This window comes from Oncorhynchus kisutch, linkage group LG14 (assembly GCF_002021735.2).
Source record: "Oncorhynchus kisutch isolate 150728-3 linkage group LG14, Okis_V2, whole genome shotgun sequence".
Taxonomy (NCBI): Eukaryota; Metazoa; Chordata; class Actinopteri; order Salmoniformes; family Salmonidae; genus Oncorhynchus; species Oncorhynchus kisutch.
The window spans coordinates 77,153,513-77,225,601 of NC_034187.2; the positions used below are offsets into that span (position 1 = coordinate 77,153,513).

At 43.5% G+C, this 72,089-nt stretch overlaps 2 protein-coding genes across 6 annotated transcripts in view; both read right to left on the reverse strand.

Annotated features, from left to right (window-relative positions):
- Positions 1–11,823: 11,823 nt before the first annotated feature.
- Positions 11,824–60,512, reverse strand: LOC109879403 (protein tyrosine phosphatase type IVA 2-like). Of its 5 annotated transcripts, none has more exons than XM_031788985.1 (7): positions 60,135–60,512; positions 24,773–25,083; positions 24,317–24,425; positions 23,261–23,353; positions 20,042–20,172; positions 13,389–13,463; positions 11,824–13,049 (listed from the first exon to the last, which is right to left on the reverse strand). In XM_031788985.1, the coding sequence occupies exons 2-7, from the start codon at positions 24,775–24,777 to the stop codon at positions 12,938–12,940; spliced, it is 525 nt and encodes a 174-aa protein (XP_031644845.1). In that variant the 5' UTR covers positions 24,778–25,083; positions 60,135–60,512; the 3' UTR covers positions 11,824–12,937. The 5 variants fall into 5 exon arrangements, with proteins under 5 accessions (XP_031644845.1, XP_031644847.1, XP_031644848.1 ...); XM_031788987.1 differs by having other exon boundaries at positions 60,131–60,491; XM_031788988.1 differs by lacking the exon at positions 60,135–60,512 and adding an exon at positions 56,991–57,070.
- A 2,794-nt stretch (positions 60,513–63,306) lies between these two features.
- The window catches only part of LOC109879404 (collagen alpha-2(VIII) chain), a 118,872-nt gene continuing 110,089 nt past the window's right edge, over positions 63,307–72,089 (reverse strand). Inside the window, exon 3 of the mRNA XM_020471584.2 lies at positions 63,307–69,637. Coding sequence (XP_020327173.1) covers positions 67,731–69,637 — 1,907 coding nt within the window. The 3' untranslated portion in view covers positions 63,307–67,730. The remainder of the gene's footprint in view (positions 69,638–72,089) is intronic.

Here is a 72,089-nt window from a genome sequence, read left to right on the forward strand (position 1 = left end):
ATTACAGCTTAATTCTAAAAATCCTCATCAATCTATACACAATACCCCATAATAAAATAAGCGAAAACAGCTTCAGACATTTTTGCAAACATTTTTAAAATAAAAGAGATATACAGTATTTACATACGTATTCAGGCCCTTTGTTATGATTCATGAAATTGAGCTCAGGTGTATCCTGTTTCCATTGATCATCCTTGAGATATCTCTACAACTCGATTGGTGTCCACCTGTGGAAAATTCAATTGATTGGACATGATTTGGAAAGGCACACACCTGTCTATATAAGGTCCTACAGTTGGCAGTGCATGTCATAATGTGGAAGGAATTGTCCGTAGAGCTCCGAGACAGGATTGTGTTGATGCACAGATCTGGGGAAGTGTACCAAAAAGTTCCGCAGCATATAAGGTCCCCAAGAACACAGTGGCCTCCATCATTCTTAAATGGAAGAAGTTTGGAACCTCCAAGAGACTTCATAGAGCTGGGCGCCCAGCCATACTGAGCAAATGAGGGAGAAGGACCTTGGTCAGGAAGGTGACCAAGACCCCGATGGTCACTTTGAAAGATATCCAGAGTTTCTCTGTGGAGATGGGAGAACCTTCCAGAAGGACAACCATCTCTGCAGCACTCCACCAATCAGGCCTTTATGGTAGAGTGTCCTGACAGAAGCCACTCCTCAGTAAAATGCACATGACAGCCCGCTTGGAGTTTGCCAAAAGGCACCTTAAGGACTCACAGACCATGAAAAACAAGATTCTCTGGTCTGATGAAACCAAGATTGAACCCTTTGGCCTGAATCCCAAGCATCAGGTCTGGAGGAAACCTGGCACCATCCCTACGGTGAAGCATGGTGGTGGCAGCATCATGTCTGGAGGAAACCTGGCACCATCCCTACGGTGAAGCAAGGTGGTGGCAGCATCATGTCTGGAGGAAACCTGGCACCATCCCTACAGTGAAGCATGGTGGTGGCAGCATCATGCTGTGGGAACGTTTTTCATCAGCAGGGACTGGGAGACTAGTCAGGATCGAGGGAAAGATGAACAGAGCAAAGTACAGAAAGATAATTGATGAAAACCTGCTCCAGAGTGCTCAGGTCCTCAGACTGGGGCGAAGGTTCACCTTCCAACAGGACAATGACCTTAAAAATAGCTGTGCAGCGACGCTCCCATCCTAACCAACAGAGCTTGAGAGGATCTGCAGAAAAGAATGGTAGAAACTCCCCAAATACAGGTGTACCAAACTTGTAGCGTGATACCCAAGAAGACTCAACACTGTAATAGCTGCCAACGGTGCTTCAACAAAATACTAAGTAAAGGGTCTGAATAATTATGAAAATCTGATATTTCCGTTTATTATTTGCAAAAAAATAAAATAAAATGTATATTTTTGTCATTGTGGGGTATTGTGTAAATATTGGTGGGAAAAAAAACAATTTAATATATTTTAGAATAAGGCTGTAATGTAAAAAAATGTGGAAAAAGTCAATGGGTCTGTATACTTTCCAAATACACCGTATTTGTATTATTTCTGTTATTTGTGTTCCCTGACCACAAGGCAAACTATTGAAACATATGGTAATTTACCTCAAGACAAACTCTTATTCCTATTGATACATACGGTAATTTACCTCAGGACAAACTATTGATACATATTGTAACTTACACTACAAAAGTATGTGGACACCTGCTCGTCAAACATGTCATCTCCAAAATCATAATTATTCATATGGAGTTGGCCCCTCTTTTGCTGCTATACCAGCCTCTACTCTTCTGCGGAGGTTTTGCACTAGATGTTGGAACATTCAGCCACAATTACATTAATGAGGTTGGGCACTGATGTTGGCCGAGTAGGCCTAGCTCACAGTCGGTGTTCCAATTCATCCCAAAGGTGTTTGATGGGGTTGAGGTCAGGGCTCTGTGCAGGCCAGTAAAGTTCTTCCACATTGATCTCAACAAACCATTTCTATAAGGACCTCGCTTTGTGCATGAAGGCATTGTCATGCTGAAACAGGAAAGGGCCTTCCCCAAACTGTTGTCACAAAGTCGGAAGCACAGAATTGTTGTAGCTTTAAACTTTCCCTTCACTGGAACTAAGGGGCTAAGCCCGAAACATGAAAAACAGTCCCATTCCTATATTCTTCCTCCACAAACTCCATAGTTTGCACTATGCACTCCTGGCATCCGCCAAACCCAGATTCGTCTGTCGGACTGCCAGATGGTGAAGTGTGATTCATCACTCCAGAGAACGTGTTTCCACTGCTCCTGAGTCCAATGTCAGCGAGCTTTACACCACTCCAGCCTACGCTTGGCATTTTGCATGGTGATCTATTGCTTGTATGCGGCTGCTCGGCCATGGAAACCCATTTCATGAAGTTCCAGACAAAGAGTTATTGTGCTGAGGTTGCTTCCAGAGGCAGTTGGGAACTCAGTAGTGAGTGTTGCAAGCGAGGAGAGATTATTCTCACACGCTATGCGTTTCAGTGTTCCCATTCTGTGAGCTTGTGTGGCCTACCACTTTGCGGTTGAGCCGTTGTTGCTCCAATACATTTCTACTTCACAATAACAGCACTTACAGTTGACTGGGGCAGCTCTAGCAGGACAGAATGTGACGAACTGGCCTGTTGGAAAGGTGGCCTCCTATGACGGTGTCACGTTGAAAGTCACTGAGCTCTTCAGTAATGCCATTCTACAGCCAATGTTTGTCTATGGTGTGCTAGATTTGATAAACCTGTAGCTAATGGGTGTGGCTGAAATAGCCGAATCCACTAATGTGAAGGGGTGTCTACATACCTTTGTATATATAGTGTACCTCAGGACAATATATTGATATATATAGTAACTTACCTCGGGACAAACTATTGATAGATATAGTAATTTACCTCATGACAAACTATTGATAGATATAGTAATTTACCTTATGACAAACTATTGATACACATGGTAATTTACCCCAGGACAAACTCCCAGTCCTATTGGTACATATGGTAATTTACCACAGGACAAACTCCCAGTCCTATTGGTACACATGGTAATTTACCCCAGGACAAACTCCCAGTCCTATTGGTACTTATGGTAATTTACCACAGGACAAACTCCCAGTCCTATTGATACACATGGTAATTTACCCCAGGACAAACTCCCAGTCCTATTGATACATATGGTCATTTACCCCAGGACAAACTCCCAGTCCTATTGATACATATGGTCATTTACCCCAGGACAAACTCCCAGTCCTATTGATACACATGGTAATTTACCCCAGGACAAACTCCCAGTCCTATTGATACACATGGTCATTTACCCCAGGACAAACTCCCAGTCCTATTGGTACACATGGTAATTTACCCCAGGACAAACTCCCAGTCCTATTGATACACATGGTAATTTACCCCAGGACAAATTCCCAGTCCTATTGATACACATGGTAATTTACCACAGGACAAACTCCCAGTCCTATTGATACACATGGTAATTTACCCCAGGACAAACTCCCAGTCCTATTGGTACACATGGTAATTTACCCCAGGACAAACTCCCAGTCCTATTGATACACATGGTAATTTACCCCAGGACAAACTCCCAGTCCTATTGATACACATGGTAATTTACCCCAGGACAAACTCCCAGTCCTATTGATACACATGGTAATTTACCCCAGGACAAACTCCCAGTCCTATTGATACACATGGTAATTTACCCCAGGACAATCTCCCAGTCCTATTGATACACATGGTACTTTACCCCAGGACAAACTCCCAGTCCTATTGATACACATGGTAATTTACCCCAGGACAAACTCCCAGTCCTATTGATACATATGGTAATTTACCCCAGGACAAACTCCCAGTCCTATTGATACACATGGTAATTTACCACAGGACAATCTCCCAGTCCTATTGATACACATGGTAATTTACCCCAGGACAAACTCCCAGTCCTATTGATACACATGGTAATTTACCACAGGACAAACTCCCAGTCCTATTGATACACATGGTAATTTACCCCAGGACAAACTCCCAGTCCTATTGATACACATGGTAATTTACCCCAGGACAAACTCCCAGTCCTATTGATACACATGGTAATTTACCCCAGGACAAACTCCCAGTCCTATTGGTACACATGGTAATTTACCCCAGGACAAACTCCCAGTCCTATTGATACACATGGTACTTTACCCCAGGACAAACTCGCAGTCCTATTGATACACATGGTAATTTACCCCAGGACAAACTCCCAGTCCTATTGATACACATGGTAATTTACCCCAGGACAAACTCCCAGTCCTATTGATACACATGGTAATTTACCCCAGGACAAACTCCCAGTCCTATTGATACATATGGTAATTTACCCCAGGACAAACTCCCAGTCCTATTGATACACATGGTCATTTACCACAAGAACAAACTCCCAGTCCTATTGATACACATGGTAATTTACCCCAGGACAAACTCCCAGTCCTATTGATACACATGGTAATTTACCCCAGGACAAACTCCCAGTCCTATTGATACACATGGTAATTTACCACAGGACAAACTCCCAGTCCTATTGATACACATGGTAATTTACCCCAGGACAAACTCCCAGTCCTATTGGTACACATGGTAATTTACCCCAGGACAAACTCCCAGTCCTATTGATACACATGGTACTTTACCCCAGGACAAACTCGCAGTCCTATTGATACACATGGTAATTTACCCCAGGACAAACTCCCAGTCCTATTGATACACATGGTAATTTACCCCAGGACAAACTCCCAGTCCTATTGATACACATGGTAATTTACCCCAGGACAAACTCCCAGTCCTATTGATACATATGGTAATTTACCCCAGGACAAACTCCCAGTCCTATTGATACACATGGTCATTTACCACAAGAACAAACTCCCAGTCCTATTGATACACATGGTAATTTACCCCAGGACAAACTCCCAGTCCTATTGATACACATGGAAAATTACTACGCAGCAGACCTGTTCCCAATAGGTTGAGGTCAGCTTGGGTTCTGCTGTTAACATTTTATTTTGTGGTTTAAAAAACAAATATGCAACAAATTGCATTGGAATCAATAAGGATATTAATCTGAAATGGTTTATTTCAATACAGTCAATATGGACTTTCCAGGTCTTCACCTGATTACTAGCAGATGATCTATATTCACACATTGCTACTGCATGTCAATGAGGCTGAAAAGGGAGATGACGTTACACATGTTTGTCATTTCGCAGATGGTCTTATTCAAAGCAATTTACAGGGCACATCGGCAGATTGTTCACCTAGTAAACTCAGGGATTGGAATCAGCAATCTTACTGGCCCAACGCTCTTAACCCTTAGGCTAACTGACACCATGAAGAGTACTGCTCATTTTTGTCCTTCATTTGGTTTCATAATAAAGTAAATATTGTATGTCTATGGAAGCCAGACAACAGACATAAGTATCTAGTCTCATATTTGGGTATTTATTATGTTCCCCCTTCCAGCGACAATTCCACTATATGAGAAACATCCACTTCACAGAACAAAATGTATATTTACACCCGGTATGGGTAAACCAATCATTTAAAATTTGACTGTGTGGAGTCTTTAAAGATGCTAAAACACGCTTTGAAAATTAAATGGTTTTGCTCCGCAGCGCCAGCGAATGAAACGTGCCAGCCTGCCAGCTTAGCCTGCAGGGAGTTCTACTGCAGAAGTAGTCAGAGCGCATTAGACAGAAACAATTGATCAAAACATACTAATTCATCTATGTGTTTTACATATATTCATTTCTTGCATCAAATATTGATGACAATAAACGCATTTCTTTTTCAAATGAGGAAGAGGCTATCAAATATTTCTGACACACACCTCATTAAGGGAAAGAAGCCGAGAGCGAGCATGAATTTTTTAAAGGGCAGGATGGATTCACAGTGTAACTGTTATAGCTACCTATAATTGTGCTCTGCATTATGCTAATACTAAACACTGTGTGTTTATGACTGTATAAAATCAGGACCAAACCCAAACATAGGATCTGTTGGCATACTTAGAAAATATATCCCTCCTTCCTCCCTTCAATTAAGTCATTGCTCCTAAGAGGACCGGAAATGTGGTGGAATGAAGGAATCCACTTAATATTTGACCCCAATGAAATACAAGTCAGGGGTAGCATTCATAAAGCCCTCAGAGTAAGTGTGCTGATAAAAGAACAGTTTTGCGTTTTAGACCATAATGAGCTGTGTGTCTGAAATATTTGATAGCCTCTTCCTCATTTGAAAAGCAAAAGCGTTTATTGTCATCAATATTTGATGCAGGAAATTAATATATAAAACACAGATTAAGTAGTATGTTTTGATCAATTGTTTCTGTCGTATGTGCTCTGAGTACTTCTGCATTATACAGTACATTCGGAAATGTTTAATATTTAAGTAAATAAGGTATTTCTGTTTTTTAAATTTGCAAAAAAAAGTCTACAAACCTATTTTCACTTTGTCATTATGGGGTATTGTGATGTCATTATGGGGTATTGTGATGTCATTATGGGGTATTGTGCGTAGATTGATGACAAAAAAAAGTATAATTTAATCAATTTTAGAATAAGGCTGTAACGTAAAAATGTAGAAAAAGTAAAGTGGTCTGAATACTTTCCGAATGCTCTGTATACACACACACACAATGAGCAATATCAGAGTCCGGAATATAAATATGCATTATTTCACATATATATTCTGGATTCTGACATTTCTCTTTCTGATATTTCTTAATTTCTTTCTTGACATTTTTTGGTGTGTATTGTTTTGTATTGTTAGGTATCCTGCACTGTTGGAGCTAGAAACATAAGCATTCACTGCACCTGCGATAACATCTACTAAATATGTGTACACCACCAATTAAATTTGATTTGATTTAAACAGACAGGGGAAAGTGATAATATATCAGTTCATCTACTCTGAGGCGATGAATACATAGCCCACAGCGCCTGATACAAGGAAGGATGGATGCATTTTAAACTATCGTATTGAAACAGGGCCCCTGCCTTGCTTACCCACATTCTCATTATCCAACATGACACAGTGATCCATGACAGTAAAGGCTATATGGATACTCCTGACCTGCAAACCGATATTTAATTTCAGAATTCGTTCAAATTAGGTTAAGGTAAGGGTCAATTTTAAGTTTTGGTTAGTCGTTTTTCAGGTCTGTAGTGCCCTTATAGCCTCCCATATGTGGAACAACAAGGAGTAAAGCAACTGTTTTAATGAACCACGGGTAACTTCATGACAGTAATGGGATGCCATAAATTCCATGCTAGAATAGGCTACGTTTTAGGATTTCATTAGCCTACTGCGTCACGCATTGCAAAACCTGTAGAGGCCCATGGCCCACTATTATTGTAGGATACTATTATTCATACATCTAGTCTCGATTTGTATTATTTCAGCCCCAGAGCAACGCGCTTGTAGGTGGTAGGTGGTCTTGGCTCGCAGTGAGTGCTGATACGATGACTCATTCTCCCGTCAGCCGGTGTCCCTAGCGCTTCACGTGGTGAGTCACCGGTCCCGAGGACAAGGACACAAGTGACGAACATAACGAGCACAGGGAGAGCCCGGGAAATACCGGGAAAAGAGGGGTGGCTGCAAACGAGGTCAGAGAGTGACGTGGACTATCAAGCACAAGAACAGCACATAATAATGTCCAGAATGGAGCAAATGGAATGCCATCAAACACCTGGAAACCATGTGTTTGATGTATTTCATACCATTCCATATATTTCGTCATTACGAGCCCGTTCTCACTAATTAAGGTGCCACCAAGCCATTATAGTTGGAAGTTGGAAGATAAATCATTGACAAGGTGAGGTGTGGCGGGCATGCCCTTGGTTGTTGCATTTTGACTACGAATAAAGCTATGACCTATGACATTTTTAAAGATGTTCAGGTATATCAAACAGTATCCTTTATCAGTAGGGCTAATTCATTATTAAAACAGGCATTTGTTCATGGATATTGAGCTGAGAGATCGCAAATGAAGTAGCGTCAGAATTGGTAATTCATTGTACAAACAGCAGAGGGCGGTTGGCCCTCATTGATATCAGAAAGTCCGAGCGGACGCCAGCTCCCGAAGACAGATGGCTTTGTAGTCACGTGGGTCGCGCGTCAGACAGGCTAATCAGAAAGTGACCAGCCAAAATATCACTTGTTAGGTTGTCATTCCCAACTTCAGGTAACTTCTACTTGAGGTTCAACCGCACTACCTAGCCTACCTCTTTAAATCATCAATTCATGTATCAACTCAAAACCCTAACCTTTCACAAACACATACTGTGGACAGAAAGACCCAGGAAAGGAGTACACCATATTTGGCCAAGATGATGGCTGACCCTCGTCCAACCTGTAGATACTTAAACTGCAAATAAATAGGCTACTTGAGAGGAAGTGTTTGTGTTTGATGTGAAGCTTACTTATTAGTCCCATTGCTCCACAGGGAATATAGGTTGACAACTCTCCATAGCACTCCGTTCTGGGCAGTCTTCTCCAGGGGGCTCATTTATCAAAGACGACTGCGCCAGTTTTTGTGCAAAGGTTAGTATTTATCTTTGTTGAACTTGAAGGGAAAGTGTATCTACTATTCTAAGCTAGGATATTGATTGTTTTAAGATGGTCAAACTAAGGATCATGTAGATATTGGATTTAGAATTTTAGGACCCTTCAGGTATAACAGAAATAGTAAACTATTTGAAGAAACATTGAATTTGGCCTTACCGCTATGAGCCCATAGAAACGCATTGAGTAACAGATTCATACATGGAAAAACAGAGTCCCCCAAAAAATCTAAAGGGATTTGGTTTTGAAGGTGTCTGTCCCCTCACATTGAGGATGTCAAGTTGAAGACCGACCTTGGTACAGCAGGCGTTGTTTCCAGAAAACTGGATCCCTGATTTTAGTGAATGGGGAAATAGCTATCTTCGTGCTTAATATTTGTGGATATTTGTTTTATACAATCATGGTACCAATAATTGCTTCTATTTCCCCAGATGTTTGTCCTTGAACCGATTACTTTATAAAGACAGTTTCGTGGGTTATGACAGCAGTACCTCGGGTTAAATTGAGATACTCCGTCAGAGGGGGCAGCACTGAGCTAGCCTGCAGTACCTCGGTTGACCTTCACATTGAGATACTCCGTCAGAGGGGGCAGCACTGAGCTAGCCTGCAGTACCTCGGTTGACCTTCACATTGAGATACTCCGTCAGAGGGGGCAGCACTGAGCTAGCCTGCAACGTCAGTTCTTATAGTAGCTCAAACTGTGCATGCAATGTTTCTCTCACGAACATGTACATGATGTTTTGCTCTAGGATGCCAACAAGCTTCATATGTATACACTGTATTTTATACCATCTATTGCATCTTGCCTATGCCATCGCTCATCCATATATTTATATGTACATATTCTTATTAGCATCCCTTTTGGAATTGTGTGTATTATGTAGTTGTGGAAGCCATGTGTATGTGACCAATAATACTATTTGATTTGAAATGTGTACAAAAATTTGTTTCCGGATCTTAATTCTCTTAGACAGCCCATAGACTGTACAAAATATGGACTACTTGTTAGCTAGCCCTTCACCTTACCCCTCCATAGAGCAAGATGGCGACACGCTGAAATAAAACATCCTGATCAAATGCGCCACTGAGCATTCTCATAGGAAGCAATAGGGTGATGTCATCGATGGCGTCGTCCATATTTTGTAGTCTATGGTCTGCCCTATATCTGTAAGATCAGGAAACTATTTTAAAAAACATGTACACATATTTTGGCCCTGAACTACTTCCATTCATTTTTTGGAACTGGTGCCGGGCCACCTTCAGCCGAGGCTTGTGGGTGTCCTAGAGCAAAAACAACGTGTGTTAGAGACTCACCTTTCCATAAAGGGGTCATATTAGTGTGTAGCCCTAACTATCCGGACGTTCGACAGAAGTTGACCGACCGATCGGCGGTACCGACATCAAATGCTTCCTGTGACGCTTGTGAGGTCCATAGAGCAAAACCACCAACATGTAGGTGAGAGTAACCTTTCCATAGAGGGCATAACGCTACAGACCTTTTCATAAGATCGATTTCGGGGATGTCTCATGGTCTAACAAAACACTGCTGTAGCGCTGCCAACTTCCACCGAAGATGCAGATATCAGTGGATGCAGTACATTGAGATATCTCTAGCTTAAAACAGATATTTTTATGGGAAATTTTTTTTATGACGCCAATTATATTTAAGAGGGTTAAGGTTACGATTGGGTTAGGTGAAAGGTTAGCTAACACGCTAAGTAGATTCATAAAATAGCATGCGTTTACAAAGTTGCTAAAATTGTCTGTGGAGATTCGAACGCACAACCTTTTGGGTTGCTAGATGTTTGCATCATACGCCAAACCACCCTCCTTTTGTTTATTCCTTAAATCAGTAATGCCGAGCTCTACCAATCAGGTTCGCTCCAGCTGTCCTAGTCATGCTCGCTCCTCGTTTGTTGATAGGTTAGTGGTTAAAGATGTTTATTCTATCGAAAGTTTGTGAGAAGCTGATCCATCAAGTCAATTGATTAAGGCATAATTCTGTCATAATTTTTCAAAACACTGTCACTTGTTGATATTTTGCTAACATTAAAGGCAATATGGATCAGGAGACAATGGCCCGTGCTTAAGTTATTTTATACCACGTCATCAGTTTTGACATTTTCCCCATCCGTCTCTCCTGTAACTTCTCCCAGGCTAACACACAAGACTAGCTAGCTTGATGCTTCAAACCTGTCATTTAGACACTAAATGGGCTAAGAAACTGACATGTTTGGAACCTTAAACTCCTCTACAACCGAGAAACACTTTGTCCATTTTTGTAATTTTATTACTTGCTTTGCACAAAATCACTGTTGATTACTCGGCAAAACATGGTCGGATTGGGTTGTTGTTGTTGGGTCATCCTCCACATTAGGAACGTGCCGACTTCACTACTTTCTTCTAGTTTTTGTGAATATAGGCGTATTACTTTCGCCCAGTGTCACTTTAGTTCCGGCTCTCCCCTACTTTCAAATTGTTCAACAGAACATCAATCTTGCAGAATGTGTAGCCAGTGTTGCTGCAAAACATTAAAACATTCTGCTCACACCAACAGAAATGTGACCATTTGCCATTGCGCTTTTTCTAAAGCAAATTATGGCGTTGTGGTGGTTACCATCATGTGAATGCAGGGTTATAGTATTCTGTGAATGAAAGCATGTATGTTGCACAAGACAGTTTGATAAATCCTAATAATTTGTTGAGCATGCAAATCCTAGACTCCATGCGCGCCAGAATAAGACATTTACGCAGTTGAAAGGCCCCCAGCTGTTTACACCCCATGGTGGGTTTCCATACATTAGCCTAAAGCTCTGGTCCTCCCAAGTATTGGTTGAATGTCCTCTGTTCCTTTTGACTTGTGGGTAACATTCAAGTCATTTAGCACACACACGCTTATCCAGAGCATTTAGGGTTAAGTGCTGTGCTCAAGGGCACAGACAGATTTTTCACCTAGTCAGCAAAGGGATTTGAACCAGCAACCTTTCGGTTATGGGCCCAATGCTCTTAACCGCTTGGTTACCTGCCGCGCGTTCAGGATCACCTTGCCTGGTGATGAGACGTGATCCATATCAAAGAGATGATTGATACATTTGCCATGATAGCGTGACTCCTCAATTCCTCATGCCACAAAATGTTATGCAGGAATGGAAAAGACAAGTAGACCAAAATATAGGTGGTCATTTCAAATGCTCTAAAATGTGGAAAAGGTGAGGAAACATCATACAAGGTAAATCTCATCTCCATTTCTTTATTTATTTTAAAACCAATAGGAATTGAGGATATCTTCAAAATGGGTAAGATAAAAAAGAAACTGACCATTTGCTTTCTTTTCCTTCAGAGTGAGACTAGGGATTAACGGTTGAGATCATTGTGTGTGTGTGTGTGTGTGTGTGTGTGCATGCACAGTCATTGTAGGAAAGTCCTATTGGAAACCCAGTAAGCAGCCTTGGTGAATGGAAAAAAGTACCTACAGTAAGACTAGCCAAGTGTCTTCCTGTGAAACTGGCTCTGTGTGTGATGGTCATAAGGGGGTTTGGGGTCTTTTCCGAGGTGGACTGAATATTGCACTCCCGCAAGATTGTATTTAATTATTTTTTTAAGAAAATGAAAACATGGCTCTAGAATAAAATGAGAAACAGAAAAGTGTCCTTGCCCCCAACCCCAGACTGCCTTGCTAGTTACAGCCAGTGAATAAATACAGCGGACATATTTAAAACCCAGCCAACCCAGTAATTAAAAAGTGACATCAAGCAAGTGGGGTAGAGAGAAAAACATTACTGCATTTTCAAGTGGAACTTTTCAGAGATTTTGTGTTGTACAAAAATACATCAATAGCCAAATGGACAGTGACTTTTCATTTTTCTTCTAATGTGCTGAAGGGTTTACAAACATTTAAAAAAAGGTACATAACCCTGGGCAAATCCATAATTCATATCATTAATAGAAAAATAAACAAATTGTCAATATTGATAACATTTGTAGATTTTGTTTGTTAAAACTTCGATGTAGGTTTAAAATAAACAGCTATCCCATGATTCAAAGCTGAAAATAAAAACGCTGAAAAGAATTATGTGCCCGTGTTATGACACTGGTAACTTGGAGGCGGGCCTATATCTGTGTGCGTTGACCTTCTTGTTCATTGGTTCGGCTGGTTGGACCCCTAGATTTGCATTCATTCAAATGTAATCATTCGCTCGTTGATTAATTGATTCTGTGATCAATTAGCCATGTCTCAGTGGTAACAAATCACAATAATTACTGATAGTTCTCTCCCCCCTTGGTTGGAATAAGGTTGTTCCCACTAGCTGCTGTATTCTTGATGAGACGCTGCACACAGACACTTTACTGGACACAACAGTTGGGGCCGTTGGCATCCTTGAACCGCAGACGCATCTTGGGTCTGTATTTCTCCAGGTAAAGAAGCTGCTTGGAGTTGAACGCTCCACGTCTCTTCCTGAGGGGAGGGAGGAAAAACAACAAAGTTGTCCCACAAGAGACCATGCAGCACATATGCAACAATATCCACACAAATCAATATGTGCCCTGGGCAAATTCTAACAAACTAATGAAGAGAATACATGACAGTACATGTTCGACAGCACAGAAACATTGGTTAGGCTCCATGCCATGTGTGGAACAGTGGTGGCTAATGGCACTTAAAATCGGAGGGACAGGCTCATAGTAACAGCTGGAATGGAACAGTATCTAACGTGTTTGATATCATACAAGCCTCCCCCACCTCACCCCACCTCCCTTACCAGCCTCCATTGGTGTGGAAGTTAGTGGTACTTACTGTCGTATGAACTGCACCGCATCCTCATACTTCATCCCAGTTTCAATCAGCGCTAAGGCCACCATGACTGGAGCTCTACAGCACAGACACAATATATATATATATGTCAATAAATGAGCACGCAACAAATACCAGCCAGCATGGGTGGTGATGTAGTGTAAAGCATGCTGTGTCATGGTTATGTAGGTAGCAGTGTAGTGTAAAGCTGAGACCCTGGCCTGGGAAACCCACAGGGGGTGGCCTGGGTTCACTGCAACCCCACTGGGGCATCACATTCACACACAAAGTGTGATAAGTGTTACTGTAAGCAAACCTCTCAAGAAGAAAAAAATGCACCGCAACTTAAACAATTCCCGGAATGTCAAAACTCAAAGCTGACAGAGCATTCTTGTGTGGGTTTTCAGAGAGAAGAGGGAGAGGAGGGACAGTGATAGAGGGAATATGAGAACGAGCACCCTTTTGTGCATTCCAGGGTTTCCGCTAGGAAAATGTGGAGCTGGACAATGTGACTGGGAAGAATGAAGTGGCCGTTTGAGAAATGTGGACCTATAGCGCACACGGAAAAGTATTCAGATGCCTTCCTTTCCCACAGCCTTTTCCTAAAATGGATTAAAGAGATTTTTTACAATCTACACACAATTCCCCATAATGACAAAGCGAAAACCGGTTTAGATTTTTTTTTGCAAATGTATGTTTAAACTCAGCAAAAAAAAAGAACATCCTCTCACTGTCAACTGCGTTTATGTTCAGCAAACTGAACATGTGGAAATATTCGTATGAACATAAGATTCAACAACTGAGACAAACTGAACAAGTTCCACAGACATGTGACTAAAATACATGGAATAATGTGTCCCTGAACAAAGCGGGTGTCAAATCAAAAGTAACAGTCAGTATCTGGTGTGGCCACCAGCTGCATTAAGTACTGCAGTGCATCTCCTCCTCTGACATTCCTGTCTTGCAGGAAATCACGCACAGAAGGAGCAGTATGGCTGGTGACATTGTCATGCTGGAGGGTCATGTCAGGATGAGCCTGCAGGAAGGGTACCACATGAGGGAGGAGGAAGTCTTCCCTGTAATGCACATCGTTGAGATTGCCTGCAATGACAACAAGCTCAGTCCGATGATGCTGTGACACACCGCCCCAGACCATGACGGACCCTCCACCTCCAAATCGATCCCGCTCCAGAGTACAGGCCTCGGTGTAATGCTCATGCCTTCGACGATAAACACAAATCCGACAATCGCCCCTGGTGAGAGAAAACCGCGACTCATCAGTGAAGAGCACTTTTTGCCAGTCCTGTCTGGTCGAGCGATGGTGGATTTGTGCCCATAGATGACGCTGTTGCCGGTGATGTCTGGTGAGGACCTGTTTACAACAGGCCTACGAGCCCTCAGTCCAGCCTCTCTTAGCCTATTGCGTACAGTCTGAGCACTGATGGAGGGATTGTGCGTTCCTGGTGTAACTCGGGCAGTTGTTCTTGCCATCCTGTACCTGTCCCACAGGTGTGATGTTCGGGTTTTCCGATCCTGTGCAGGTGTTGTTACACGTAGTCTGCCACCGTGAGGACGATCAGCTGTCCGTCCTGTCTCAGTGTAGTGCCGACTTAGGCGTCTCACAGTACAGACATTGCAATTTCTTGCTCAAGTCACATTTGCAGTCCTCATGCCTCCTTGCAGCATGCCTAAGGCACGTTCACGCAGATGAGCAGGGACCCTGGGCATCTTTCTTTTAGTATTTTTCATAGGACACTAAAGAGGCCTTTCTACTGACTAAGTTTTCATAACTGTGACCGTAACTTCTCTAGGCTCGATGGGATGCTATCCGGACGTGAAAATACCTCCCTCTAGCCTAGAGGTTCATTGCCTACCGTCTGTAAGCTGTTAGTATCTTAATGACCATTCCACAGGTGCATGTTCATTAATTGTTTATGGTTCATTGAACAAGCATGGGAAACAGTGTTTAAACCCTTTACAATGAAGATCTGTGAAGTTATTTGGACTTAAAAGAATTACCTTTGAAAGACAGGGTCCTGAAAAAGGGACGCTTCTTTTTTTGCTGATATATATAAAATAGTATAGTATTTCATAGTATTTCAGACCCTTTGCTATGAGAATCGAAGTTGAGCTCAGATGGATCCTGTTTCCATTCATCATCCTTGAGATGTTTCTAAAACTTGGGAGTCCACCTGTGGTAAATACAATTGATTGGACATGATTTTGAAAGGCACACACACGTCTATATAAGGTCCCACAGTTGACAGTGCATGTCAGAGCAAAAACAAACCATGATGTCGAAGGAATTGTCCGTAGAGCTCCGAGACAGGATTGTGTCGAGGCACAGATCTGGGGAAGGGTACCAAAAAAAAATGTCTGCAGCATTGAAGGTCCCCAAGAACACAGTGGCCTCCATCATTCTTAAAATGGAAGAAGTTTGGAACCACCAAGAATTCCTAGAGCTGGCCGCCCAGCCAACCTGAGCAATCGAGAGAAAAAGGCCTTGGTCAGGGAAGTGACAAGAACCCAATGGTCACTGACATACAACCATCTCTGCAGCACTCCACCAATCAGACCTTTGTGGCCAGACAGAAGCCACATGACAGCCCGCTTGGTATTTGCCAAAATGCACCTAAAGGACTCTGACCATGAGAAACAAGATTCTCGGGTCTGATGAAACCAAGATTGAACTCTTTGGCCTGAATTCCTCCAGACATGATGCTTGGCAACCTGGCATGGTGGCGGTAGCATACTGTGTGGATGTTTTTCAGGAACTGGGAAAATAGTCAGGATCGAAGGAAAGGAACAGAGAAAAGTACAGAGATCCTTAACGAAAACCTACTCCAGCGTGCTCAGGACCTCGGACTGGGGCGAAATTTCACCTTCCAACAGGACAACGACCCTAAGCACACAGCCAAGACGACGCATGAGTAGCTTTAGAACAAGTCTCAATGTCCTTGAGTGGCCAAGCCAGTGCCCAGAATAGCATCTCTGGAGAAACCTGAAAATAGCTGTGCAGCAACACTCCCAATCCAACCTGACAGAGCTTGAGGATCTGCAGAGGAATGGAAGAAACTCTCCAAATACAGATGTGCCAAGCTTGTAGCATCATACCCAAGAAGACTCGAGGCTGTAATCGCTGCCAAAGCTGCTTCAACAAAGTACATGGTCTGAATACTTATAAATGTGATCCGTTTTTTATTTAGCATAAAATAGAGAAAAAAATCTTAGTGTTTTTGTTTACGGGGTAGTGTTTATAGATTGTTTTTGTCAAACAATTGAATCAATTTTAGAATAAGGCTTTAACGTAACAAAATGAGTTAAGTCAATACTTTGGGTGCATAAAACCATTAGGGATTCTACCCACGTTGCGCAGAATGACAGAAATCACATTTTGATTATGGTAATTTAGCTAAACAGAACATGCAACTCCTGTAATGATCAGCCAATAAAACATCATTTTCAAACTAATTTGCAGGGAAACACCATTGTAAACAGAGCACCTGATGCAAGCAGTTCCACATGTGTCAGATACATCTGTCAGAAACTTAGAGTGGGAATCTAAACAGGCAACAACTACAATGGGTTGCTAATATGACTAAGATTAGGCCTTTGGCTTCTGGACAATGAAAGTTGATATGAAAACCAATAGCAATTAACTTTTTGAGTTTGTATTTATTTTTATAGGGACAGTGCACATTAATCAACGTTTCAGTAAAAATGCCAGTTTTAGCCACCCGGCTAATTTTCAACCAGTCCCTGGGCAGGTTATTAAAAACAATTACAATACAATCAATGAGCAGTGAGCAAACGCAGAGCAACATGGGACATAAGCATGCAGACAGAGAAACATGGGACATAAGCATGCAGACAGAGAAAACATGAGACATAAGCATGCAGACAGAGAAAACATGAGACATAAGCATGCAGACAGAGAAAACATGAGACATAAGCATGCAGACAGAGAAACATGGGACATAAGCATGCAGACAGAGCAACATGGGACATAAGCATGCAGACAGAGCAACATGGGACATAAGCATGCAGACAGAGAAACATGGGACATAAGCATGCAGACAGAGAAACATGGGACATAAGCATGCAGACAGAGAAACATGAGACATAAGCATGCAGACAGAGAAACATGAGACAGAGCAACATGGGACATAGCATGCAGACAGAGAAACATAGCACAAAAAGACAAAACCCATAAAAGCAAAAAATTATTTCCACACCTCACAAGCTACAGACAACATGGAAAGCAGCTAGGGATTATGTTCACAAATCTGACTGACCTTTAGCCATGTCGTCATGTTTTTGTGAAAGTGTGATAGGTGGGTCAGTTGTGTGTGTCTGATGGCAGTGTATTCCAGACATGGGAAGGCATGGCATAGGAGTACGTTTTGATAAAATAATTGCCTTTCTATGGTCAGATTTGGCCTAGCCTACTTTAACACAAGCCATGCCTAATAATGAAGTAAAACAATTAAGTATATGTTTTCAAAATGCATACTACCTCCAGCTCACATTGCACAGTGGTGGGTGATGTGCTGATAGCCTGCCTACCATTGCCTTTGCACTTGAATGGCGAATCGGAGGCGCACTTCAATTACCAGTTGAGAAATAAAAATAGTAGCTCTTTTCAAATCATGGCCATAAAAACAGTTAACATACAATTGCATTTAGAATGGTTGCGCAATGACTGGGCTTATAAAAGCAGCAGTAGCGCTAGCGCTGTCTGACAAGATATTCCACTCAAAGTAAGCGCTATATGCTACGCGCGTATCATTAACATGACGACTAACGAAAATGTAAAAAATGTGGCTAATTAACCTATAGACCAATAAGCATGACGGTCAAAATGTATTTACATCCACTGATATTTACATCAATTAATAAAATTACTTAGCAACAGGATTGTTTTTTTGACTAGCTGACAGCAACCTTATTTTAAAATCGACTTTTAATGTATCGCTGAATACCGGCAATTACCGGCTAACGGAAACCCTGGCAGACACAAGATAGAAAGTGAGAAGGTGCAAGAGAGTGAGTGAGAGGGAAAAACTGTAGAAAAACAACCACTAACAACTCCTCCCACACCCTGAGTCTCTAAAGGCTGTGGCTGGTTGGTGTGAATAAGAGCATCAGAATGCTGCCGGCCCTGAGGACTGCAGTAAACACAGCACCAGGAGATTCATGTAGAAAAACAGGTCTGTCTGACCAGCACCACTGCTTACAGAGCCCACAGAAATGTGTGTGTGTGTGTTTTACTATCCATATGGGCACCAGAAGTCCCCACAAGGATAGTCAAACAAGGACCATTTGGACAAGTGGGGACATTTCGCTGGTCCCCACAAGGAAACAAGCACACCTGATTCAAGTTGTCAACTAATCATCAGGGTCTCAATGAGTTGAATCAGGTATGTTTGTCTGGGGCTACAACAAAAAGGTGGGCTGTTGGGGTTACTGGAGGTGGGAAACACGGGTCTAAGCAATGCACTGAATCAATAACCCTGGACAGGTGTGAGTAGTGTGGAACCCGTCTTGGAAGACTGCGGAAGGGGATCTCTATGGCAGGGGTGTCAAACTCATTCCACGGAGGGCTGTTTTTCTTTTTCTATTACATTAAGACCTAGAGTACAGGGGAGAAGCGAAAACCCGCAGACACACAGCCCTCTGTGGAATGGTGTACAGCAGCACACCCTGGAGAACCAGGCTAACAGGGAGAGAGGATGAGAGAGGATAAAGCTAATCACACAGAAGCTATAGAGAGAGGATGAGGAGGCTAAAGCTAAATCACACAGAAGCTATAGAGAGGATGAGGAGGCTAAAGCTAAATCACACAGAAGCTATAGAGAGGATGAGGAGGCTAAAGCTACATCACACAGAAGCTATAGAGAGAGGATGAGGAGGCTAAAGCTAATCACACAGAAGCTATAGAGAGAGGATGAGGAGGCTAAAGCTCAAATCACACAGAAGCTATAGAGAGGATGAGGAGGCTAAAGCTAATCACACAGAAGCTATAGAGAGGATGAGGCTAAAGCTAAATCACACAGAAGCTATAGAGAGGATGAGGAGGCTAAAGCTAATCACACAGAAGCTATAGAGAGAGGATGAGGAGGCTAAAGCTCAAATCACACAGAAGCTATAGAGAGAGGATGAGAAGGCTAAAGCTCAAATCACACAGAAGCTATAGAGAGAGGATGAGGAGGCCAGAGCTAATCATACAGAAGCTATAGAGAGAGGATGAGGAGGCTAAAGCATACTCTACCCTGGAGAACCAGTATGGCAAAGCGAGACAGAGGTCAACACTACAGAGAGAATTAATCCAGCGCATACACCAGAGAAAAAGACTAGCAGGATAGCTTAACAGAGACAGTGGTGCCGACAGCAGAGAAGCTAGCTATAAAGTGGGATGAGAATAGCCGGTAGAACCACAGAAGCACCAGTCTATTGCTAGCAGGTTAATAGACAGAGAGAGATTGATAAGACATGGGGGATATGTAGGCTAAAGAGAGAAGCCAACAGAACAGAGCAGATCGTGGAACCTGGAGACCACAGAGAACCAGGCTTAACATGAAACATTGTAATCAAGGCCACTTACACTCATTAAACTCACCTGGCCCACTTAGACACACACAGGTTAACACACTCACCGACCCAGCCCCGCCACACAGTGCACGGCAATACAGCAGCCAGGCTCGCCTCTGAACTTGGTCTTAAGCAGGTTCAACCAGTCATCCACTATCTTGGTGGGGGGCGGGGCACCATCATCAAAGGGCCAGTCCTGCAGAGGATGAGGGACAAGAACATCAACATGGATCAAACCAAGGGCTGGGAGTTCATTTAAGGGCTAGGTACTAAGCTAACATATGGAATTGTTTAAAGATGGTCTTACCATAGATAATTTAGCAATTTGATTTTACATTTTTAGAACCCTTTAAAGTATACATTTAAATTGAATAAAATATTTAATTTGGCCTTCACTACTATAGGCCATAGAAACACATTGAATAATTTTCATAAACAGCGAAAAAATGAATCATATGAAATAAGGTTTTGAAGTGTGTCATATCTAGGAGATGAAGGACCCTGCCTTTCAAGGGTAATTCTTAAAAATCCAAAAAGCTTCACAGATCTTCATTGTAAAGGGCTTAAACACTGTTTCCCATACTTGTTCAATGAACCGTTAAACAATTAATGAACATGCACCTGTGGAACGGTCGTTAAGATACTAACAGCTTACAGACGGTAGGCAATGAACCTCTAGGCTAGAGGGAGGTATTTTCACGTCCGGATAGCATCCCATCGAGCCTAGAGAAGTTACGGTCACAGTTATGAAAACTTAGTCAGTAGAAAGGCCTCTTTAGTGTCCTATGAAAAATACTAAAAGAAAGATGCCCAGGGTCCCTGCTCATCTGCGTGAACGTGCCTTAGGCATGCTGCAAGGAGGCATGAGGACTGCAAATGTGACTTGAGCAAGAAATTGCAATGTCTGTACTGTGAGACGCCTAAGTCGGCACTACACTGAGACAGGACGGACAGCTGATCGTCCTCACGGTGGCAGACCATGTGTAACAACACGTGCACAGGATCGGAAAACCCGAACATCACACCTGCGGGACAGGTACAGGATGGCAAGAACAACTGCCCGAGTTACACCAGGAACGCACAATCCCTCCATCAGTGCTCAGATTGTCCACAAAAGGCTGAGGCTGGACTGAGGGCTTGTAGGCCTGTTGTAAGGCAGGTCCTCACCAGACATCACCGGCAATGTCGCTTATGTGCACAAACCCACTGTCGCTGGACCACATAGGACTGGCAAAAAGTGTTCTTCACTGACAAGTCGCAGTTTTGTCTCACCAGGGGCGATGGTCAGATTTATCATCGAAGGAATGAGTGTTACGTCGAGGCCTGTACTCTGGAGCGGGATTGATTTAGAGGTGGGGGATCCATCATGGTCTGGGGCGGTGTGTCACAGCATCATCGGACTGAGCTTGTTGTCATTGCAGGCAATCTCAATGTTGTGTGTTACAGGGAAGACATCCTCAGGGAAGACTTCCTCCTCCCTCATGTGGTACCCTTCCTGCAGGCTCATCCTGACCTGACCCTCCAGCATGACAATACCACCAGCCATATTGCTCGTTCTGTGTGTGATTTCTTGCAAGACAGGAATGTCAGTGTTCTGCCATGGCCAGCGAAGAACTCGGATCTCAATCCCATTGAGCACGTATCGGACCGGTTAGATCGGAGGGTGATGGCTAGGGCCATTCCCCCCAGAAATGTCCGGGAACTGGCAGGTGCCTTGGTGGAAGAGTGGGGTAACATCTCACAGCAAGAACTGGCAAATCTGGTGCAGTCCATGAGGAAAATATGTATTGCAGTACTTAATGCAGCTGGTGGCCACACCAGATACTGACTGTTACTTTTGATTTGGACCTCCCCTTTGTTAAGGGACATATGTGACTAACAGAAATGGAATAATGTCTGTGGAACTTGTTCAGCTTTTGTCTCAGGTTGTTGAGTCTTATGTTCATACAAATATTTACACATTAAGTTTGCTGAGTTTATAAGAAAACTAAGGAAACATCTTTGTTTGCTCAAAACTACCGCCATACTTCCATTTGTTTGTGGGGGTTACCTTCTGATTAGTCTCGTGACATTTGTGGGGGTCATAGAGCAAAACGGTGAACTCCATCATGTTTGTGAGAGTCTCCCCTTTCCATAGAGGGGTCATAATAGTTTTATAAGCCAAACTGTTTGGATGCTACAGACATTGTCGTGAGAAGGCCAATTTTCAGGAAGTCTCATGGTCTGACAAACAGCTGAAACACGGCCACCTTCCACCGCAAATACGGAAGCCCGCCGTAGGCTGCTGCGGTGGATGGAGACGCAACCCCATCTCCATCTTAAATAGACAGATGTATTTATTAATGTTACTTAGATTGACCCACGGGTGAGTCAACAGACTTAAAGATTAACCAGTGCACAATGCTCAAAGGCAGTGCAGGATTCAAAGCCTGATTGAAGCAGAGCAGCTGTATCATGTGTGTCTAAGTTGGGAAGCTTGATATGCTGAAGTACTGTGTGTGTGTGTCCTGGCAGACAGCCTGACCATCTGAGCCTCTGTACTTGTGCTGACTCAGTCTCAGCTATGGCTTAGCACATCTCGCTCTCCCATATCATCCTCTGCCTGTCGCAGCCTTCTCTCTCTCTCTCCGTCTGTCCTATGATATCATGGGCCAGTTTTATGTAGGCAACTGTCACAGATCCTGTTTCATATTTGAAAAGTGACAAAGACAAGAACTGAAAGGGTTGTGTTACTAATTGCTTTTCACTGTAGTTTGCCAATCAGCCATGCTTTCAAAATTCTGCTATCCTTCTCAAACATTTAATCCAATGCATTGGAGAGTGACAGGCAGAATGGGGAGAGGAACACTCCAGGACCAGGGGTGGTGATCACTATCAAGGACTCTCCCAAACACAAAGGGTCTCTGGTTTTCCTGAATCACCTGTGGGACAGCTGAATAAAAAAGTTGTTGTATTATGTTGTACAATACAGTAAGAGAGAAACACACAGAGCAAGAAGGCCTGGGTGGAGCCCAATTCATCTGGATCTGAGCCAGAGATACCTTCCTGTTCTCCATCCATTCGCTCAGCACACTGCAGGAGGCAGACTTCCTCTGTTCTCAACTAACACAATTTCTCCAGAGGGGCAACCCCACCTGTTTTATTTGACATTCCATGAAAAAGAAAGTGAATCCAACTACACTCAATTCCTCGGAAGGAAACAAAGGGATCCGGTTTTGGTTCAGTATAAATTCTGACTGCCCTCTAGGAGTGTGTGTGTGTGCACGCATGTGTGTTATCCTCACCATAACTTCAATCCCCTCCTTCTCCACTGGGGCCTTGTCGTAGGTGGCGTCACACACTCTCACCAGCGTGTTCACCTCAAACTTCTTCAGCTCCTGAGAGAGACAGACACAGCGATTGCGAGAGAGACAGCGATTGCGAGAGACAGCGAGGGAGACACAGCGATTGCGAGAGACAGCGAGGGAGACACAGCGATTGCGAGAGACAGCGAGGGAGAGACAGCGATTGCGAGAGACAGCGAGGGAGAGACAGCGATTGCGAGAGACAGCGAGGGAGAGACAGCGATTGCGAGAGACAGCGAGGGAGACACAGCGATTGCGAGAGACAGCGAGGGAGGCACAGCGATTGCGAGAGACAGCGAGGGAGGCACAGCGATTGCGAGAGACAGCGAGGGAGACACAGCGATTGCGAGAGACAGCGAGGGAGACACAGCGATTGCGAGAGACAGCGAGGGAGACACAGCGATTGCGAGAGACAGCGAGGGAGACACAGCGATTGCGAGAGACAGCGAGGGAGACACAGCGATTGCGAGAGACAGCGAGGGAGAGAGACAGCGATTGCGAGAGACAGCGAGGGAGACACAGCGATTGCGAGAGACAGCGAGGGAGACACAGCGAGGGAGAGAGACAGCGAGGGAGAGAGACAGCGAGGGAGAGACAGCGATTGCGAGAGACAGCGAGGGAGACACAGCGAGGGAGAGAGACAGCGAGGGAGAGAGACAGCGAGGGAGACACAGCGATTGCGAGAGACAGCGAGGGAGACACAGCGATTGCGAGAGACAGCGAGGGAGAGAGACAGCGATTGCGAGAGACAGCGAGGGAGAGAGACAGCGAGGGAGACACAGCGATTGCGAGAGACAGCGAGGGAGACACAGCGAGGGAGAGAGAGGCAAAAAACATATACTCTAAAATGCTTATGTTTAATTGTTGGTTGAAGTGAGTTTGTTATTGTCGGTATTGGTGAGGATATTGATGCACGTCGTCAGACGTATGTGTAAGTCTCTCCAGAGTGAACTTGAGCATTGAATGGTTATACATGCACACACACGGCGGCCTCACCTCAGTGAACTTGTTGAGCGTGGCGTTGGTGGGGTTGTGTGTGATGAGGAACCTCATGCCCTCGTAGGTAATCTCCACTGCTGCAGGGCGGTTCATGTTGGCGAGACGGCTTTGAAAACAATTACAATTAAATACTTAGAATCTCTTACAAGAAGGATGACTACTTTTGGCTCAGATGTCAGCAAGGACTTGTAGAATTCTGTAGGTTTAAAAAAATAAATAAAAAACAGGACAACGAAGGGAAGAGGTGGAGGACGGTGTGGGAAACACGTGGATGGCAAAGTGAAGGTTTACATAAAAAGAGGGGTAACAAAAAAACTGGATGATCTAGTCCACAAGACTCCACGGGGGTGGGGGGGGGGGGGGTGTAAAAAAATATAAAAAAATAAATATTTAAAAATAAAAACTAATGCAGAGACTATCCACCAGTCATCCAATCGGACATTCAGATTTTACCCCATTCAGGAGAGTGGTATGTGATTGGCTTCTGGGAGAGAAAGCAGGAAGTAGAGAAGAACTAGGCAGTTTTCTTATTGGCCGCTCAGGGGACAGAGCTGGGCAATTTGGCCTTGGACTACGCGATATCCCAGGGGACGTTGGAGGAGACAGAGGTTCCCAGTGTGCTGGCTTCAGGGGGGCTTCTGGGTAGCGTAGTCCTGAGGGGGGCGGACGATTCACTTGTCCACGAAGGCGAGGTGCTGTGCCTGGCAGAAGTCTCCACTGACGCTCACATTCGCCATATATGTATGGTCCAAATCACAGAAACACTGCAGAGAGAGAGAGTGAAGAACAAACACCATTGTAAATACAACCCATATTTATGCTTATTTATTTTATCTTGTGTCCTTTAACCATTTGTACATTGTTAAAACACACACATTATATATATATGTATATATATATATATCAATGACATTTGTAATGTCTTTATTGTTTTTAAAACTTCTGTATGTGTAATGTCTCTGGACCCACTCACTGTCACAGTCATACGCTGGACCTAGTTTTGTCCCATGGAATAAATGTTGTGGATCTTAATGTTTTTCCTCATAATCCTGGACTATCGGACCACCATTTTCTTACGTTTGCAATTGCAACAAATAATCTGCTCAGACCCCAACCAAGGAACATCAAAAGTCGTGCTATAAATTCACAGACAACACAAAGATTCCTTGATGTCAGAGACGCCAGAGGACAAAAATCAGTTAACCACCTAACTGAGGAACTCAATTTAACCTTGCGCAATACCCTAGATGCAGTTGCACCCCTAAAAACTAAAAACATTTATCATAAGAAACTAGCTCCCTGGTACACAGAAAATACCCGAGCTCTGAAGCAAGCTTCTAGAAAATTGGAACGGAAATGGCGCCACACAAAACTGGAAGTCTTCCGACTAGCTTGGAAAGACAGTACCGTGCAGTACCGAAGAGCCCTTACTGCTGCTCGATCATCCTATTTTTCTAACTTAATTGAGGAAAATAAGAACAATCCGAAATTCCTTTTTGATACTGTCGCAAAGCTAACTAAAAAGCAGCATTCCCCAAGAGAGGATGACTTTCACTTTAGCAGTGATAAATTCATGAACTTCTTTGAGGAAAAGATTATGATTATTAGAAAGCAAATTACGGACTCCTCTTTAAATCTGCTTACTCCTTCAATGCTCAGTTGTCCTGAGTCTGCACAACTCTCCCAGGACCTAGGATCAAGAGAGACGCTCAAGTGTTTTAGTAATACATCTCTTGACACAATGATGAAAATAATCATGGCCTCTAAACCTTTAAGCTGCATACTGGACCCTATTCCAACTAAACTACTGAAAGAGCTGCTTCCTGTGCTTGGCCCTCCTATGTTGAACATAATAAACGGCTCTCTATCCACCGGATGTGTACCAAACTCACTAAAAGTGGCAGTAATAAAGCCTCTTGAATAAGCCAAACCTTGATCCAGAAAATATAAAAAACTAATCGGCCTATATCGAATCTTCCATTCCTCTCAAACCTTTTAGAAAAGGCTGTTGCGCAGCAACTTACTGCCTTCCTGAAGACAAACAATGTATACGAAATGCTTCAGTCTGGTTTTAGACCCCATCATAGCACTGAGACGGCACTTGTGAAGGTGGTAAATGACATTTTAATGGCATCGGACCGAGGCTCTGCATCTGTCCTCGTGCTCCTAGACCTTAGTGCTGCTTTTGATACCATCGATCACCACATTCTTTTTGGAGAGATTGGAAACCCAAATTGGTCTACACGGACAAGTTCTGGCCTGGTTTAGATCTTATCTGTCAGAAAGATATCAGTGACTCTGTGAATGGTTTGTCCTCTGACAAATCAACTGTAAATTTCAGTGTTCCTCAAGGTTCCGTTTTAGGACCACTATTGTTTTCACTATATATTTTACCTCTTGGGGACGTTATTCGAAAACATAATGTTAACTTTCACTGCTATGCGGATGACACACAGCTGTACATTTCAATGAAACATGGTGAAGCCCCAAAATTGCCCTTGCTAGAAGCATGGATGGCTGCAAACTTTCTACTTTTAAACTCTGAGATGCTTGTTCTAGGTCCCAAGAAACAAAGAGATCTTCTGTTGAATCTGACAATTCATCTTAATGGTTGTACAGTCATCTCAAATAAAACTGTGAAGGACCTCGGCATTACTCTGGACCCTGATCTCTCTTTTGAAGAACATATCAAGACCATTTCAAGGACAGCTTTTTTCCATCTATGTAACATTGCAAAAATCAGAAACGTTCTGTCCAAAAATGATGAAGAAAAATTAATCCATGCTTTTGTCACTTCTAGGTTAGACTACTGCAATGCTCTACTTTCCGGCTACCCGGATAAAAGCACTAAATAAACTTCAGTTGGTGCTAAATACGGCTGCTAGAATCCTGACTAGAACCAAAAAATGTGATCATATTACTTCAGTGCTAGCCTCTCTACACTGGCTTCCTGTCAAAGCAAGGGCTGATTTCAAGGTTTTACTGCTAACCTACAAAGCATTACATGGGCTTGCTCCTACCCATCTCTCTGATTTGGTCCTGCCGTACATACCTACATGTACGCTACGGTCACAAGACGCAGGCCTCCTAATTGTCCCTAGAATTTCTAAGCAAACAGCTGGAGGCAGGTCTTTCTCCTATAGAGCTCCATTTTTATGGAACGGTCTGCCTACCCATGTCAGAGACGCAAACTCTGTCTCAACCTTTAAGTCTTTACTGAAGACTCATCTCTTCAGTGGGTCATATGATTGAGTGTAGTCTGGCCCAGGAGTGGGAAGGTGAACGGAAAGGCTCTGGAGCAACGAACCGCCCTTGCTGTCTCTGCCTGGCCGGTTCCCCTCTTTCCACTGGGATTCTCTGCCTCTAACCCTATTACAGGGGCTGAGTCACTGGCTTACTGGGGCTCTCTCATGCCGTCCCTGGAAGGGGTGCGTCACCTGAGTGGGTTGGTTCACTGATGTGGTCATCCTGTCTGGGTTGGCGCCCCCCCTTGGGTTGTGCCATGGCGGAGATCTTTGTGGGCTATACTCGGCCCTGTCTCAGGATGGCAAGTTGGTGGTTGAAGATATCCCTCTAGTGGTGTGGGGGCTGTGCTTTGGCAAAGTGGGTGGGGTTATATCCTTCCTGTTTGGCCCTGTCCGGGGGTGTCCTCGGATGGGTCCACAGTGTCTCCTGACCCCTCCTGTCTCAGCCTCCAGTATTTATGCTGCAGTAGTTTATGTGTCGGGGGGCTAGGGTCAGTTTGTTATATCTGGAGTACTTCTCCTGTCCTACTCGGTGTCCTGTGTGAATCTAAGTGTGCATTCTCTAATTCTCTCCTTCTCTCTTTCTTTCTCTCTCGGAGGACCTGAGCCCTAGGACCATGCCCCAGGATTACCTGACATGACTCCTTGCTGTCCCCAGTCCACCTGGCCGTGCTGCTGCTCCAGTTTCAACTGTTCTGCCTTATTATTATACGACCATGCTGGTCATTTATGAACATTTGAACATCTTGGCCATGTTCTGTTATAATCTCCACCCGGAACAGCCAGAAGAGGACTGGCCACCCCACATAGCCTGGTTCCTCTCTAGGTTTCTTCCTAGGTTTTGGCCTTTCTAGGGAGTTTTTCCTAGCCACCGTGCTTCTACACCTGCATTGCTTGCTGTTTGGGGTTTTAGGCTGGGTTTCTGTACAGCACTTTGAGATATCAGCTGATGTACGAAGGGCTATATAAATACATTTGATTTGATTTTGATTTGTAATGTTTACTGTTATTGTTTATTTCACACACACACACACACACACACACACACACACACACATATATATTCACTTTATATATTATCTACCTCACTTGCTTTGGCAATGTTAACATGTTTCCCATGCCAATAAAGCCCTTGAATTGAGAGCGAGACAGAGAGAGGATGTGGAGGAGAGAAAATGAGAGGGAGAGGAGGAGAGAGTATAATGTGGTTAGGTAAACTGAAATAGACAACACAGTCACCTTTTAGCAAGGCACTCTTGAAGTTCTTAAAGAGCAAGACGAGGCAGATAAAACTTGTTGGGGAAACTAGAGAAACTCATTACATCAGAAATATGACTCCACACGTCGAGGCTATTAACCCTATTATCAGCTTTGTACTAAGGTGTTATAATGACCTATTATTTCTGACATTGTATCCAGCCACACACACAGCCTGATCATGCAGACAGACAACACAGACACCCATGAGCTCTTGGCTTCAAGAGAGCCTCTCATAAATCATTTACGGCCTGCCCTCACCTCTAACCGGCTGATCATCAGCCAAGATCTGAAGCGTCTGGACACAGCCGCCACAAACTGGCTAGTCACACTACGAGGGTGAGGGAGTGGAGGGTGAAAGTAGGGGGTGGAAGGAAAGGGAGGGGAGAGGTGAGAGCGAGTGGAGGAGAGCAAAAGAGAGGGAGACAGAGGTTGGACCTCGGCAGCAGTGTCTAAAGCAGTAGTCACAAGGTGAGGATTATGGGTCAGCAGTGATTCACACCAGCCGACTGTCACATTCCCACGCTCCTCTGTTCACCTCCGAGACTCTCCCTCCATGTCTTTCTCCTTCTCTTTTCATCCCTCACTCAGCACATCTCCTTTTCGGGTCTCCCATCTCTTTACTACATTCATTCTCCCATTTATTTATTTTTTATCTTTGGGAGCAATGTGTTCCAATTCAACTAGTGTCTTCCTCCTTTCCCCACAGGCCTCTACATCTTCCCATCTCTCAATCCAAAGGGATTTATTGGCATGGGAAACATCTGTTTACATTGCCAAAGCAAGTGAAATAGATAATTCTAGCTCTCCTCACATCTTTCTCAATCTGTCGAGGCGCCGGTTTAGAGCAGTCGTCTCGCCCACTGAGCCAAGAACAGAACAACCGTCAGTCTGAGGATCTAGATACTTTAACCTCTGGATTACAACCAAATTATGAGAAATGTACTATTTTACTTATTGATCACAAAGACAAAATGAAACTTTGACATTACCGTGTAGTTGACCAATAAAGTGTGGTCTGATGGGGATGTGGACATACTCTGTATACATATCCCCAAAGAAAGAAATTCTTACTACAATACATTTTTATAGAAAGTTGGAGCTAACCCTGAAAATAGCACTGCTGTGCGATTTTTGAAGAAGTCAGTCAAATCGATCAATAATACACTTTGTAAATTAAATAGAAAAATATTTGCCATCTGTAGAAACATTCAGAACTTTTGTGAAACATTACAGTAGAAAAAGATATGGCTAATAGAAGACAAATAGATGGCGTTAAGAGATAGACGGGAGGGGTTGAGTGGAGCTGAAGGCTGGGATCAAAAAACAAAAAAATGACTGTAAAATGTATTGTGTCCATAAAATGTATATAGTATGTATAAGCATAAGTGATGTTGTCCATTAGTTTACTCCAATTTAGGGAAGGGGTGATAGGGTTAGGGGAAAATAATATGAGATTTGGAAATGGCGCACATAATTACATTGATGGAAGCTACAATCTGCGAAATTAAAACTGATCTAAAAAACAATAGGACAAACAGACCCTCTATTCCCTTGTTCATCTTCTCTACAGAGAGAGGAAGCACGCTGTGCCTCTCTCTCACCCTGACCCAAAGACAAGGCTACGATTCTGAGGGTAAAACCAAACTTCTTTTACCATCTCTCCTTTACTGGCTCTCTCACCCTCCATCTCCATCACTCTCTCATCTCCTCTCACCTAGTGCCAATAAGAGGGGCAGTCTTCCAAAGAATAATAATAATAATAATAATAATATTAATAATTCACCAACCCCTCCTCCCTCAGTCCCGCCTTCTGGTACATGTCTACCTGAAATACCTTGTATTACTGCACATTGAACTGGTTACTGGTACTCCCTGTATATAGCCCCATGTGTGTGTATTTTATTCCTCTTCACTATTTTGATCTGAATGTTAACTCATTGGTAAGGGCTTGTAACCAAGCATTTCACAGTAAGGTCTACACTCCTATTTGGCACATGTGACATACATTGATTAGATGTATAATCTCCTGTTAGCTGGTGCCAGCATCAGTGCCACTGTTCAAAGGAGACACTAGTTCTCTAGAGTAAATCTCTCCCCGACACCTTTAATTACCAGCACTAAGCATAATGCACTGCCAGACAGACAGACACACACCAAATATGACTAGAGGACAATGTTCATAGAGTAACAGACAAGGGTAGTATAAACTGTACAGAGTCTCAAAACACAGCCTGTAGACACTCCACAGCTTGGAGTGTCTTCAAACATGAGTATACAGGGGTTGGGCTCTACTCACCAGATAAGTGGTGTCAGCATATAGACTTCCATGTGTCAAGGTCCTCTCTCCCTAATAATAGTCCCCTAGTTGTGTCTCAAGTTAATATGGAGGAAAGGAGAGGAAGCCAATCGCATCGTTGAGAGGAACCCCAGTCTGTCTCTCTGCGTGGCACTAGCTAGAGGACCAGCCCCCAGTCATAGCCTGTCTCTCTGCATGGCACTAGCTAGAGGACCAGCCCCCAGTCATAGCCTGTCTCTCTGCGTGGCACCTAGCTAGAGGACCAGCCCCCAGTCATAGCCTGTCTCTCTGCATGGCACTAGCTAGAGGACCAGCCCCCAGTCATAGCCTGTCTCTCTGCGTGGCACTAGCTAGAGGACCAGCCCCCAGTCATAGCCTGTCTCTCTGTGTGGCACTAGCTAGAGGACCAGCCCCCAGTCATAGCCTGTCTCTCTGCATGGCACTAGCTAGAGGACCAGCCCCCAGTCATAGCCTGTCTCTCTGCGTGGCACTAGCTAGAGGACCAGCCCCCAGTCATAGCCTGTCTCTCTGCCTGGCACTAGCTAGAGGACCAGCCCCCAGTCATAGCCTGTCTCTCTGCATGGCACTAGCTAGAGGACCAGCCCCCAGTCATAGCCTGTCTCTCTGCGTGGCACTAGCTAGAGGACCAGCCCCCAGTCATAGCCTGTCTCTCTGCGTGGCACTAGCTAGAGGACCAGCCCCCAGTCATAGCCTGTCTCTCTGCGTGGCACTAGCTAGAGGACCAGCCCCCAGTCATAGCCTGTCTCTCTGCTTGGCACTAGCTAGAGGACCAGCCCATGGCACACACATTGTGGTAAGGCCAGACCAGCCCCCAGTCATAGCCTGTCTCTCTGCATGGCACTAGCTAGAGGACCAGCCCCCAGTCATAGCCTGTCTCTCTGCGTGGCACTAGCTAGAGGACCAGCCCCCAGTCATAGCCTGTCTCTCTGCGTGGCACTAGCTAGAGGACCAGCCCCCAGTCATAGCCGGTCTCTCTGCATGGCACTAGCTAGAGGACCAGCCCATGGCAGACATTGTGGTAAGGCCAGACCAGCCCTACTTCCACAACATTGCCGGAAACTCATGCAAATAACTCTGCCATATTTGCAAACTAGTACTTCTGCAATTACACCCAGCTGTCCGCACAGATGGAGAGAAGAGAGCAAACACATCAAGTCAGTCTGTAAAGACCATGTGTTTTTTACCACACAGGAAATACAACACGTACTGTAGGGATAGGAACACTGTGGGTGTGAAACTGACTGATATCAGGCAGAATCCTGTAGCCTAATCATACGTAGATGACAAAGACAGGCCTAGACTAATATCATATTATCAAAATATCATTATCATATCATAAAGTCAATATTGGTCAATTTCCATTAACTCATTTTAACCAACAAAAACAAAAGAAATGGCCAAGACAGCTAGGCCTACACACAAAACAAATGCCAACAATGGGTCCATTTAGGCCAAGGCTGCATTCAGTTCAACTGAGTTAGGAGCACTTAATTATTTCTGTCTAACCTACAACTTATATAATTAGACTACTTTATGATTAGCATAACGTGTCATTACCTCACAGCTGCTGCACAAGTCTTCATGAAGGAAAACAAAAAGTCACAAGCTGATCAGTTATCCTGCTATGTTCCACATACACCCTAACCAGTTCCCCCGTTTGTAGTCTTTGTTTTCCAGCTGGACTGAATGTTGTTGGGTACACATTGTGTGTCCACTCAGCACTTTAACAAATAGTTCAACTAGCTACATTATTTTCCTTCACCTGATACCTAGAGATATGAGGCTTAGCCTAGGTCTATATGAACCTAGGAAGAATAGTACAACACACCACTGAAATACCCACACTTATCCTGAGAAAGAACTTGCCTGTAGAAGCTAAACTGGGAGAAAAGTGAGTGAGTAAACTTGCTATCTGCAGTCACGTGCTCCCCTGGTGGGCCTGCACTGTACGACACTGCCAGGCAGGGAGCGTGGGAGCTGATAGGGGGAGCATAGTAGACCCACCAGCCTCAATTGGCTGGCCACTCCCAGGACAATATCACACACTGAGGGGAGGGGCGGCAGGGGAGTGAAAAATAAATTTAAAACTAAAACGGGGAGGGTAGTGGCTAGTGCTGAGCGATTAAACAACATGTTGGTTATTATTATTTTTATGACGAAGGTTCAATTATTTGAATTCCATTTTTTTTTTCGGTGAGCTCAATGTGCATTTTCTCGCTGCAGTTTCTTTAGAGATCAATCAGATCAACCCAAACAGGCTTATATTCTACACAATTTAGAGCAGAAAATGTGTTAACTACTCAATGACCAGAATGCCTTGCGAGCCTGATGGAGAGCAGATGCTCCGCGAGGTATCTCTACCTGAAAATACATGATCTAAGATATTGATATATGGTATTCAGCAGTAATATTAGAATACCTCATTTACTTCAAAGAACTAAAATGGTGATTGTCAGACAGCATCGGCAGCAGCTCTATAGAGATGATGACTTGGAATAATAGTCAAATCAAACGGAATATACACTTTTGAAATATTTTATTCAAGTAATGTGAATAAATAGTTAATTGATAACCATAATTTAGTCACAGTCATCATGGAACTCTTATTGACAGTTTTATTCTGTGTTACAGCATTCAACCCACAATGAAGTGGATTTAATGTAAAAAATATAATACATTGAAACTGAAATCTGTGAATTTCTTCATAATCCAACCAGAACCAAACCGACCTCAAACACAAATAGCTCAGCACAAGTAGTTGTGTATGGAGGGTGAGAATGAGCCCAGTATCCGAGAACAGAGAGAACAACCCCAACAGGTAATGACAGAGACGGGAGTTCAGCCAGGGGCACCTGGCTAGGGAAAACTAGGTTAGATATGAAGGCAAAGCAGCCGTGTGTGTGTGTGTGTGTGTGTGTGTGTGTGTGATATATAAAACCGAAAGAGTCCTAGCCTAATTACAAAACAACTGACTGATGGAGAAATAATGGGACTGAGGTTTATTTGCATGTTAGTAAGGTAAGCAGTGGTGAGTGAGTTGTGTGTTTGACAGGTCACATGTACTAGGCTGGCATGATCAGCAGTGGGATAGGTGCCAGTGAGAAAGACTGCCTGGGAGACAAAACCACAGGAAAGACCTACTTCAATGGAACACTAATCGACTAACAATTAAGCAATTAGGCAGAAGAGGCAGTGCTGTATCATGATTACAGTCACCGGTAAGAGGCGGTGATAGAAATTCAAACGTGAAACATTGATTCCGAGGTCAGGCAGGCAGACAGCGAGGCTAATACTAACCCAGCTGTACCACACTAAATGCTAGGCTTATACTAACCCCGCTGTACCACACTAAATGCTAGGCTTATACTAACCCCGCTGTACCACACTAAATGCTAGGCTTATACTAACCCCGCTGTACCACACTAAATGCTAGGCTTATACTAACCCCGCTGTACCACACTAAATGCTAGGCTTATACTAACCCCACTGTACCACACTAAATGCTAGGCTGGAAGCAAGGGGAAGAGATGATTCAGACAACATGAATAGGATATTGTGAGGCGCAGTGATCATTTTCAGATGGAACTGTTAGCAGGCATAGGTGTCTGTGACAGCCAACACAGCACGACTTGGAACATTGCTCATCCAAATCAGCATCCAGGACACTGCTGTTGACATCTCTTATGTATTCTCTACGTGAAAGGGATAAATGCTGTGGGATTTCAAGCTACAATATGCTAGGCTATAGCCTAGCTAACATCTATGAGGAGTGAAACACAAACCACCTGAGATTACCATGTCAACCCTCCTCTCTACCCCTCAGACATCCCTGAACAGGGAGAAACATATGGGATCAGTAGGGGTTTTGAGTAACTAATATATCCACCACAGTGCCCCAATCCCCTTCCTCAGATCCCCCATATCTTTACTACAAATCCAGCTGAGCCACTGGCACAGACCCGAGTCCCAAAGGGCACCCTATTCCCTACATTGTACACTACTTTTGACCAGGTTCCTATGGTGGCTGTGCTGTGCTGAAGATTTAGGCAAGAGGAATCTGCTGGAACATGGGTTTAGGTCACGATAACATTGTGGTATCCTAGCAGTGAATAGTGTTGGACTAGTAACAGAAAGCTGGCTGGTTCAAACACACAAGCAGACTAGGTGAAACATCTGTTGATGTGCCCTTGAGCAAGGCACTTGACTAATTGCTCTTGTAGGGCATTAGCGAAAAATGACAAAAATGTAAATAACATGGGTAACTAGGTAGGTCAGCAGACAAACCTTACAGAAACAAAAGGCAACAGGAAAGGCTTATGTATTCAGATACTGAAATAGCACTACGCATTTGTTGACTTTCAAATGAATACAAACTAGCACTACTAGATAGTTATGGGGGAGAAAAAAACAAAATCGATAGTCATGTGACCCGTTTCAGGAAACTAGGCATATGTCGCGGGTCACTAGTTCAAAGGAGAACTGTTTGAAAGTAACTTTATTTGCAACATGAGTTTTTTGGGGCAGAAATGCCTTTTCGTACATGTGAACTTTAATGTGCCTAATTAACAAACGTGTATGCCATCCATAAATATGAATAGCATTGTTAAATTATGAGCCTATTTGGTTAAGAAAACAAAGCGAGCAACCTTCTCTCTAGCCATGATTGGCTGAGCTAAATGAGTGGGCTGGACATGCCGAGAGATGAGTTTGTATTGGTCTGCCATATAGCACGCTTCTGTCTATTTGAGCTGGTCAGTATGTGTAGGTAATCCTGTCTAAAAATAAAGTATTGCGTAGTAAAACATAAGACTCCACTATGCAAGCATCCATTTCAATAGAACGTCACTGCAACAACTGTTTCAGAGCACTCTCGTCTGAGTGTGCCAGAGCGCAGAACTGATGAATTTACCAACGCTCAACACCCGTTAAATATGGCCGGTGATAGTTATGGTCAGCAAACAAAGCGTAATTAAAATTGTTGCCTGGAGCACACAGTTAGTCACCAACGCTCTGGAGAACATGAAAAACAGCCTAACCAGCTCTGCTAACCAGCTCTCCTGTCTCAGCCTCCAGTATTTATGCTGCAGTAGTTTATGTGTCGGGGGGCTGGGGTCAGTTTGTTATATCTGGAGTACTTCTCCTGTCCTATTCGGTGTCCTGTGTGAATCTAAGTGTGCGTTCTCTAATTCTCTCCTTCTCTCTTTCTTTCTCTCTCTCGGAGGACCTGAGCCCTAGGACCATGCCCCAGGACTACCTGACATGATGACTCCTTGCTGTCCCCAGTCCACCTGGCCATGCTGCTGTTCCAGTTTCAACTGACCTGAGCCCTAGGACCATGCCCCAGGACTACCTGACATGATGACTCCTTGCTGTCCCCAGTCTACCTGGCCATGCTGCTGCTCCAGTTTCAACTTCCACCTGACTGTGCTGCTGCTCTAGTTTCAACTGTTCTGCCTTATTATTATTCGACCATGCTGGTCATTTATGAACATTGAACATCTTGACCATGTTCTGTTATAATCTCCACCCGGCACAGCCAGAAGAGGACTGGCCACCCCACATAGCCTGGTTCCTCTCTAGGTTTCTTCCTAGGTATTGGCCTTTCTAGGGAGTTTTTCCTAGCCACTGTGCTTCTCCACCTGCATTGCTTGCTGTTTGGGGTTTTAGGCTGGGTTTCTGTACAGCACTTTGAGATATCAGCTGATGTACGAAGGGCTATATAAATAAATTTGATTTGATTTGAAATTTGATTTGCTAGGGCGAGTAAAATGGTCAGAGTTTGGGTGGGGGCTGAAACTTAAGAGGATTCTTATGGCAATGCACACGGTCAGTGTGAACCAGAGTGGCTTGACACAACGGCCAAACAAGCTGTACCAACAAAATGGAAACGACACAGGATGTCTTATTTAACAAAAGAGGTTGCAGTCTACCATCCATGTATACGGGTAAGAGTCTAGCTACAGTTTGAGATATTATACGGTTCTAATTGTCAGAAAGTTAACGTTTACTGTTAGCTAGCTGACATTACATTTATGATCTGTGTGTAGTAATGTTACCTCAAAATTCCATTTCGCATTGCTAGTTGTAGCCTAATGTTAGCTAGCTAACATTGAACCTTTTTGGTTAACTTATGACAAACGGTTTGTATTGCTAGTACTCTATGGTTCATTGTTTAGCTAGCTAGCTACATGTCTAAACAAAATAACCCAAGTTAGCTAGCTGATGACCCATTAGGTTAGCGAGGTGTGTCTGACAGTAATTATGGCTATCTATTGCACAATAATGCTAAAATATTTGTATCTGAAATGTGTCTTTCAGCAGCAGTAGAACACGCCCGACTCTCCACCACCAGTCATACAAGGAGAATGGACTAATGCCTCCAATCAGAAAGACCTGTAGAACACACCTGTCTCTCCTCCACCAGTCATACAAGGAGAATGGACTAATGTCTCCAATCAGAAAGGTGTGTTCTACAGGTCTGTCTCTCCTCCACCAGTCATACAAGGAGAATGGTCTAACGCCTCCCACCAAAAAGAGAGCTGGCCCAATCAAGCACCGATTACACCTGAAGTATGAGAGTGGTGAACTTCAAGAACTACACAGAGGATAATGCAATAGTGTTACCAGGACGCAACCCAGGAAAAACACCTTGGTGGAAAGCTGCTGCCATCCCATGTGACAAAAACAGCAGTGTGACATGTCTACAAGGAATCAATGACAACACTTGGTATGATTATTTAATTGATGTCTAACATGATTGGCACTACGTTTATTGATCTCAAAGTATTTCTGTATTTCCCAGAGGTAAGTGTAGTCGGGCTGTCTTCCTTCTGGAACCTGTGGAGAAATTTGCTGCCCCACATCTAAAGCACTAAGCCCAGGACAGACCTGTGCTGGCAGTGCCAGAGGAGCAACATTCAGGTCTTCAGACCTGATCTGCCAGGAGCTGTTAAGTCAGCCAAGCTGAAGAAGCAAGAGCAGCATCTCCTGCTTGTTCTGAGTTAGTGGTCTGTCTACCAGAAGATGGTTGCTGACTGCAAGACCACCTGACAAGACCTGTAGTCTTGTAGTCTTGAACCAGCAGTAAAGACATCAGGATACATCACAGCTTTGACTTGACTCAAGTCAGCAACATGTCCTCCTTTATACGGATTAAGGACATAGATATTCACTCAAAAAATATATAGCCAGGTCCCAATCAATTTTTTAACTCCTCGCAAATGTGGCTTGTTTGGTGTCTGCTGTGAAGGAATACCACAACAAGTCAACTGCATATCATCCAGAAAAGGCAGCAGCGCAGTCAACTACATGCACCATTTCTTCAACTACGGAGTTGGGGAAACACATGTGGACCGGAATTATGATAACTGCAGTGGCCAAAACAACTTGTTTGTGCTCTGGTATTGTGCCTGGTGGACAATGGACAAGCTCCATCACAGTCTGGACCTTCACTTCCTGTTCACAAGACACACCAAGTTTGCCCCTAACTGGTGCTTCGGCCTCATCAAGCAGCGCTTCAGAAAGACCAGAGTGAACACTGTCTGAGATGGCTGGTGTTGTGAAGGACAGCACTGTGACAGGGGTCAAAATCCCTCAGCTGGTTGGACTGGAGGATGATACAGTGCCGGTGGAAAGATATGGCTGGCAACAACACCTGACTCCATACTTTAATTCATTTAATGTTTTAATGTCTTCAATTTTTTTGTTATTTCCTGTTTTACATCTGCGATATTCTGGAGCCTGGTGGTGTTGTCACCAAGGAGTGTTCAGACTCCATCGGGACCAGGTTTCAGCTGCTGACATCCTTCCTCCCAGAGATGGTCTGCCTGTACAAGCACCAGCCGTACTGGACACAGCTAGACAATCTTAACTTTGAGTTGTGTGACGAAGAGACTGGACATCACATGCTAAGTCAATGGCAGGACAGAAACAGGCCCTCTGAATATAGATTCCCTTGTTCACGCGTGGCTCGTACAGACCAGTTCTCAGCACTCTCTGTAGTGCATCTATTCACATAACTCTCTCCTAACACACGCAGTAAGTTGCTGCTGCTATTAATGTATTTTTAACCGACTGCTCAGCCACTTGATACCCCTGATTGTATGCATACAACTACAGTACCAGGCAAAGGTTGACATCTACTCATTCAAGGGTTTCTTTAGTTTGACTATTTTCTACATTGTAGAATAGTGAAGACATCAAAACTATGAAATAACACATGGAATCATGTCGTAACCCAAAAAAAGGGTTAACAAATCAAAATATTTTGTATTTAAGATTCTTCAAAGTAGCTACCCATTGCCTTGATGACAGCTTTGCACACTCTTGGCATTCTCTCAAATAGCTTCATGAGGTAGTCACCTGGAATGCATTTCAATTAAAAGGTGTGTCTTGTTAAGTTAATTTGTGGAATTTATTTCCTCCTTAATGCGTTTGAGCCGATCAGTTGTGTTGTGACAAGGTAGGGGTGGTATACAGACAACAAAGACCAAGACAATACTATGGCAAGAACAGCTCAAATAAGCAAAGAGAAACGACAAGGTTAGTCTATCTGGAAAATGAAAATACTTTGAAAGTTCTTGACAAGTGCAGTCGCAAAAAAACATCAAGAGCTATGATGAAACTGGCTCTCATGTGGACCGCCACAGGAAAGGAAGACCTAGAGTTACCAGGATCTGGTTGGTAACTCAGAGTTACCAACCTCAGAAATTGCAGCTCAAATAAATACATCAGAGTTCAAGAAAGACACTTCAACATCAACTGTTCAGAGAAGACTGTGTGAATCAGGTCTTCGTGGTCCAATTTCTGCAAAACAACCACTACTACAGGACACCAATAATAAGAAGAGACTTGCTTGGGCAAAGAAACGAGCAATGGACATCAGACCAGTGGAAATCTGTGATTCATTTATAATTTAATGCACACTTACCCAGCATGGCTACCACAGCATTCTGCAGAGATACGCCATCCCATCTGGTTTGCGCTTAGTGGGACTATCATTTGTTTTTCAACAGGACAATGATCCAACACACATCCAGGCTGTGTAAGGGCTATTTGACCAAGAAGGAGAGTGATGGAGTGCTGCATCAGATGACCTGGCTTCCACAATCACCCGGCTTCAACCCAACTGAGATGGTTTGGGATGAGTTGAGCCGCAGAGTGATGGAAAAGCAGCCAACAAGTGCTCAGCATATGTGGGAACTCCTTCAAGACTGTTGGAAAAGCATTCCAGGTGAAGCAGACAGAGAATGCCAAGAGTGTGCAAAACTGTCAAGGCAAAGGGTGACTACTTTGAACAACCTCAAATATTTATCACATGACCTCACATGTGAATCCTTAAAGAGGTGGGTGGGGCTGGCTTAAGAGGGTGTGAACAATGCTGAATGGGTGTAGACAAAGGACAGCTCTGCAGCAGAGGTACCAAAACATTCAAAGGCCATTTTCTCAAAATTGAGGTTATAAGTTTATCAACTTTCAAAGCAGAATTACTTTCCCATTGTTCCTCATATGCAGTGTATGATAAACCATTTAGTAGCTCTGTCTCTACTTTATTCCAATATAATAAAAACAATTAAAAATGTTGCAACATAAGATCAAATCAAGGTGGTTGGTCACATAATCTGGATATTTGACGATTAATCATATTGTTAACAAAAATCACTATATTTTTGCGCCAAAACTCCAGTATTTTGAATTCATAGGTTGTCAATTTGTTTTCAGCACCCCCCACCACTGATCAAAAATTGTTCTCGCATAGCTCTTACATCCATCTGCAGCAGACATCTGGTGAGAAATATGTTTGAAAGATCAAATTGCAATACAATCGCAGTATGGTGATAATATCATCAAGTCCCTGGCAACTACCTGCCCTAGTATTAGACCACTTCCTCCACAGGCAAGTGTCAGAAATGCACCAGGCCCAGTCTTGGGGAATGAGGAAGTGTCTGGGGTAGTGATATTCTGCAGTTCTGTCTAGTTCTCTGTCGGGCTGGTTAGAACAAGTCCTGGTGGCCTCGCTGATGAGCTAGCGAGGGAGCCCTGTCCTGGGTAGAACGGATCCTGGCTGGCTGGAGAGGGAGCCCTGGCCTGGTTAGAACACGTCCTGGCTGGCTGGAGAGGGAGCCCTGGCCTGGTTAGAACACGTCCTGGCTGGCTGGCGAGGGAGCGCTAGACTGGTTAGAACAGGTCCTGGCTGGCAAGGGAGCCCTGGCCTGGTTAGAACACATCCTGGCTGGCTGGCAGGGGAGGGAGCGCTAGACTGGTTAGAACGGATCCTGGCTGGCTGGCAGGGGAGGGAGCGCTAGACTGGTTAGAACAGATCCTGGCTGGCTGGCAGGGGAGGGAAGGAGCGCTGGACTGGTTAGAACAGATCCTGGCTGGCTGGCAGGGGAGGGAGCGCTAGACTGGTTAGAACAGATCCTGGCTGGCTGGCAGGGGAGGGAGCGCTAGACTGGTTAGAACAGATCCTGGCTGGCTGGCAGGGGAGGGAGGGAGCGCTGGACTGGTTAGAACAGATCCTGGCTGGCTGGCAGGGGAGGGAGGGAGCGCTGGACTGGTTAGAACAGATCCTGGCTGGCTGGAGGGGAGGGAGGGAGCGCTGGACTGGTTAGAACGGATCCTGGCTGGCTGGCAGGGGAGGGAGGGAGCGCTGGACTGGTTAGAACAGATCCTGGCTGGCTGGCAGGGGAGGGAGGGAGGGAGGGAGCGCTGGACTGGTTAGTCCTTGGGTTGAGAAAAGGAGAAGAACAGCAAAAGGGAGGTAAGTGTCCTGCCAATTCACTATGCCCACACTACTTTATTTACATCCACAGCGGAGAAATGAAGACCTAGGCCTAAATGTTTAAGGTCACACAAATGCCTGGCCATCGTGGAAACAAAAACAGTCATATCTAACACAGAACTTGCTCCTAATTAACAGCTGACACAGCCAAATCAACCGCCACTAGAAAGCGCACACAGATACACATTAAAACAGGGGTAGTTTGTTCACCACATGCCCTCTATACATGCTACATCCTTAGACCTCTCACGAAACATACCAGTAGGCTACATTTGCAACTGCAGATCTTATCTCCTCCAACCCCCAGCTAACACATACCACTAACTCACCACAAGCACATGGGATGACTATTTTCACATGGACACCCCCCCCTCCCCTCCCCTCCTCAGGCGGTGTATGTAACCCTTCACTGCAGCCAAGGTGACAAGGAGCATTCTCCTGGAGTGCTCTGATAGGACTACAGTAGATCGAGGCCTCCACGGGGATCCTGCAAGGTCTGGGGGACAGTATGAAAATGTATCTGCTAACTGACTAAATTGTTATTTTTTTTAATGTAATTTTGTTTAACAAGCAGCAACTAGCTGGCCCTTCAGAACGGCACAGGTTCTTCGTAAAGATTAAGCGCCAAAACAGAATTTTAAAAAAGAGGGACTGGAACAAGCAGGGATTAGACAACCTGCTATTTTTCATTTGTAAACCGTTATCATACGGCGTGCCTAGTGAATAGGCTACAACCCAAAGCTGGAGGACAGACAGGTAGGGTGCATTTCATTCCAATGGAATTGTACTCATACAGTATCTGTGTAGTCAACATACTCTTGCCATTTTACACAAGATGGGAGCGAGCGAGATAGGAATGAGAGAGAAATAAACTTCAAAAGAAGAGGGAACACAAGAAGGAACAAGATTGCTCAAAAGAGCATTGGCACAAGACCGAGAAAGATGGTACAAAAGAGTGCACAGGAGACAGATGGCAAAATAACACGAGACTGATACGGCAGTGGTTCACACCAAGGTTATTATACAACAAAAACTAACCTGTTTGGGAAAAAAATATATATATACTGAAACTATCTTGACTCAAATCTAATGGGGTTTAATCTGTTTTTTTCTTCTAATGGGGTTTTAAAATCTTCTGAATCAGGTGGGTCACATTGAGATTGACTTTATAACTTAAAAGGTAAACTCAGCGAGAAGACGCTGCCACGAGCAGCAGTGCAGATACTGAGTGGTAAGACTAAAACACCTGACTGTAGACAGGAAGTCGTGGAGAGAAGTCGGGAGAGGTGCATCTGCTACAGCCAAACGGCAGACACGAATGTGGTTTTCCAACAGCAAGGCTCAGATCAGCATTGCAGTGTTGACATTGTATGTAAAAATGCTTTCTTTATAACGTTGAAATAAACACCCATATCACACTCACAAACGGGAATCATAATATAATATTCTGTGTTGTACAGTCAATTAATGAGAGCCTCAAATATGACATTTGTATATAGCCACTGTATACATAAATCGCAGCAAGTTGGTTCCTGTTTCAGTCATGTCTTTGCTCAGTCGACTGCAGCCAAAACTCAACACGAGTGAGGGACAAATGCCACTACTGGGTCAAAAGAGCGGAAAAAGAACTACGCCTCATAAAGACAAGGTTTTTATTCCGGCTGGGCTGAGGTGAGAGTCCAGAGAGGAGCAGAGCGGGGTGGAACGTGAGCAGGCAGGCGTGTTGACATGTCACCACGGGGAAATACAAACACTTTCAGGAAGTTGTACTATTGACTGCCCCACCCCCTGCCCCACCTCCTGCCTTACTGGAAGCTTTTAGGATCAACCAAGGACTGTACACATCCTCCGGTTTCACTCCCTCCCACCAACCCTTGTTTTGTTTCCTCCCTCACTACACTCATGACAGTGAGGGAATAAGAAAGGAGACATGTCAGAACATGAGCAGGACTGCCCACCCCACAACACACCTGCAGCAGCACACAGGCTGAGAGAGAAACAACTGTAGCACTAGTCTAGCAACGCCTCCGAATGAAGTCAACAGATTGGACGTTGAGGATTAGCATACAGGTGTCTCCGGCTGAAAGCGATAGTGGTGTGACTGAATGATAGGAATTTTGAGGGGGCCTCTTGTTTTGTTTATTGAATTCCTCTGTGACAGAGAATGTAGGCTGGTTCTTAGAACAAAGTAGCCACTGCCAGGTTGGTAGCAAAAACATTCTAGCAGCTTTAGCTAATTGGGCTAACAGTCCCGAGACATGCAAGACACCCGGTTCAAACCCAGTCATTCACACAAGCAAAATTAAATAGTGAGTGGAACAGCCATCCTTAGAAGTGCTATGACAGGGATATTCAACTGTATTGTTAAGGGGCCGAGTTACGTTGACGACACACTCCCTTCTGACGTGTCCCTTCTAACATAAGAGGGGAACAGAAGGCACGACCACGTTAAGGAGTCTTCACTGTCTTATCGCCCAAACGGCAGAGCCAAATTCATATGAAGAAAATATATTTCAGCATACAACATTTGCTTCCCGAAACATTTTTAAACAAATTGAGTGTTTGATTATATCTGTTCTCTTCTACCATTTCTTGCTGGCAAAGTACCCAGATGTTGTCTCTGGTTTTGAAACTGAATTGAGGGAACTGAACTTGGAAAACAATCAGAAGTTGAAATGATAGTTTGTAAACTTGATACAGACAATGAATGCAATATCTAAAATACTGACATTGAATATATAAATATTAAACTAAATTAAACTGAATGCAATATTCATTCAATTAACTTTCAAATCATGAAATACAAGTTCAATTTAGGAATTCAATGATTCAATTTGTGCAGTACAAACTCCTAAATGCTAATAAAAGCATTGAAATTGCTACACTGAAATCCTGCAACTACCTCCCCTAACAAGCAACCTAAGAAATATGCTCTACCCTCTTGTGACGTTGATTCAGTGACTTATCATGAAGTGGTATTCTCTATATATTTAGGAACAAAAGACAATTATCAAAAACAAATAGGCCTACCTGCTTGTACTTTGTGGTGGCAGTGTAACCATCTACCACGTTGTCCTTCCAAACTGGGGATTTCACTGCACAACACCTGTTTCCACGGTGATGTTGTAGCCTATACCCTTATCATAACCTCCATGTCTACGGTTAGACCTATGTTAGCCATTGTCGCACGCGCTAGGCTATCCAGGGACAGTGAACTTGGCAACGTGTCAATCTCACGTTTGCAGAGGGAACAAACTCTACGCATGGACAAATTAGAACATTTTAGCACCACATAAATAATGGACAGTTCACGGCTCCACACTCAAATGCATGAAAGGCTGGTAGCCTTATGTCACATGCTGACTAGACCGGACATGTTGACACGCATGTTGATTTGGACCGTCCACACCAGATGTGATCAGGACACGTAGGTAGAAATACCAAAAACTATGAACCAACTATTTTAATTTGGGGACAGTTCAAAACACATGACACATTCATGGCCATTTAGCTAGCTAGCTTACTGTTGCTAGACAACTGGGATATAAACACTGGGTTGTTCATTTACCTGAAAAACACTCATTTTTTTCTGGCTCTTTGTAGAATTTTGACCCATTTTGTTCTCTACTCCACAGATGAAGGGGGACAATCCACAGATGAAGAGGGACAATCCACAGATGAAGGGGGAAACCAAACTTCTTCTTCTAGAGGTTGAACACCAACTTGAAGGTATATTACCACCACCAACTATACTGGATTATGGACCTCTGTTCATCTTTCAATCAACCACGTGGGTATGTACTCCTAAAACCAATGAGATGGGAGAGGCGGGACTTGCAGCGCATCAAGAGTCACTAATAGAACCAAGTTCTATTTTAGCGCCAGACTATACAGGCGTTCGTGAGCAGTTTGGATGAAATGAATGAATAACATGCATAAATTCATTTTGCAATGCCCGCGCACGTGTTGCATATTCTGTCTGCCTCCCCACTCACAGAATGGAATTCGCAAAATGTTCAAATGTTTCCAACCTGCAAAGTAATTGTCTTTACCACCAGCCAACCAAAGCGTTGAAATGTTGTTTTCATTCCACCAGCCAGCTGATTTTTTTTGCTGTTTTGCTGCTAATCTACTAATGATTATTCCAATAGTGTAAATGCCAATGGGCAACCCCATCCAGCCTATTTATTTATAGCCACTATGCTGCATCAGTTGGGCTACAGGTGATAAAGTGTATTGCTAATAGCATACCTGATAATATGGACCATGCAAAGGCTATATGCATGGTCAAATTTGTCCAATCATTTTACCAATATATTAGAGATGGCGCAGGAGGAGATGGCTGCCGTTTTACGGGCTCCTAACCAATTGTGCTTTTGGGTGCGGGTTTTCCCACATTATTTGTAACTTATTTTGTACATAATGTTTCTGCCACCGTTTATTATGACTGAAAAGAGCTTCTGGATATCAGGACAGTGAATACTCAACTCGAACTAGACAAAGGTTCTCTCTTTAATGAGTCGGATGCGACAGATTTACTTCAGACATCCGACAAGGCCCAAATCCCTGTGATTCGCATGAAGAAGAGAGATGTTGGGGACGTAGGTCAGGGTGCCTTGTAAGGATCCGACGGCAGGTCAGTAAACCCCCTCTACCATCAGTCCTATTAGCCAACGTGTAATCATTGGATAACAAACTGGATGAGCTCCAATCAAGTATATCCTACCACCGGGACATTAAGAACTGTAATATTGTGTGTTTTACCGAGTAGTGGCTGAACAACGACATGGATAACATACAGCTGGCGGGGTTTTCGGTCCATCGGCAAGACAGAACAGCTGCCACCGGTAAGACAAGGGGTGGAGGTCTGTGTATATTTGTAAATAACAGCTGGTGCACAAAATCTAATATTTTGGAAGTCTGGAGGTTTTGCTCACCTGAGGTAAAGTATCTCATGATAAGCTGTAGACCACACTATTTACCAAGGGAGTTGTCATCTGTATTTTTGTAGCCATCTACATACCACCACAAACTGATGCTGGCACTAAGACCACACTCAATGAGCTGTATATGGCCATAAGAAAACAGGAAAACACTCATCCAGAGTGGCTGGGGACTTCAATGCAGGGAAACTCAAATCCGATTAACCTCATTTCTACCAGCATGTTGGATGTGCAACCAGAGGGGGAAAAAACATTCTAGACCACCTTTACTCCATACACAGACGCGTACAAAGCTCTCTCTTGATTGACCTCCATTTGGCAAATCTGACCATAATTCTATCCTCCTGATTCCTGCTTACAAGAAAAAACTAAAAGCAGGAAATACCAGTGACTCACTCAATAAGGAAGTGGTCAGTAGACGCAGATGCTAAGCTACAGGACTGTTTTTGCTATCACAGATTGGAATATGTTCTGGGATTCTTCCGATGGCATTGGGGAGTACACCACATCAGTCACTGGCTTCATCCCCACAGTGAACATACAACAACCAGAAGCCATGGATTATAGGCAACATCCTCACTGAGCAACAAGTGGCAGGACTCTTACAAGAAATCCACTATACCCTCTTACGAACCAATACAGGACTAAGATTTAATCATAATACACCGGCTATGGCGCTTGTCGGATGTGGCAGGGCTTGCAAACTATTACGAACCAAAGGGAAGCACAGCCGCAAGCTGCCCAGTGACACAAGCCTACCAGACAAGCTAAATAACTTCTATACTAGTGTCGAGGCAAGCAACACTGACGCTTGCATGGGAGCATCAGATGATCTGGACGACTGTGTGATCTCGCTCTCCTTAGCCAAGTAAACCCTTTAAATAGGTCAACATTCGCAAGGCTGCATGGCCAGACCTAACCATAAACACCAATGCTTTTCTTCAAATCAATACACAGAAGTATATTTTTTTAAACCTGCATACTTAGTTAAAACAAATGCATGTTAGCATGTAAATTGTGCTGCTTCTCTTGCGTTCAGAGTCAGGGTATATGCAACAGTTTGGGCCACCTGGCTCGTAGCGAACTAACAAAGACCGTAATTAATTTGCCATAATGTTACATAATTTTGACATAACATTGAAGATTGTGCAATGTAACAGCAATATTTAGACGTTTTGTTTTCGAAATGATAGTTTACGGATTTGACCATTATTAATGTCTAAGGCTCGAATTTCTGTGTGTTTATTATAATTAAGTCTGATTTGATAGAGCAGTCTGAGCGGTGGTAGGCATCAGCAGGCTCGTAAGCATTCATTCAAACAGCAGTTTACTGCGTTTGCCAGCAGCTCTTAGCAATGCTTGAGGCACAGCGCTGTTTATGACTTCAAGCCTATCAACTCCCGAGATTAGGCTGGCAATACTAAAGTGCCTATAAGAACATTCAACAGTCAAAGGTATATGAAATACAAATGGTAGAGAGAAATAGTCGACGTGTCATAATTCCTATAATAACTACAACCTAAAACTTCTTAACTGGGAATATTTAACCACAAGCTTTCATATGTTCTCATGTTCTGAGCAATGAACTTAAACAGCGTTTTTACATGGCACATATTGCACTTTTACTTTCTTCTCCAACACTGTTTTTGCATTATTTAAAACAAACTGAACATGTTTCAGGAATTTGAGACTAAATAGATTTTATGTATTATATTAAGTTAAAATAAGTGTTCATTGTTCATTCTATATTGTTGTAATTGTCAATAAATCGGTATCAGCATTTAAAAATCATAAATCGGTCGACCTCTAGTTCAAATTACTTATTATATTTCTTATTTTTCTACATTATTATTCTTCATTTCTTATAGTAAATACTTTTTTGTTTCTTAAAACTGCATTGTTAGTTAAAGGCTTGTCAGTAAGCATGTCACTGTAAGGTCTACGCTTGTTGTATTCGGCACATGTGACAAAATGTTTTGATTATTTGGTTCACCCCCTCCCCGGGCCCGACCTTTCTCCTGCCCGATTCCTCCCCTCCGGGACAAAAGTGGTCCCCTGAAGTGGTTCAAGCATTCTCTCCTGCCCGATTCCTCCCCCCGGGACTCAGAAGTGGTCCCCTGAAGTGGTTCAAGCATTCTCTCCTGCCCGATTCCTCCCCCCCGGGACTCAGAAGTGGTCCCCTGAAGTGGTTCAAGCATTCTCTCCTGCCCGATTCCTCCCCCCCGGGACTCAGAAGTGGTTCAAGCATTCTTGTGGATTTAGAATAGGCAATGTTTTTCTATTAAAAAGTCTGCTTTGAGAGCAGAAACCTGAAAAACCTGTGGGACATCAGTCTTCTGCCATGGTATCATTTTAGCATCGAGTATCGTTTTGGTATCGAGTAAAGTGATACTAAACCTGGTATCGAAGTCAAAGTTCTGGTGTTGTGACAACACACCCATTCCAAAGGCCTGCCTGATTGCATTCTGTGAGTGCATTAGAATCCTTCTTTGAGGAAATCCCAGGTTGGTGGTCACAGGAATAAAAAATGAACGGAAATATTTACTACAAAAACATAAGAGAAAAAAACAAAAAAACAAGTAATGCCTCCCACTGCCGGGACTGGAGAGAAAGGTTACTGGTTAAAAGCAGTACACTGTATAGGGAACAGTAGGGCTGGAAATTGCCAGGGACCTCACAATTACGAAGTGACTATACAATATGTATTGCACTTCTCTTGATTATATATATATGATTTTATTGCGATTCTGTGTTCCAAACATATTGCTCACCACATGTCTGCTGCAGAATGGCAAGAGAGCCATGAGAATCCTGAGCAGAACAACCAAAGTTTCACCCCCAGGGTTTTTACTAAACCACCCCACCCCCAGTGACTGAAAGGGGGCGTGAAAACCACACCACCCCCAGTGACTGAAAGGGGGCGTGAAAGTGAAAGAGGAACAAGCTGCACTTGTCAAAGTTCACTACCTGACCAAAAGTCACCTGCTCGTCAAACATTTCACTCCAAAAATCACGAGCATTAATATGGAGTTGGTCCACCCCTTTGCTGCAAGAACAGCCTCCACTCTTCTGGGAAGGCTTTCCACTAGATGTTGGAACAAGGCTGTGGGGACTTGCTTCCATTCAGCCACGAGCATTGGTGAGGTCAGGCACTGATGCAGGCCAGTCAAGTTCTCCCACACCGATCGAGAAACCATTTCTGTATGGACCTTGCTTTGTGCACAGGGGCATTGTCATGCTGAAACAGGAAAGGGCCTTCCCCAAACTGTTGCCACAAAGTTGGAAGCACAGAACCATCTAGAATGTCATTGTATGCTGTAGCGTTAAGATTTCCCTTCACTAGAACCAAGGAGCCCAAACCATGGAAAACATCCCCAGACCTTTATTCCTCCAGCTCCTCTGCCATGGAAATCCATTTCCTGAAGCTCCCGGTGAACAGATGTGTGGACACTGCTTCCAGAGGCAGTCTGGAACTTGGTAGCGAGTGTTGCAACAGAGGACAGATGATTTTTACACGCTACGCACTTCAGCACTCTTCCGGTCCTGTTCTGTGAGCTTGTGTGGCCTACCACTTTGCGGCTGAGCCGTTGTTGCTGCTAAACAGTTCCACTTACAGTTGACCAGGGCGGCTCTAGCAGGGGATACATTTGACAAACTGACCTGTTGGAAAGGTGGCATCCTATGACGGTGCCACGTGGAAAGTCACTGACCTCTTCAGTAAGGCCATTCTACTGCTGTGTGTGTCTAGGGAGATTGTATGCCTAGGTGCTCAATTTTATACACCAGTCAGCTACAGGTGTGGCTGAAATAGCCAAATCTACTCATTTGAAGGGGTGTCCACCAATGTTACCTCTAAGCTGCATGTGAGTGGGCATGCAGTAGCCCGAGACTATTCCCATTAGACTACACCCCCTTCTGCAGAGCACAGAAGAAATATCTGCCAACGGAGAGAAGCACAAGTTTAACTTCACTCACTTTTCCCCGTTAGTTAACACCATTAACGTTTCCCATTACTGTGGCAATTTTGATCGAATCAACGCAATAGCCACTTTCAATGCAACATAACCCGAAACAAAAAATGTATCGTGGGAGAGATTTTGTAGGCAGAACGCGTGTCGGGATAGGATTCTAATTCTATTGCTCACGACTCAAACTGTGCTCTACACGGACCGGTGCAGCATAACCAATCAGAGCTTCAGTAGGCCTATCTGCAAATAGACCATTGCCATGTATGGATCTGTGCCATTCACTTTGAACTGGACTGTGTTTACAGCTGAGGTCCTGAGTAAACGCGCTTGTTTTGAGATAAAAGCTGCATGTAACCACATGTGCACATTGTGTTCATACCCTCTGCTAGTTCGTGAGTTCTTAGCCCAGTTATAGATCATTTGTGGACAGCAAAAGGGGAGTGATTTCTAGACATCTTTTGAAAGAGAGTCAGTGGGCAGTGTTATATTTGGCGACAGCCTTGAATAAGCTAAGCAGCCAATAAGCAAAGGGTAGTATCATTTCTTTGATTCTTGGTAATAATGCTATGGTTTATTGCATCAAAGCACATTTTCAGTCACCTTGTCTGAAGGATAAGTGGATGAACAGCTTATTGTCAAGTCCTGCATGTTTTATTTCAAAGGTCTCATGGAATGTAGGACTACATTGACCACCAAACATTGGCTGCTACTGTAGGCTGAATGACAGAACAGCTATTTCCATGTTAAAATGTTATGGGATGCATTTTTTCCATTCTTTGGGATGGTAAGCCACTCTAGTAAGCCTACATTATAATCAAATAGCCACAGAAGCCTACTTGGCTTAAAGCGGGTACAGCCACTGTGTCCACAGTTGCACTGAATTTTCACAAGACCTGAAATTTGCTCAGTGCCTGAAAACATTAGAGGGAACATTGGTGTCCACATTCTTTTGTGTATATATATATATATATATATATATATATATATATATAGTGTAGTCTGCAACATGTGGCATGAGAACACTCTCGTACTCAATTCCCCTCCCTGCCTCAGAGCATGCTAGACAGTGCCATTGTGGTGGAAAGTTGGCTAGAAGGGAGTCACCAGGCAACTGCCTCTGAGCTTTTTAATGAGTCAATCTCCCATCACCAATCTAAATCAGGTCCCTTCCAGAAGGCTAGCACCCCGTGTCGGGCTGCCTAACCAGCCCTGGTCAGATAGTGAAGAGAGGTAGGTCACCTTCCTCTCCTGCAGACCCGGGTTCAAATACCACAGCGTTTTCTTTAGCCTGTCTTAAGAGTGACAGGTGAGTAGGGTCTGCCATTTTGGGACTTGCACAAGGCAAACTCAAATCAAGCCCAAATGAAGTATTTCTAACTATTTCAATAGATTTTGAAAATCAGGTCTGCCGTCCTGTTCTACACGGGCTGGAAGAGACGGTGAAGTTCCGTGTCTACAGGGTTTGGTTTGAACTTTCACTTCAATTTAAGATAGTAAAATAGGTAACTGAAGGCATTTTCAGAACGGCACGCCTGCACATGCACGAACGCACACCATTTAGGCCTTATGGTTTGATCTTAGAACAAGTTTCCATATAACCAAACAGAACCAAGGGACTTAATATTAACACAGAGGGAGACATAACATGTGACAGGCACTTCCTGTGGCAGTCAGGTATGCGTGTTCAGATTGGTCATAGGATTATGACGCATGATATAGTTAATCACCTTGAGAAAGTAGCCTTGAGCCAACTCTGCTCAAGTCATTCATCCTCCCATGGCCTGGCGGTTGGCCTAACCCATGCAATCACAGCCTGAGGATCGAAGACTCCAGATGCCACTCAAAAACAGTCAGAACAGGGAATGCCTGTTGCCATAACAACAAGCGGGTATCTCTGGGGAGCTCCATCGGGACCAGCTCCTGTCCCTCCAGGGGAACAAATATTAACACTGACAAGCAGGAGGCGCAGCACCAGGAGGCGCAGGGAGAGAAAAGAGAGAAACTACTGTATTGGACTTTGCATCCTGTCCAGGGGGTGTACTTGTACATAATGCTGCCTCACGCTAGATAAACAGGAGATTGGCCCATAGGGCAGAAGCCTTTCTGGCTTGGACAAGGCTTACCTACAGTTTTAAGACCAGCTTACCGCCCACAGCTCCTAACCCAGTGTTTTCCATTGGCGTCAGGTAATCAGCCGGTCACATACTCATTTTCCCCTTCACATTAACTAGGCTAATTTCCTTTTAAAAGTTTCTATTCACTCATCCTTTGAGCCCTCTCCCGCTACAATAAACGATAAGCAACTTCTCGCAATCTATTGAGAGGATAGGAGAGAGTCAGTCAAAGTGAGGGATGACAGGAAAACAGACGAAAAAAAGTGAGATGTTAAACTCGCAAAAATCTGTCCAAAATAAGCCCAATGCGTTTCTATGGGTTTATTTTGGACCTAAAGCTTGACGCCTGCCTTCCCACCTTTGGGACAAACACTCCCACTGTTAAGGCGGAGACATGAGCATCTCGTCATTATATACAGATCTCTTGTTGCAGTCGAATTTCTTTACATGGAGGGGCATGATGCTCATGAATTATCAAGTCCCATGTAATGTAAGTAGTAACGATGAGTTGAAATCTTATTGTTTCACACATTTATTTAGAACCATTTTACTTGTGTTTCACATAGCCAGCCACACAGAGTAGTAGAGCATAGTAGGCTATTTACTCTGATTGACAACTGAACAGCAAGCGTTAACTAGTTTATAAAAAGGTGACTGAATAAAGTCCCGCATCAGGACAAGTAAACCAAAAAAAATAGTTTCTTATTTTTTTTGCTATGTCGGTGGATTGCTAGACAGTGATGCTCAACTTGAAGTGACTAGTCTCACCATGCAGTGTAGTCTACCGAATCACATCGGAGAGAGAGCTGTTCATTTGACTACCTCATTCGCATAGGCTACTGGTAGCAGGCCTAAGCTTTTTGCCGTTTATCTGAAGATAAATTATATAAACATTAGAAGAAGATGGTGAATCATCACTGCAGGAACAATAGGTAGTGGACAGCATCATTCTGCCCCAAATATAATAATTAGGGCCCTAGTGGAATCCATAAAAAACTCTACAATATTCAGAAGTGTTGACATTTGTAGGGAATCAACTAAATGTATTGAACATTTACTAATTAACCAAAGTTTATCATAAGACATGAACAAAATGCATCAGGGGTTTCAAATTTCTGAAGAGGCAACGAGAACGCCCCTGTGTGCAATGCACAAAATATATACAGTGCCTTGCGAAAGTATTCGGCCCCCTTGAACTTTGCAACCTTTTGCCACATTTCAGGCTTCAAACATAAAAATATAAAACTGTAGTTTTTTTGTGAAGAATCAACAACAAGTGCGACACAATCATGAAGTGGAATGACATTTATTGGATATTTCAAACTTTTTTAACAAATCAAAAACTGAAAAATTGGGCGTGCTAAATTATTCGGCCCCTTTACTTTCAGTGCAGCAAACTCCAGAAGTTCAGTGAGGATCTCTGAATGATCCAATGTTTACCTAAATGACTAATGATGATAAATACAATCCACCTGTGTGTAATCAAGTCTCCGTATAAATGCACCTGCACTGTGATAGTCTCAGAGGTCCGTTAAAAGCGGAGAGAGCATCATGAAGAACAAGGAACACACCAGGCAGGTCCGAGATACTGTTGTGAAGAAGTTTAAAGCCGGATTTGGATACAAAAATATTTCCCAAGCTTTAAACATCCCAAGGAGCACTGTGCAAGCGATAATATTGAAATGGAAGGAGTATCAGACCACTGCAAATCTACCAAGACCTGGCCATCCCTCTAAACTTTCAGCTCATTCAAGGAGAAGACTGATCAGAGATGCAGCCAAGAGGCCCATAATCACTCTGGATGAACTACAGAGATCTACAGCTGAGGTGGGAGACTCTGTCCATAGGACAACAATCAGTCGTATATTGCACAAATCTGGCCTTTATGGAAGAGTGGCAAGAAGAAAGCCATTTCTTAAAGATATCCATAAAAAGTGTCGTTTAAAGTTTGCCACAAGCCACCTGGGAGACACACCAAACATGTGGAAGAAGGTGCTCTGGTCAGATGAAACCAAAATTTAACTTTTTGGCAACAATGCAAAACGTTATGTTTGGCGTAAAAGCAACACATCTCATCACCCTGAACACACCATCCCCACTGTCAAACATGGGTGGCAGCATCATGGTTTGGGCCTGCTTTTCTTCAGCAGGGACAGGGAAGATGGTTAAAATTGATGGGAAGATGGATGGAGCCAAATACAGGACCATTCTGGAAGAAAACCTGGAGTCTGCAAAAGACCTGAGACTGGGACGGAGATTCGTCTTCCAACAAGACAATGATCCAAAACATAAAGCAAAATCTACAATGGAATGGTTCAAAAATAAACATATCCAGGTGTTAGAATGGCCAAGTCAAAGTCCAGACCTGAATCCAATCGAGAATCTGTGGAAAGAACTGAAAACCGCTGTTCACAAATGCTCTCCATCCAACCTCACTGAGCTCGAGCTGTTTTGCAAGGAGGAATGGGAAAAAATGTCAGTCTCTCGATGTGAAAAACTGATAGACATACCCCAAGCGACATACAGCTGTAATCGCAGCAAAAGGTGGCGCTACAAAGTATTAACTTAAGGGGGCTGAATAATTTAGCATGCCCAATTTTTCAGTTTTTGATTTGTTAAAAAAGTTTGAAATATCCAATAAATGTCGTTCCACTTCATGATTGTGTCCCACTTGTTGTGGATTCTTCACAAAAAAATTCAGTTTTATATCTTTATGTTTGAAGCCTGAAATGTGGCAAAAGGTCGCAAAGTTCAAGGGGGCCGAATACTTTCGCAAGACACTATTTAGGAAAAAACAGAAACCTGAAAAACTCAAGTCATTAATTGTTTTAAATAATATGGGCTATTTACTTCATGTGTTTTGTTTTGATAAAATGCCTGATTGATTTCTATTTTGCTGGTTACTATGTACATGCGGTAAAAATGCAGATACTGACAGATCAGGCTTCAGGTCTGCACCACAGTAAGTCCATGCCACAGGTTGTGAGGAGCCAAACATCTCGCTTCTTAATCAAATCATTATTTTTGTCACATGCTCCGTAAACAACAGGAGTAGACTAACAGTGAAATGCTGACTTACGTGTCCACAACAACGCAGAGTTAATAATAAACAATAACAAGCTGGTTGAATAGAAAAGTCCACCACTGAGAGCAGAGAAAGTGGTGGCAATGCAATTTAAGAATTGTTTAAGCAACCAGGCTTGTTCCAAAACACAGTCAGTCACCACAGATTCTAGACCAACCAAGACTACAGCAAAACATACTCGTGTCTACAAAAAGTGTCAACGCCAAACTAAATTTGTCAATGCCATTGCCAGAGAGAGCACAATAGGCTACCTATTGAGTGGTACGTTTAGGACCAGATTCTGTCTAACTGGAAAGATGGTTGCTGTAAATACCATCACAGTAGAATATCCTGTATTCCTGTTACAAGTTGGGAGCAGAATCAAGAAGAGGTGTCAGTGCTGGCTAGCCCTCCATGCCCTCTTTATAACCAGATAATTGTATTTATTTCACTAGGCAAGTCAGTTAAGAACAAATTCTCATTTCCAATGACAGCCTACAGTAAACAGTACCAATAGCAGAGGAATAATAGCCGGTGTCAGCGTGGTGTAGGGAAACACTACCTACTGATACAGAATCAGATATGTAGATGTAGCCAATGGTTAAATGTAGGATTAAGTGTGTTGTAATCTGATCCCAGATTTGTGGGCCTCCCTTGAGTGTTCATAGGAGGACATGGTGGAGAGAGAGAGCCAAGTGGATTTCAGGACCAGCGAGTGCAGAGCACTCCCTCCTCCCCCGAAACACGCACCAAACCAAAGGATATAGATCCTCTCTCAAACACTCCAGCCAGAGCCCTAGGGGCATGAACACGTAAATGGGCTAATCCGTTACACAAGGCAGACTAGAAGACATGCTCATCAACACCACCTTTCATCAGACACAGACACCCTGTGGTCAAACCAGACCCAGCGCCAGCTACAGACAGCCCCCCCCCCCCCCTCCCCCCGGTGACCCATGCCTAGCCTCATGTTACTGTACCTGCCACGGCTAGTCTCAGCTTTCTCAGTTACAGTAACCAAGGCTGAAGACTTCCCCTGTTGTCACGGTCGTCTTTCTTTATGCTGCTAATGCAGAGAGAGGGGAACCTTCCTCTGTGTGCCAAATGTCACACCATTTAGCGAAGTGTCGGCTGTGCAACAGACACCACCCATCAGGTTCCCATACAAAAGACAACTTCACTATTTGACAATAAAATATACAATTCTGTCCACAACAACTAAAGTAGTAATGTAGACCAAATGACAATGGATGACAGCAATGTCTAGTACCATCCAGCATTGAGAAGACTATCAGTGTTCAAAGCAGACAATTCAGTTGTGGCATGTGAGCAAACATTTGTTTTCACGATGACTCACACCATGTTTACTGCCAATCCAAGCCCCAGAGAGAGGGACCTAACTTCAAGCCCAGACTGATCAGTCACTTTTGTAATGTTCCTCCATAAAAACTCAAGGCTATAATTTTGGGCAGGTGCGATGATCCTAGATGTGTGGCTGTGTCTCAAAAGGAGCTGATCAAAAGTAGAGTAGGGAATAGGCCAGGGTGATTTGGGATGCATCCTGTGCCCGAAGCTAACCTGAATCAAGGCAATATACTGTACAGCAGAAGACATACAGACGGGGAGTGGTGTGTGATACCGGTATGCGTAGCATGGAATCTGGTGAATGAGGCCCTCCATGCCTGGCCGTTGAAAGCTTGCCCTTGGCGTCAGGCTGTATACATGTGGGTTGGCTGAAGGGAGCTATTTCCAGAGCGGCTCCTGGCTCCAGCCTTGTACGTCAATTAGCTTTATGATAAAGCAGTTCAGTGAAACCCACTAGGGTTGTCACTATACCATTATATCCATACTCAGAGGTATCGTAGAAAGAAAACAAAACATGAAGCGAACAAACTTTCCTGAGGAAAACAGTCTAGGTGTTGGAGACAAAACAGCCCGATGTCACCCAGTTTCGGAGTCTGCCGATATTAGATAAAAATGCCAACAATGGCATAGACCCGATGTCTAGTTAAACACCGATGTGCAAAACCGATGTCAAAATTGACATGCATACCTATATAATGTAGGTGACATAATGACACCATGAAAAATACAGCACTACACATAACAGGAAAATATGAAGTGCACACTTCCAACAACTAAAGCTCAAGTCCAGCAGTCATTTGAAAGAGTAAGAACATTTCAGTGAGACAACGCAAAGGCGAAACCCATTAACGCCAAGATAATGGAATTCATTGCCCTGTCGACAATCAACAGTCCTCTGTCGTGGATGATGTTGGCTTTCGCCGACTGGTCCAGCCCCGGTACACACTGTTTATCAGATGTTGCCCTACCGGAGTTAAACAAAATTATTGAATCCATTAGGGATGCACCGACATGACCATTTTTAGCCACTACGATATCTGATATTTTCTTTGCCAAAAAAACTAATAATGATTATTTAAAATGTTTGTGATCATTTAAGCATTCTAGTACAGTTAAATAGTTACACACAGAAACTCCCCAAATACAGGTGCCAAGCTTGTAGCATCATACCAAAGAAGACTTGAGGCTGTAATCGCTGCCAAAGGTGCCTCAACAAAGTAGAGTCAGTTGTACAACAATGCCTTCAACTGAAATGTGTCTTCTGCATTTAACCCAACCCTTTTGAATCAGAGAGGTGTGCCTTAATCGACATCCATGTCTTCGGTGCCCTGGGAACAGTGGGTTAAGTGCCTTGCTCAGGGGCAAAACGGCACCTTGTCGGCTCATGAATTCGATCCAGCAACCTTACGGTTACTGGCCCAATGCTCTAACCACTAGGCTACCTGCCAGCCCAGGTAGGGTAGCGTCTGAACTTATGGAAATATTATATTTCCATTATTTTGAATAGATTTGCAAAAATGTCTAAAACCCTGCTTTGCTTTGTCAATGTGGGGTATTGTGTGTAGATTGTTTTTTTTTACAATTTAGGCAACTAGTTAAGCATGTCTCAAAATATGCATTTGTCTCGATTTAACCACCGGGGATATCAAATTGGACAGCTTGTACAGTGTATGTTACCTTAACATCCAATCTCGCTTCCCCTGACAATGTTGCCGTGCGCTCGGCAGTGTGCGTGAAGCCTTGGCAAACAGGAGACAAGTGCATTCGGGTAACGTTATCGTGTTACACCGGTCCATAGTCAACGGTAGGGCCGACCAAAACTCTGTACATCGAAACCAGACAGCGACGTTTCCAGTACAACACTGGGTAGTTAGGCTACAGATAGTTGCCCTTGTTCCTGTTCACATGTAGTTAAAAGCCATTCGTATAGCTATACATCAGTGGGTACTGTAGACTCATCACCTAGCAACTTAGCAAACAGGCTAATTATATTTGGCTAGCAAGCCTTCTCGATCAGTTAATTTATATAGAGGACAAAATATAACATTGACACAAGAAACGGTTCCGCATGTCTTGTAAAATAGGCCGATGTTTGTATGTAACTTTAATGTTTACCCAACAACGTTGACTAGCCCCTTCTCCGTCTGTTAAGGCATGCAACTAGCTACCCTGCTAAAGTTATGCTAACCAGCCGGTTACACGCAAGGAAGTTCAGAAAATAAAAATGGGACACATTGGTCTGTAACTGGTCAAACGAATAGCTGGCTAGCACTAACAAAGCTTTCGGGGTGTATAAACAGAAACAAAACTAGTTCGAGTAATACTTTGACGTAGTTGGTTGACTAACCACAATACCTCCTAGTTAGCTGGCTCGCGTCCGTTAGCGTGGTTAGCTTGCATGCTAACTAAACGAACGTTATCTTCCTATAGCTAGTTACCGGCGTTACGCAGGAAACGGGCAGCTGACTGGCTAACGTTAGCTGTTGTCGATGTTAAGGCTTTTTCGATAAAGCCTACTACTCGTTCGCTATTAAATGTTTACTTTAACTTGACGAACCTTGGTGTTTTGTCTACATTTTATGTAGATCGGCGAAGCTGCAGAGTTGGAAAACGACTTACTTAGCTGCCATATCCCAGCGTTAGCAGGCTAGCCTTGGCTAGCTACTTTCTTCCCAATAAGACTGACGCTGTAACGAAATAGTTATCTGGGTTTTTTTGTGTGACAATGTATAACGATATGAACAAGCGTTCTTACTTACAAAGAGCAGGCTGGACATTGAAAACCAGTGACTATCCCGGAGAATGTGGATGGGGAGCAGTAACTGCTGTCAGATCTTTTTAGTTCTTCTTGTGGGTGAGAGAGCTCACAACGGAACTGTTGGGAGGAGTTTCAAGGTGGTAATCTCGTTAACGTCACTCGGAACGCAAGAAAACCAGGGATCACAAAACAACAATGTTTAACAAATAGGCTGTTTTTTTTTGTAATATTAAACTGGAATCCTCGAGATATATTCTTTATTTCAAGTTGAGCAATGGTAATACCGCGTTCATGTGCTAGTCGGAACGAGGAATCTCAGAAATGTCCGATTTGGTAACTGGTTGTACCTATACACGTGCCGCGTTCAACGAATCAGCATATCGGACATTTCCGCTTTACCTGTTCCGACTATAAATGTTCCGACTCATCATCACCAATCTCTGAGTGACGAGCATCGGAACTCTATAGTTGGTCAATTGAGCCATTGGGAGTGTTCGAGCGGATCATTTTGGTCAAATCTGGCCGTCGTTGTTCAACGCCTTTCAAAGTGTATAGCATTATTTACCAGTTGTCCACTTATGTGTATATGTTGAGTGCATGAATTTGACAAAAATAATAATAATGTGGTCCAAAGGTAATACAATTTTTACTGCAAATGTCTGCAGTTGCTCTTCACCAACGTCGTCCTGCATCCATCGCCTGTATTGTGGGAGGCTCTATTGCCAATCAATCATTCGGGTGTTTTTTTTACCCATGTGAATGTGACCAAAGACATGACTGAAACAGAATCCTTCTTTTCCGCAATTCATGTATACAATTGATATATACAAATTAATGTGATTTTTGATGCTCTTTCTCACAGATTGATTGTACAATGTACACACATTATTTAAATTGGTTACTGTGTGATATGGGGGTTGCAGCCATCTTTATTTCGACATTATAAACAATGGCAACACTGTCATGTTGGTCTGAGCCTTGCTTTTGGAAAACCATATTATTGTCCAACTTTCATCTGTGGCAGATGCACCTGACTTCAATCCTGGACATTTGTCTACAGTCTGTAGCTTTCACCTTAAAACTCAAACGCACCCATTTTGGTCCACCTAGTTAGATTTACCTCCAGCCAAGCCTTGTCCTGTTTTACTAGCCATGTTATAGTATAACAAACAGTCAAGTGATGACGTAATCGCTTGTTTTGTGTGATGATTGGCTATAGAAAATATTGGTGAGACACAGCCCATAGCTGTTTTTATTTCTATGGCTTAATCATTGATTCATCTAATGGCATGTTAGGAATAGAGGAAATATAATAGTAACACCATGTGTGAATATGTATCCAATATGATAAATCATGTTATTCTCTGACATTATTCTCAATTAAAGAAATAGGTCCTCTGTTTTGGTCCACGTTACCTTTTAGTGAGACATAAACACCACCTAGTGGTGTCCCTTTATAATGGGGATTCTTATGAGAAACAGAACATTGAACAAAGCATTGTCAATGTCATTAAAATAATAAAGTAGCTTTTGACAAATGTACCAACACTATATAGGCTTACTTGCAACCAAAACACCCATATCAACATAAAATGAGGCTGAGACCCAGACTCCTGAACAGATAGGGCCCAGGGCTGCATTCAGTACAAAGAAAAACGTATTTCAACATTCTATGAAACGGAAACTGTTCTGAACGACCAGTTGAAAAACGGAGAGGGGTTTGGTTGTGGGTTGGGGAACAATCCACTGCCATTTAAATACGTCCCTCATTGCTTCCAGTCACACCCACCAAGAACGTTTTGGGGAAACGTGTTGTTCAGTACAAACCGTCACGCAAACATAGCAAACGTTTAATTGAACTGAACACCCTCGCAGATTGGTAAAAAAAAAATGGAATACATTTTATTTTATGTTTAGTCTATTTTCTCTGTTGTAACAGATTACCCATTGAACTAGCTAATTTCATATAAACTCTTGAATTTTAGAAATGTACCAGTCCCCCACGCGGCCGTTTCCTTATCCCACCCTAAGTATGTACTGCTGCTACAGTAAGGGATACAGCTGATACAGGCGCCCCCTGGTGGTGAGTAGTAGTAGTAATCAAACAAACAAAAACATTGTGGGAGACAACGCGGATGTCTACAGAGACTAGATGGTGATTACCAATAAAAGTTACATCATCTTGGAAGTACTTCTGAGTTGCGTGTTGTCGTCTCTCGTGGTCAGGTACAGGGAAGTAGTCAATTAAGAGGCACATATCAGCAGCAGAACAAACTCAAATCAAGTAAAATAATAGCTATGATATTATTTTGACAGCATAATTAACTAGCTAGCTAACTACTGTAGCTGATTTAGGCCTGCGTAATCTACGTTCGCTATAATCAGGTAAAAGTCTGGCTAACACCTAACTCGAAGTCCTCCTGACTTCAGTCTGGAAAGGCTATTTTGATGTTGTCGGCACGATGCGTCGATAATGAGGGGAATGTTATTTTTTCCTGATTGGTTCTCCTCTGTCTTTCTCACTCAAACCCACGTGACAAACCACACAGCCCCTTCAAATACAACTGTTGGATTTTCAAATCCAAACCACATGAGGTCTCAATTCCCCAGGAAAGAAAAATTCATTTGAGAGAACCAATCAATGTTCAGCCAGAAACAAAAGCCCAACTCTGTGTGAATTCTACATTAACAATGGCCTCCTGTCCAGACCAGTGTGCCGTAGCTCTCCCTCCTTGTGAGTCATGTGAGTGGCTTCAGCCAGACTAGATAGGCCACCCCACTTTTCTCAACTGGACATCTTTGTGAAGAGTAGCAGCTCTTGCTTCCAGTGTGTGTGTGACAGGCAAAAACACACCGTCTGTTTGATGGATGTAGATGTGGTTGTTATGCTCAGTCTAGTGGAGTCCTTACCAGACCATGGAACATTGATACCATCGTGTGGCTCTCTTCTAGATAAGACTCCAGACACATTACTGGTTATTCTCCAGAGTGACTTGAGGCCAATATCTTCATTGGTACAGTACATACCATTCTGAGAGCAAATTGGATAGCCTATGTACAGTCTTTTATACTAAGCCCCAGACACAGTAAGCATACACTACTAATACTCCCTGTAACCAAATGTGATGTGTGTTTCACATGGATGTGGAATCTAGAAAAAATCAACACAGATATACAATAAAGTATTTATTGATTTGGTATCAATACAATCAAGTACTGTAGATTTTGTATAAGCAGACAAAACATTTTCAATCAAAAAGAGTGCATTTTATACCCATATTGCATAGAGGGCACACAATAGCCATGTATAAGACAAAAAAAATCCTATAGGTTGATACATTGTACATTACACAAAAAAAAACATGTTTTTTTAAATCCACAAAAATAATCCTTCATGAACAATGCTAGAATGCTAACTAGGTGTTCTAAATGATCTCGTTCAATGCTGTTAAATACCATTTATACCATCTAGGCTTCGGTGGGCGGTTTTGGCGTTACTGTTAAATTATCACAAATGTATAAAGACATCTTCATTAAGGTCATGTGCAAATTAAAATGCCCATTTGTATCCATCTCATTTGTATCTATCTCCAAACTATAACATCTATCTCCAAACTCTAACAAACAAATATCCCTTAAAACCGAAGCAAGGCGTCTTTTTTATAGTTTTTTTAATCATTGAATAGAAAACAAGTCTAATCAGTTTATGATCAAGGCAGTACATTTGGGAAAAATGATTTGCACACACTGCAAGCTCTGAAACCAAGTGACATTGTCTATGACAAGGAATAGACAAAAGGAGAGTAACAGTCTGTCCGACCACACCACTCAAAAATGGCTTTCCGAATGTCTGATATACAGTACATAACAAGAACAAGTCTTGAATTGTCTAGTAGACTTACACAACAGTAATGAGACACAAACGTTGCTTAAGGATGTTCAGGTTCTAATGAGAGGATTAGGGGCACCGAGACTAGTGAGAGTGCATTGGATAAACCTAAAACACTGAACGTGAGACACAAGGCTCAACTCAGTCAAAACCGATGACCGTTTCTCCAGAACATTTCAAAAACATCATTCTTTAGACACAGCTATACAGCAAGTGTATTAATATGCAGACAACAGAGCAATATCCCTACATTCATTATTCTTCTTATTTACCGCAGGAACCTGGATAACCATTGTGAATGAATGTTGGCCTCAGGTTCTCAATCTGAATACAACTTCTACTCTTGGGTATTGTTACAGAAAGAGAACTCAAAATCTAGGAAAATAAATGGGTGCTACCTACCATTCTGCTATATCCACCATGAATAGCATCAGGGCAGTCTAAATGGTGTATTCTCACCATTGATGACCAATAGTAAATATATCTAATGATGGAAACATACTATATGATGCCCCTACATTGAACTTACAGCAAGGGAGTGTGATATACTGTATGATATAACCTTGAGCCCAAGGTCACTGGAAAATTAAGGTCTTCACGATAAACCTTCATGTTTTTATTCCAACATTACTGTCGTCTTACTTTGAATACATTTCCCACGTGTCTATTTGACGTTTCTCCTCTTTGCATGATGTGTAGCCCACTACTACTACCAAACCAAATTCTTCTCTTTGCGACATTGACCAAGCTATAGGACCATACATGTGCATTTAGGTAACCTTCATGATGACACACATGTCCTATTAGAACCACATCAGATCTTCAATTCAAAACTGTGGTGGAGTATTAACTAGAAGTGCATGACTCAGAAAGCATGTTCCATGGTCTCTGCAGTTCATCTTTCACCCAGGTAAAGTGTTAACGGCTGGGAGTTAAAAAATAGATACAGACAGAAACACTGTACTGCACTAGGAGAACTCACACAGCAAACACCCTTCTCACCCTTGTCCCACCGTTTCTCCCAGAAATAACAGAGCCATGTTAACTGTTATGCAAGAACAATTTCACAACCACAGGGTCTCTCTCTCACTCCCTCCCTCCCTCTCTGTCAGTCTCTCTCTCTCTCTCTCTCTCTCTCTCTCTCTCTCTCTCTCTCTCTCATTACTTATTATGGAGATTCATGTATGGTCATTTCCAAAAGTTAACCTTCCTTCATATCCTGTCACAAGACTTCCACTAGGAATATACTGTGGCAACATCAGATGTTCCATTTAACCAAGCAATGGACAAACCATTTTAGTTGTGGATGTATCTTTAGGTGGAAAATGAATGTATAACCTTTATGTTATACTGTACATTTATCATTACAATGAGATAACTATAGCACCAAATACTGGGAGCGTTGTGTAAGATCATTTGAACTGCACCCAATGCACCCATTGGGTTACATCTGAACCTTGAAAGGGTTATTCTGTAGAAACAGGTTGGATGGCCTTTAGCCAGTTGTTAATGTGATTTGTAGTTTGTAGACAGAATGAGGCTTTTAATGTGAGCTATCCCTCAGAACGTTCACTCTAAATGTTAATGTGAAAGGTACTAGGGCATTGATTGCTCGGCCGCAGCCATGGCGTTAGCGGACACAAGAAGCAGTGATGTCATCAATATGTGTGTGCCATAGAGCACGCAATGAGGGTGACATGGGAGCTGCAATGCAGGTAGTAAATGGGAATAACCACAGAATGGATCGATGCAGGGAAACATGACATTGATCCGAACGCATTTGGCCCACAATTTCTGTCTATTAGCTGACGCATAATGTATTTATTAATATAATGATTAACTTACACATTTATTCATAGATTTATTTATTTGTCTATTTAATGTGTTCTATATACAGTATTTATAATTCTTTAGGTTACTGGTTACTATTGATGCTTTTTCAAAGAAGAGAAAACGGGGGAAAGCATGGTTACTCTTAGATGTTTAATACTGCTGTCTCTATGTGTCCCCTGCTTTGTGTGGATCTTACACAAGTTGGATAGAGCAATGACTTCTTATTGGTCAAGTCATAGCCATGATCCAAAACCGTCACCTTCTAGAATGACCAGCAATGACTCCTTATTGGTCAAGTCATAGCCATGATCCAAAACCGTCACCTTCTAGAATGACCAGCAATGACTCCTTATTGGTCAAGTCATAGCCATGATCCAAAACCGTCACCTTCTAGAATGACCAGCAATGACTCCTTATTGGTCAAGTCATAGCCATGTTCCAAAACTGTCACCTTCTAGAATGACCAGCAATTACTTCTTATTGATCAAGTCATAGCCATGATCCAAAACCGTCACCTTCTAGAATGACCAGCAATGACTTCTTATTGGTCAAGTCATAGCCATGATCCAAAACCATCACCTTCTAGAATGACCAGCAATGACTTCTTATTGGTCATGTCATAGCCATGATCCAAAACCGTCACCTTCTAGAATGACCAGCAATGACTCCTTATTGGTCAAGTCATAGCCATGATCCAAAACTGTCACCTTCTAGAATGACCAGCAATGACTTCTTATTGGTCAAGTCATAGTCATGATCCAAAACCAGAAAATTAGCACCCAACAGACAACTAGAAGTTGACTGTCAAAACATCAGAGCATACTGATAAACAATGATCCATCGATCCCTATAACAGGTATTTAAAAAACATTTTTTTAAGTAAAGTGAAAAGTATTGGATATTATTTCACGTAAGGAATTGTTTATTGAATATACTCTTCATACTGTATGTGTAATGGTACATCTTTATGTGAAATATTGATTTAAATAGGAAGGACGCGCACACAGAAGAAAATGGGAGGTTTTTGTGCAGGAAGTGACTGCAGCCAGGGGAACCAATCAGAGCCCCAGGGTCTGACGATTTCATCCTACAGATGTCAGAGCATTTGGGTAGGATGTGCAGTCACATGGGTAGGTCTAATGCTACATTCATAACCAAGTGGGAAGGTGGTATTTACCACATACGACTGGATGAAAAAACACTTTAACGCTCCTCTAACTGGTAATTACTAGTGGGAAACTCGTCTATCAACGCTGAGCTCCGACTTCTCCCACATGCTGACTTCCAACGTCACCTACTAAGGAAATTATAACAGTATTTATGACAGTTAAATGCAACAACAAAACATTATTTATAAAAAGCAAGCTATTAATATGCTTTTTAAACACCATAATATTTTACAAGCACTGTTAGCCAATCGGCGTTTCTCAATGAGTTCAAAGAACGTGATTGCATCCAAATGGTATTTACCACCTTCCCAAATAGTTATGAGCGCAGCATAATAAATGTTACTTAGACAATGTAAGGCACTTAATAGTCCGAATCCAATAAACAACAACAATACAGACAACGATGACAAAATAATAATAATAATAACAATTATGACAATAATAATAATTATAATAATATAAGCTAAAAAAACAAACACGTAAAAAAAAAAAACACAGACATTTCAAAGAAAGAGATAAAAACAGAGCACAGCATGAAGTATCCTTCTCCTGCTTTTTAATTCTCCATCTTCCGTTCACAATGTCTTTTCCTGTCGTTGTTGATGTTGTTGATGATAACATTATACAGGTGGTGTTATTCTGGCTGCCGGTGTTTTGATACAGGGACATCAGAAGGCACCCTAGGTGATAGTTGACTAGCAGGCCATTATGTGGGACAGAGCAGGAACCCTGAGAAGGACGAGTGGATGTATTCGGTGGAGTAGAGCCCGTTAGCCTGATCCGAGGGCATCTGCATCCACACCTGGTCGTTCTCCTTCAGCTCAAGGACGGCACTACCGGACGCCTGGTCCATGTAGCCCTTCTTGTACTCGTCGTAGGTGTATGTGGCTGGAACATAGTTCTTGTACAGTGCCACCCACAGACTGAATCCCTTTACGTGCACGTGGTAGGCAAAGTAGTAGACGCCAGACATGGGGCTGGTGAAGATACCGGTGGCAGGGTTGTAGGCATTCTGCCCGTTGTAGAGGGTCCTGTCGAACTTGATGGGCATCCCAGATGGAGGGAAGGCTGTGGTGAGGATGGCGGTAAACGCGGGTGCCAGGGTGGCGGAGAGATCTGCACGGCCAAACTGTGGTTTTCCGTTCCTCCCGTCTGGTACCTCGTCCCCACCCAGCCCTGAATCCGTTAGCCCAGCCACCCCGGTTTGTCCGTTTCCTGCAGGGCCAGGGGGCCCGGGTGGCCCTGGAGGGCCGGGGTTGCCGTTGAGTCCAGAGTTGCCTGGCTTTCCTGGGGGACCTTGGGGACCTGGAACTCCTTTTTCTCCGAATTTGCCCAGACCTGGAAGACCCGACAGCCCAGGTTCGCCCTTCAGACCTGGGATACCCTGTGGCCCCATTGGCCCTGAAGGCCCCTGCAGACCGGGGATTCCAGACTGGCCTCTTGGTCCTGGAGACCCAACAAACCCAAGCTCCCCTTTTGGTCCAGGATTGCCTAACATACCTGGGTTTCCTGGCAGGCCTATGTGCCCTGCCTCGCCTTTGGGCCCAGGTTTTCCAATAGCCCCGTTAGGGCCCGGGAGCCCTTTGTCTCCAGGAATGCCTGGTTTTCCAGACATACCACCAGGACCCTGGTCCCCTCTGATCCCTGGCAGACCTGGATGCCCCTGTGGACCCAACTCTCCCTTCAGGCCAGGCATGCCGTGTTTTCCTGAAAGCCCCATGGGGCCCTGTATTCCTGGTGGTCCTGGTTGTCCATCTGGGCCCATGTCTCCTGGCTGTCCCGCCATCCCAGTCTCTCCCTTATCTCCAGGGACACCTGGTCCCCCGAAAAGGCCCTTGTCTCCCTTTGTCCCTGGTAGACCAGGTTTGCCGTAGCCAGGACTTCCAGGAAACCCTGGAGAACCCCTCTGTCCTGGCTCACCTTTAGGCCCAAGTGGGCCGTGTCCTCCAGGCAATCCATCATTACCAGGCTTGCCCAATCCAACGGATCCTGGCTGGCCTTGCAGCCCTGGACCTCCAGCCTTCCCTGGCTCTCCTATTCTTCCTGGGAGCCCCTGGTCCCCTTTAGGCCCAGAAGGACCAGGAAGCCCGTCAAGTCCTGGTTTTCCCATGCCCTGATTACCAGCTGGCCCTGGGGGGCCCCTGAGCCCATTGGGGCCCCTGGTTCCTGGCAATCCAGGATTCCCATTGCCATTCTCTCCCTTGAATCCACGCTCCCCAGGATTTCCAGGCCCACCTTTCTGTCCTGGTTCTCCACGAGACCCAGGTTGGCCACTCCCACCTGGAAGGCCAGGTTTGCCATTAAGAGACAGGCCAGCTGGGCCGGGGAGACCTGGTTGACCTGGAAGTCCTCTGGGACCTGGTTCACCCCGAAGTCCAACCTCACCATTATTCCCAGGCATCCCCTTAATTCCCCCTTTTCCTGGGAGACCCGGAAGTCCTGGCTTCCCAATGCCCGGAAAGCCTGGAGGCCCCTGAAGGCCAGGCTGGCCATTGAGACCTGGTTTCCCCAGCCCTGGTTTTCCCGGAAGTCCCGAGGGCCCAGTTGGGCCTCTAGGTCCAGGTTTTCCTTGGGGCCCTGGCTCGCCCTTTACGTCCATCATGGGTGGCATGTCTGTAGGAGAAAATGGAAGATCATGTGACTACCTGTTCATCCCCTTTCAAATCCTTCATTATCTTACAAAATGTATCTTACATTTTGAAAAATGAAACATTTCCAAGCATCTCCAATGCTTCCAAATTCCCTATATAGTGCTCTGCATTTGACCAGGGCCCTAAGGTTAAATAAGGAGCCCCAGTTTTCTTTTCTTTAGTCAGTGACTTGGCTCTCTAAATAGATTAACAAAAGCTTTGTAAATATGTCCTTAAGACAGCACTCAATAACCCTGGATTTGCAATAACCTATAATTCATTTTACACTTGATTGAAAGAGGTATTCGGTTCAAGTCACAGTAAACTGAATTGAAAAACCTACAGTGAATACTGTATAGATATGGTTCTGCATTAGTGCCAGTGTGCATCTGCATTGCCAAATTCATGTCATTGTCTAATTAGTTTTGTTTGTCAAGACAATGATGCAGGGAATTCAGGAACAGTACCCAGGTTAGGTTCTTCTTTAGGGTGTCGAATATCGGACTTGCTGATCTAGTAGGAAGTTGGCTAAAGAAGAAAAACAACTGGAAGCGAGACTGAACAGTTTTTTCCTGACAAGCTTTGACCCACAGTAGCTTAGATCAACACTTGGTTTGGTATGAGGTTAAGGTAAACACCATTAAGTAGCCACTGGGAGTTTAGAACTGGGCACGTAGATTTGACAACAACAATCATCCCATTCGTCTGCCCTGTCATTGTTGATGATCAATTTTTATTTTGACTTACACTTATTAGAATAAAAAACATGAGCTGGCACACAACCAGAATAATTATTTTGTGTGGAGGTACTGAATAACGGCGAATAAACTATAAACTATATCAAATAAAGAGAGTCGCACACTCTATATATAAACTCCCACCCTGAAGACGGCACAGTGATGCCGAAATGTTGGTGATTTACCCAATAAATAACTGGGAGTTTATATATGGAGTGTGCGATTCTCTTTTTTTTTTTTTATAGTTTATGACATACACTTATTAAACATCATCAAAATAAAGTAGATAGGAATTTCTGTTGATTTGCTGGCAATTTTGTACTTAAATTAACTTAAATACAGGCAATAACTATTGAGCAATACTGAAGTGTCTTGATTTTCCACTTATTGCGTTTGTGGAAAAGGTAATACCAATGCAATTTAGTTTGATGGCCAATAGGTGGTGGTAGCTGCTTGCCATTTACACAAGCCATAGAAAGACAGCAAGACGTGTGAATCCAGAATAGAATAGATGTGTGTCCAGAATGGCTGATGTAGGCTACCACTTGTTGATCACATCCATCATTGAACTCTAAAACCAGGGTATAGGCCTCGTTTATGCTGGCATAGGATCCATCTCATGTCAAAACTTCAGGTAAAGTATCTTCATAGACATAGGAATGGACAAAGGTAGCCAACATCATAGATTAATGGACATAGGAATCATAGGAGATGATTGTGAACAACAGGAAAAGGAGGAGCGAGCACGCCCCCATTCTCATCGACAGGGTTGTAGTGGAACAGGTTGAGAGCTTCAACAAGCCTATTCCCCCTCAGGAAACTAAAAAGATTTGGCATCAAAAGGTTCTACAGCTGCAACATCGAGCGCCTGACTGGTTGCGTCACTGCCTGGTATGGCAACTGCTCGGCCTCCCACCGCAAGGCACAACAGAAAGTAATGCGTACGGCCCAGTACATCACTAAGCTGCCTGCCATCCAGGACCTCTACACCAGTCGGTGTCAGAGGAAGCCCCTAAAAAAAATTCTAAGACCCCAGCCACCCCAGTTATAGACTGTTCTCTCTGCTACCTCATGGCAAGCGGTACTGGAGCGCTTAGTCTAGGACCAAAAGGCTTCTCAACAGTTTTTTTTACCCATAAGCCATAAGACTCCTGAACATTTAATCAAATTGACTATTTGCATTATACCCCCCCACCCCCCAACCCCTCTTTTAAGCTTCTGCTACTCTCTGTTTATCATATATGCATAGTCACTTTAAGTCTACATTCATGTACATACTGCCTTAATTAGCCCCGCTAACCGGTGCCCCCGCACATTGGCTACCCAACCACCACCAGCCAACCCCTCTTTTACACTACTGCGATTCTCTGTTTATCATATTTGCATAGTCACTTTAACCATATCTACATGTACATACTACCTCAATCAGCCCGATTAACCGGTGCCTGTATATAGCCTCACTACTGTATATAGCCTCTCTACTGTATATAGCCTCACTACTATATATAGCCTCCCTACTGTATATAGCCTCTCTACTGTATATAGCCTCTCTACTGTATATAGCCTCTCTACTGTATATAGTCTCACTACTGTAAATAGCCTCGCTACTGTATATAGCCTCACTACTGTATATAGCCTCACTACTGTATATAGCCTCACTACTGTATATAACCTCGCTACTGTATATAGTCTCACTAC

Bases quoted from the DNA above. Each gene is read 5' to 3' on its own strand.
- LOC109879403 (XM_031788985.1), bottom strand. The intron at 23,354-24,316 runs GTGAGGCCGCCG...TGTCTCTCTCAG, and splicing joins CGCTCAACAAGTTCACTGAG to GAGCTGAAGAAGTTTGAGGT. The intron at 20,173-23,260 runs GTGAGGATAACA...CATCCTCTGCAG, and splicing joins AGGAGGGGATTGAAGTTATG to GACTGGCCCTTTGATGATGG.